General features: G+C 39.9%; 3 protein-coding genes and 1 long non-coding RNA gene across 8 annotated transcripts; all 4 read right to left on the reverse strand.

The window, feature by feature from the left end:
* Nucleotides 1-3,984: 3,984 nt before the first annotated feature.
* LOC134874206 (transducin-like enhancer protein 4) lies at nucleotides 3,985-30,741 on the reverse strand. 5 transcript variants are annotated; one of them, XM_063898253.1, is made up of 20 exons: nucleotides 30,697-30,741; nucleotides 30,185-30,270; nucleotides 28,490-28,553; nucleotides 28,355-28,399; nucleotides 20,238-20,300; nucleotides 18,546-18,620; nucleotides 17,467-17,668; nucleotides 16,458-16,474; nucleotides 12,634-12,756; nucleotides 12,334-12,387; nucleotides 12,091-12,243; nucleotides 11,502-11,634; nucleotides 11,166-11,353; nucleotides 10,453-10,529; nucleotides 10,094-10,343; nucleotides 9,697-9,944; nucleotides 9,036-9,183; nucleotides 8,039-8,189; nucleotides 7,312-7,388; nucleotides 3,985-6,857 (listed from the first exon to the last, which is right to left on the reverse strand). In XM_063898253.1, the coding sequence occupies exons 1-20, from the start codon at nucleotides 30,739-30,741 to the stop codon at nucleotides 6,750-6,752; spliced, it is 2,307 nt and encodes a 768-aa protein (XP_063754323.1). In that variant the 3' UTR covers nucleotides 3,985-6,749. The 5 variants fall into 5 exon arrangements, with proteins under 5 accessions (XP_063754323.1, XP_063754320.1, XP_063754322.1 ...); XM_063898250.1 differs by having other exon boundaries at nucleotides 17,467-17,665; nucleotides 30,185-30,282; XM_063898252.1 differs by having other exon boundaries at nucleotides 30,185-30,282.
* Nucleotides 30,742-52,171: 21,430 nt separating this feature from the next.
* On the reverse strand, nucleotides 52,172-57,708 carry psat1 (phosphoserine aminotransferase 1). Its single transcript, XM_063897788.1, has 9 exons — nucleotides 57,251-57,708; nucleotides 56,465-56,525; nucleotides 56,059-56,128; nucleotides 55,145-55,350; nucleotides 54,229-54,401; nucleotides 53,666-53,835; nucleotides 53,364-53,492; nucleotides 52,782-52,919; nucleotides 52,172-52,565 (listed from the first exon to the last, which is right to left on the reverse strand). The coding sequence occupies exons 1-9, from the start codon at nucleotides 57,305-57,307 to the stop codon at nucleotides 52,463-52,465; spliced, it is 1,107 nt and encodes a 368-aa protein (XP_063753858.1). The 5' UTR covers nucleotides 57,308-57,708; the 3' UTR covers nucleotides 52,172-52,462.
* A 1,526-nt stretch (nucleotides 57,709-59,234) lies between these two features.
* On the reverse strand, nucleotides 59,235-64,053 carry LOC134873890 (uncharacterized). Its single transcript, XR_010166999.1, has 4 exons — nucleotides 62,884-64,053; nucleotides 62,664-62,780; nucleotides 61,807-61,842; nucleotides 59,235-60,214 (listed from the first exon to the last, which is right to left on the reverse strand). It is a non-coding gene; the product is annotated as an uncharacterized LOC134873890 (long non-coding RNA).
* A 980-nt stretch (nucleotides 64,054-65,033) lies between these two features.
* Nucleotides 65,034-68,934, reverse strand: kiss1rb (KISS1 receptor b). The gene is made up of 7 exons (XM_063897790.1): nucleotides 68,848-68,934; nucleotides 68,356-68,584; nucleotides 67,602-67,726; nucleotides 67,246-67,381; nucleotides 66,861-67,099; nucleotides 66,620-66,772; nucleotides 65,034-66,109 (listed from the first exon to the last, which is right to left on the reverse strand). Exons 2-7 carry the CDS (start codon nucleotides 68,555-68,557, stop codon nucleotides 65,873-65,875), a joined length of 1,092 nt encoding a protein of 363 aa, XP_063753860.1. The 5' UTR covers nucleotides 68,558-68,584; nucleotides 68,848-68,934; the 3' UTR covers nucleotides 65,034-65,872.
* Nucleotides 68,935-72,089: the final 3,155 nt, after the last annotated feature.

Consider the following 72,089-nt stretch of genomic DNA (forward strand, 5'->3'; position numbering starts at 1 on the left):
ATCCTTCCCTTTTTGAAAAGAGATAATGATGCCATCACAGCTCAAAGAAGTCATTAATGTGTGACACAGCCTTAAATGTAAGATATCAAAGCACAGCATAGTGCCCACCACACTCACGCCCACCCTATAATAGGGAAAGATATTGTAAATAGCATCAGTTGTTAAACAAAAATCTCCTTTTGAATCACTTCAAAGTATTACGCTCCTTAGAAATGTGTATTGTCAATGAAAAATCAACATCAAATTTAATCCAGGGGATAAACAGATGGACAAGCTCTTCCTATGTACTATCATTCAATATAGAAGTTGAGAAGTGGGAGGCGATATTTCTGAGTAATTGGTATTAGATTAAATGAAATACAAGGCTTTAAAGAGCCTTATAGCCACATTATAATCCCATTAAAACACACTTAAGTACGTCCTAAACACATTAGAGCATTACATGTTCATGCATCAAAGGAACAATCTGTATTCAGATGAATTTCCTTTCATAGATAATCCTCTCAGTGACACATTTTTGCAGAAAATGGGAGCATGATCATCATGTTTATTGCCTATATACATTTTCTTATTTTTTTTGTGGGGGGGCTGATAGAAATAAACTTTCTTTCTAGTGTTCCACTAAATGGGAAAAAAAACTTACAATTCTTACTGCAGTTTTTAGTGGATTTGCTGCACATCTACTGTATGTGGAAAAAATGTGTTGTAGAATATAAGCCTTTGATTTCTATGACTTTATTATTGTCTTACAGTACAGTTTTACTGTAAGACAAATTGCCTTCAGTCTACTAAAAGAATATAGAAGCCACCCACAATAGATGAAGGCTTAATATATATGAATTAACATTCAATATGTAGGTTTCAAGGAAGGCTTAGGGAATGAAAGTGAAAAATATTATTAGATCATCCAAATATGATCAAATAGAGTAGTGTGAAAGTTTTTGAGTTTAGCTAAAAGAGATTGAAAGATACATCAGTTTTGGGGCGGACTTTCTTTGAGTAATTGGTGTAATCAGAAGCTATGTCAAACAGCAAAATTAAGTAATCTTGGCTCAATTGTTGAGTGTCTATAAAATAATGTAGGCTAATCATGATCCCATAGGCATCCAACAGTTGAGTGAAACTAAACCAGTTAACTAATGGGGTGAGAGGGCACCCAGTTTTTCTGCGGGGAGGCCCACAGTCTCAGACTTTGAAAACCTCTGTTCCAAGGGAATAAATAGTAAATACACAAATTGTGTGTATCCCATGAAAACAATGACCAATGGATTTAAGTTCAGCTGCAGTTTTATGATCAATCACAACAGCTATTGGAGAGAAATGGTGTTGTGCACCGATATCCCTATTTATGATATAAGATCTGCAGTAAATATTCACGCTAAAGATAATGACTCTGATGATCCTCTTCGGAAGTCTGTGGTGAGCTTTCAGTGCTCTAAAGGTGAATTCATCAAAACCGATTCTCACAGTGCTCTGAAGTTAGTAAAGTAGGCCTTTTGAAGCTAATGGTTCTGTAAAGTCTCACTTTGAAACATTGTGACAGCAGACTGTTAGGTCGCTAACATAGTAATGAAGATTTTCAGAGGCAAAATTATTTAGACACTGGTGGTCACAAACATGCATCCTTTTAATATTCAAGTCTGCAGTCCAGTTGGGAAGCTAATTAGATATTTGAAGTTTTATGAGCCAAATCCACCAGAAACATGATGCAACACCTGCTAGAAGCAGCCATCTTGCTATTGTGTGGCCTGTTTGTTTAATCCAACTTCTATGTCTGCCAGAAAAGTGGGCAATTTGCAGGCTGCAAGTGCTCTTGCTATAAAATGTTGAAGTAGGGTTGGCTCATTCCTACATTGCATCCCCACCTTTTCCTCCTTCTCTCCCACTTTTGGTTGTTTGAAGTGGCTGTTGGAGAGCTGTAACAGGAGTATCATTCACTGTAATGGTGGAGCGTCCTCCTCCACAGCCCTCACTTAGATCACTTAATCCACTTCAACAGTCCAGCGCTGTGCTCTGCGTGAACACATCACATTCACAATAGGAGGTTAGACAAAGACTTGTGCTGACCTGTCAGCTTGCACTAAAATTCCACACTAAACACTTGAAACCCTTGTTCCCCATGCTCGCTCAACATGGATGTGAAGGCCTGCCACGCTGCTATGAGTCAAAATGTAGAGCTTTTTGGCAAAAAAGTTTATCACACTATACTTTAAAGAGCACAAAGAACATAAAATGTCATAATTATTGTTATAATAGTGTTTTTCATTCAATCATTTACTGGTGTCTGTGTGCAGACACTTTTTAACACAGTTTTTTTGTTTGTTTGGGCAAAGTAAAACAGGAAAGTTTGACACTTTAAAGACATTGGAATAAACTCAATAGCATAAGCAGATACAGCGTGGAAACATCTGCATCTTTTTTCCTCTCAAGCATAGAGAAGATTCAGAGGCAGGTTTGTAATTTCAAAGTATCGCGAGCTAGGTCTGTGTTTTATTTACAACAAAACAGTGCTGCACGTTTCTTTTCGAGGGCACACAGCTATAACCTAAAATGCAGAATTAAAAGTGTTCTGCAGCTTAGGCTTCATATGTCCAAGGTTAAACTATCCAAAATCTTTTCAGGGTTAAGTCCTATGTGTTATAGATATAAGCAAGCACTTGCCACTCTTTATCATACATTCTGGTCATGCTCTAGTTTAAAAGCATTTTGGTCCTCAATATTCGAGGTATATTCATCAATTTCAGGTTTCACTATTAATCCTTGTCCATTTATTGGAATTGTTGGTGTACCAATGAAGGATCTTCCTCTACGAAAGCCACAATTAAATGGTATAGCCTACTCCTCCCTCCTAGCATTCTTTTACACTGGGAAAGTGACCGCCCTCATTTGGTAGATGGATCTGTGATGTTATGTTTTTCCTTAAGATTGAAAAACCGAGATACACACTGAATAGATCAATGGGGAAATTTGATGTAGCATGGCATCCATTTATTTCTTATGTAGAACAGCTGATGGTGCAACTTGGCTCTGACTGAGATGTGAAGTAATTGGTGTGAAATAATCACTGTGGAGGTTTTTTATTTATTTATTTTTTAATATATATATATATATTTAGTTTTTTTGTTGTGTGTTTGAGCTGTTGTGTGATTGTTTGTATCTATATTTCATAATTTGCTGTTATTTTTGTCTTAATTTCTTATGTGTTGTCTCAAGGGCTTGTTTATGTCTATGTTTAAAACCTCAATAAAAATACATTGACAAAAAAAAAAAAGTGTTCTGCAGCTGACAGCAGGCTGCAGCCAGTGTAATTGTGTGCTTGTTGTATTAGATTGCCAATTAAGCCTTAAGCATATTAATGCCTTGGGCATGCACAGAAAAGAGGCAGGTCATTATTGACTCCATGTTGCCATGTGAATTGGGGATTGAAATGTGGCGACAAGTCAAATGTTGTTTCATGAGATGTTACACCTTTTTGCAGGAAAAAATATTTGAGTTATTTTTTCCCCAGCGAACCTTTCTTCAACAACTTAAGAAAAGCGTCCTTGTTGCAGAACTTCTAAGAACGTCCCAGACAAAACTCCACATATTAATTTAATAAAGTCAACCACAGACTAGAAAAGAGAGCTAAGGCATTTTGTATTGAAGAGGAAAGAACAAATTCAACTAGCAGCAGTTTCTTTTCACTGCATGCTTGAATTAAAACATACAGTACAGTTTATCTATAACAGTCAGTCTAAATGCTCTACACATTATTATTGTACGTAGCAATTATTTCTTTATCAGGTCATGTTGAGTCTAAGTAGAGCCAAAGTGTATTTTATCTTTTTGTTCAGTATAAATGAGAAAGTATGTTGCACAGTAGCCATTTATAAGGTACACATTTTAAGACCTTTAGCCGCGGAGCAATCATTGACAGCGAGGTGAACAAATCATATTTTTAATTTGAAAACAAAGTTGACTGCAATAAACACAGATATTCTTCAGATTTAGAAATAGAGCACATAATAAGGCAAACACTGAAAAAAACAATATCAACATCCAGTCCTTCAGAATGTACAGTGTCACTGGGTGTGTATGATAAAGAAATTACAAAAATATCAGTCAGAGCAGTGTAATATCTTACATATGGTCCCATGTTTATCACACACATTAGACTTTAACTGTGGCTTTGCACCAAAATGTTGCTTTGCATTCACAGCAGAGCAGTTTTTTCAGTAGTTTCTTTAATGCAATTAGATATCTGTCAAAGTCACAGCCACAGCTTTTTTTAAATATTGTAAAAAATGGTTATCTTTAAAGAGAAAAAGAACATGTGTATTAAATACTGCATGACAGACCCAGGCTGACACAAACGGACCCTTTTCCATTGGTATGTCTATATATAACTGATAAGACCTTACAGTAAAGTAATCATGTGTTAAGGTGTCAGGAATATAAGTGGACGAGCACGGCACTTTTCAGTTTGAAAAGGTTATCAGAAAGATAAACCATTAAACCAATTAAAATGTGTCAATGTAATACTTTATATGGCTTTATACTGAACAACTGACAGACAAAGCTATAAAATGCATTTCCTGTGTTTACAGTACAACGCAAGTGATATCTTAATGATCAGTCAGGATCCCACAAGGGTTATAGGAGCAGATAGACCAAGATGTAAAATCATAAATCGTTGTTGAGGTTAAGATTAAGTATGGTTGATGTTAATAATCTGTGTTTATGTTTACTGATAGGCTTTGTATTTGTATTTGTGTGTCATCCAAGCTCGGGGCCGAAGCTATGCTGCATTAACGCAATAGCACCAAACAAGTTTGGAAGCAAAAAAGGAAAGAAATACAGTGAAGAATAAAGCGATGTCAGAGACTTCTGGTTAATGGCACCATGCTTTAAACAATCAGTCTGAAACAGCAGTAACCATGAATAATGTATTTCACGTGCAAGTGTTTGGTAAAGCAGGAGACACAAAGAGGAGTTTGGTCCTGATTAATTCAGTGGGAAACAGACAATAATACAAATCGTACTGGATAAACTGTTTGGGTTCATTTTCTAATGACTGATATTTTTCTTTTACTCCAAAATTATTCTTTAAAAGTAACACTCAAAAAACTGTGTTTTTAAAAAACACTCCTACAGCAGAGACCATCATGTTTCATCTCCGTGCAGTTGAACACTCAGCAGGACAAAATGGTTTCAGAAGCGCAGCAGTATAAAGGCACTGTGTTATTTCTACAAGCCAAGATAAGTAAATCCCAAAGAAATCACGACCGTATCGCTGACCAAGGTCCAAAGGTCCAAACAGAAAGGAGTCCAGGCAGGAAAAGCGGGACTGGTTGACCTCCAAACATCATTACACAGTTCTCTGAAATCCGTCACACAAACTCCAGTGAGCCTCCAGAAGAGTCTGAACTGAGGCCGCAGAACCAAGGGCAAAGGTCGCACAGTAGTGAGGGCACCGGGGGCAATCTTGTTAGTTTGTTTGTTCAATGCCAACAAAACACACACACACACACACACACACACACACACACACACACACACACACACACACACACACACACACACACACACACACACACACACACACACACACACACACACACACACACCCACACACACAGACTGAGCTCCCACCTAACCCAAAATTGTATGAGAATAAAAAATGAATTATGAACACAGCAGGTAGAAAATAAATATCAAAGGTAGAGACAAGCTGCATTTGAAGGAATAGTTTGAACACTTGGGAAATGTGATTATTTGCAGAGAGTAAGATGATAAGATTGACAGAACTGTCACCTGTTAAATATAAAGTTACAACCAGCAGCCTATCATAGCGTCTAAATCTGGAAACAAGGGGAAGAAGCCATTTCACACACCGGCTTAACCTAAGATAAAAACATTCAAATGAATCAGCCTACCAGAGCCTATACAGCTAACTAATTACCAGGTTGCATCTCAACTGGTAATCATTAAGTTCAGCCAGCATTTGTTATGACATGTGGAATGCCAATTTTACTGATTCAGGCAAGAGAAAAATCATATAGTGTTATTGGAAAAAAAGGCAAATTTGGACAGAACAAACAGATAAAAAATGGAGGATATGGCATTTCGAGATCACATTAATATACAGTAACAGTTCAATCAAATCACATTGTATGCAACTATCCACATGTGGTGAATAGAGTCTAAATATGTGTTGAATGTGTTTAGTGCATGTACAGAAAAGAGCACAGGCAGTGGGGGCAGTGTATCAGGATTTGGAATTAGGTTGGCAGCAGCCGCTGAATAGATGACAACTACAATGGCACTCAGTTTTGAAGAGAAACACCTCCTTTAATATAACTGTTAATCTTATAGTTATCCTCTCAATTGTTGCCCTTTTTCTAAGCCTTTAGGTCCGGAAGTACAAAGGAAAGCATGTGAACAACTGTGCTCATGTTTTAGCTGCTTGTACGTGCAAATGTGTTGGTTTAAAACAAAGTGAATGCTATTGAACCAACAACAGCATCATCTCCAGATTCAGTGCACATGGACATTCATTCATCTTCAACTTCATCAACAAAAACGCTACTCCTTAAGACAAAAAAAGGACATCTCTGTGCTTGGTTCTGCTGTTTGTTTTGATCCAGGGCCAGCTAAAATGTCAAAAAGGTCACCGTCCAGAAAAGTCTGTTTGGCTAGTTCCATTCAAATCCATTTAATATACAGTAAAAATTGTACATAGTTGTTGGAGACACGGCGGATGGGATGGCCTAGTAGTTGACCTCGTAGACAGTCGCTTTCTTATCTCCTGAGCCCGTCACAATGTACTTATCATCGATGGAGATGTCACAGCTCAGCACTGAGGATGACTCTTTTGACTGTAAGGGAATAAAAGATGTGTGAAAAGTGCACTTAAGGCTGAAAAGCCAAGAAGGATGAAGGCTAAGTGGGTGGCAAATAGATATTAGGCAGAATATTTATTTTCAGTCCAGTCCATAATAAATGTAAAGTGCAGTCGCAGCTCCCACATCTTTTAAAGAACCTGATAAAGGTTTCTTCTTCAAATGTTTGTGTCCTTGATATGTAGTGACTTTTAGTTTTTAAGAATCCTGAATATGAAGTATTCAGCACCTCCACTTGTGTGTTAGCGCTGAATGGTTATTGACTGTCACGCTCAAAGACATTTCCTTTCTTTATTCTTTAAAAACTTTGAATGTAAATGTTTGGCAATCATACCCAGCATTTTTGTACATTATAATGTACACCAATTGAGTATAGTAGTATTAAAAACAGCTGCCTGCATATTCATGTTCTTGTTCTTTCTACACTTACCTGGAAAATGCTGGCTCCATAGGGAGTCCTCCATGCATTGAGCAGATTGTCTTTCCCTGTGCTCACAAACCACTTCCCTGCAAAGGATGATAATCTGCATTAGGTCAGAATCAAGAAAATTCTGTGTATTATTTTGAAATTCAAGAAGCAATAAAGCTAAAGTAACTAAGTCACATGCTGAGATACTTAGGTCTGAGAGAAAATGTTTACTGAGAAAAACATTTGCAAGCTGTTTTGAAGAATATAAGACTTTGCTAAAATGAAAGAAACGAGAGAGCACCAGCTTCTCATTTCAACCACTAGAGGGCGAATTGATACAGAATTAAAGGGGACAAATACAATACCGGCATAATGCTTTGTTCCTGCAGATACTTCATAGTGGTTCTCAATGCTAACACTTATTAACACATTTCAGCTTTTCTACAAGTCTTAATATTCACTTGTATGTTATGATTTCTATGTTTAAGGCCCAACAAGATTTGAAGCTCTGCAATGGTTCCTCTGGAAAGCAGTTCATTTACATAATAAAGCTTGTAATCATGCGTCCTACTCCCTATCCTATAATGCTGCAGTATGAACCAGCTCTTATAAACGTATCTCTCAACATAATAAATATTTCATAGACAGTCAATAGTAAATACAAAATGTTTGTATTTGATAAGACCTTATCTAAAACATTGATAGAAATAGGAACATGTTTAAAGAAAAGAAAGGGTTCTTATCTTACCACAGTGAGCAAATCTGAGTGAAAGCACACAGCTCTCATGCAGGTGGAGCTGGTACTTGTCAGGTTTGGTGACATGTAGGACCTCAACATTGTTGTTCTCCATCCCCACTGCGAGCCACTCGCCCGTTGGACAGTATCCCAGTGAAAATATCTGCAATAAAACAAGTCACTAATTGTAATTTACACACACCTACTCATCCCTTATATTAGTCTACTGTGCTTTTTAGACTCATGAAGATAGTGTTTGTCAGCGAGGAGGGGTCACTAATTTAAACATATCTATGGATGCTGGCAAATCCACTGTTCAACACCGTCATAATCATTTCATGCTGACCTGTTAAAGCAAATGAATCATATTAATCATATTAAATAAAGCTGGCTAAATGTATTCTCGTTTGTTGCCACAAATCACAGCAATATTTTTCATGATGATTAAGACACCTGAGGACTCGATAAACCTTGTAAACACAATTGTATTTTGTTTCTTTGCCAACGCATTGGTGTTTAACTCGCTGAAGCTGTTTTAAGGGGGTGGAGTGGTTAGTACAGATATTATTGGATGGCATTAGCACTTTATTGGTCATGTCTCTCCATGTCTAGCCTGCCCTCTCTAAGCTCTCTCGGAGACTGTGAAATGGGTTTATTCAGGGAAATTGCAGTAATGGCCTATTATTGCTGCTCTTCCTTTCACCTGAAAAAACCCTAAAGTCTTACCACCAGTGTTATTAGTGTGAAAGGTATTCAAGAACAGAAAACCTGAGCTCAGTCTGGCCTTTATAGCGGGTTAAATGTTCTGAACTGAGGTTGTTAATCACTGCAATAAAGCAAAGTCAGAGAGTGTAATCATCACAGACTCTGAAAATGGCAATGACTTGTCCAGAGATGCACGATTTTCAACAATCTGTGTATTTTAATTTAACCACCAATAAAAGGAAAAACAAATCTGTATGCATCTTCCACTCTGCGGCTACAAAAACACGTACAGGTGTTTGTTTACCTGGGAGGTGAAGTCGTGCTGCTGCAGCTGCCGTCCCTCTCTCAGGTCCCAGGAGCGCACAGTGTTATCCAGGCCTCCAGTCCACAGCTTTGTCCCATCATTAGAGATGTCAATACAGCTGGCTCCATCAGTGTGGCCCTGGAACTGCCTGAAGAACAACACAAAGCCAGACCCACCTATATTGAAGAGTTCATTGTATCAAATGACATATGAACAATTATTGTATCTGTTCCTGGAGCTCTTGAGATAGCAAAGCTGTAGTATTAGTTCCTCAGGTTGTAGGATTTGTTGCTTAGGTTTGGTTAACATTTGCCCAGGCAGCACCCAATGGGAGAGCACATGTCAGAAATTCTTTGATGGGGCACCTTGGTAGCTCACTATGGTAGAGTGGTTTCCCTTTCAAATATTGTCTGACTTGTACTAAGTTTGGTTGCATTATCCAAATAAAACAAATTATATCTAATGTCATTGTTTGTTTGTTTTTATGTTAATTTCTAATCAGCAGTGAGAGCGATCAGTACCTTTTCAAAGATAATGAGATATCTTAAAAATGACTGTCTTGCAAACTATGGTAGAGCAATCAGTTTTAGACTTCTGGACTGAACAAGAGACCCAGATCCAATAACTGGGCCCTCCCACAATGCCCTCCACAGCTCCTTACCTAACCAGGGTCTGGTTGTGTAGATCCCACACGGCTATGTTCCCATCAGAGCAGCAGGAGAAGCAGACCTTTGAGTCTGGGCTGATAGCCAGAGCATAGCATGCAGGTGCTGAAGAAGTTAGTTCAGCCTTGATCCGTGGAGTTGGTGTAGCCAAATCCCAGATCGACAAAGTGCTCGCCTCTCCCCCGACTATGAGGGTCCGCCCATCGGGGAGTAGCCGGCAGGAACGGATGTAGTTATCTCTGTTCTGATTAACACACACAGAAGTTTTGTAAAAAAGGATCAATCCCTAAACTACATACTGTCCACAGTGGCAGTCAAAACAATAGAAACATGTTCTGCATTTCACCCATATATTAAGTGACAATGCATGTATGAAGGGTTCATCACACTCACAAGGCAGTCTAGCTGGGATACAGGGGTCTTGTTTCCAGGGTGACTGATGTCCCACACCTTGACGCAGCCCTTGCCTCCCGTGTAGACATGACGCGTTGGGTTACTGATGGTGACAGCACACACCACCTCCCCGTGGCTGAGAGTATTGATCTGTCGTGCATGCCGAGGGATGCCTGGGCCGATCAGCGCGTCAGGGGGGAAAGGCACAGGCTGCATCTGTCCATCAGCACTCACATGAAAGGAGTATGCTCTAGAGGAAAGACAATTAGACTTTAGAGGTGAAGTGTGGGCAAACGAACATGCACATTTGAGAAAGAAAAAAAGGAAATGGGGATTTATTAAACAAGGAGGAAACATACGGTTTTCCACCAGGAAGGCCTGACAGGTTGGGAGGAAGGCCAGGGACACGCATGTGGTGGTGAGGATCAAATCCCACCTAAAAGATGAGGGGGAAGAGAGTTTAGAAAACAACCAAACCATAAACACACTAGGGTTTTCATGCTGCATGTTTAGACAAATATTTTAAGAAGAGACACAAACAAGTTTTTGTAGCTTGCATACTGTATTACCTGAAAACTGCTTTCTGTACTAACAGCACCATAAACTACTATAAATCAGTGAAAAAGTTTAAATGGCAAAACTGTAATGGGAAACAGCTACTGAAAACTACACTATAAACAACAGAAATGTAATCAGTGAAATTCAGTTTGGTTTATGTAATTCGAACATTAAAATAAAACTTTCAGCCGCAAATGTGTTTTTGTTTTTGAGCATCCAACCATATCAACATTTCTGCTATTTCACCAAAAATTATTTTCCTGGCACATTTTTGCCATTTTGGGTCTAGTTTTTGAGAATCTAATTTTTCTGATTACACAAAGAGTGTGAACAGATTGAATGAGCACTAAAAGAAGGCACGTGGTTAGAATGCTAAAACATCACAACAAATACCTTTATTCTATTTTAGCCTTTTTAAGTTGAGGTTTTTGTTTGCCAGTTCTTGGCTGGCCAAACTTGGAGATAATTTGTTCTATGCAAACATATGTCAATGTATTTGTGTATGTTTGTGTACCACTTGTGTGCGTCCGTAAGCTGCCACTGCAGCAGCAGCGACCGCACTCATCTGTGGAGAAATGTTATGCAGCCCGGTGTATGCTGCAGCGGCTCCACTCAGCTCTCCGTTCATACCCGGGTGGGGAACCATTCCAAACGGACTCGGGTACGAGCAGGGCACTGCCAATGGCGTGCGGAGACCAGGAGCTACAAGACAACACACTGTTTGACACAAGTTGGGACATTTGCATCTGATATTACAGGGCCTATTTGATTTGATTTCACAGTCTTGATTCAGATCAACTGTCTCGTGAATGCATTCATAGAGGTTTGAACTTCTGTTTGCAACACTCACCCAGCGTCTCAATTCCTGCAGGTTTACTCGGTGCAGACCTCAGGCCAGGGGTGGAGGTGCTGCTGGGTGTGGGGGCGTCGGAGCGGGATGTGGGTGAGCTGGACTTGGACACAGGCGTTGTGGACTTCTCATTCTACAACATAAAAAGAATCAGGAAATTTCCCAAAATGATCTAAATTTTCACTTCAAGTGAAATAAAAATCTGATTGTGGAAAGACTTTAGAGCAGGAAGACAAACGTAGCTTTTCTCGATGTATTAGCAGAGGAGAAACATTCAAATTATACATGAGCTCAAGCTGCGACTGAATTAATGACTCGTAAAATTGATTTTCTATAAACACTTTCTGAACCTGATATAATCCAGGGTTTTTTCAATCACATTATGCCATTTAATCACAATTTTCTTATCATCCTATTTGCATTTTTGCAAACTCTAACAGGAGTTTGTCATCATTAAAATCAGGCTTTGATTCTCTTATATATCTTACTCACAATGATTTCATTTGTTCTGTATGCCTAAAAATAGAATACTACCCTGAGAAATAATTAAGAAACAGATCAGAGGGCTATAATAACCCCAACGACTCACCAGATTAATCTCTTTGGATTTGGATGAAGGTGTGCTGCTGGAGGAGGCGATGGAGGATGGGCTCAGCGGAGCATCCTTCTTCAACAGGCGACTCTTTTCCAATCCGTTCTCCCGAGGCGAGTGGGCAGGACTTCCTCTGGGAGACGCCGGATCCTTTGGGGTGATCACAGGCAAAGATGAGAAAATATATATATATAAATTATTTTCTTACAATAGACGCCAGGATGCTAAACTGTGTTGTACCTCATTGGAGACATCCACTACCAAGTTGTCATCGCTCTTCTCTCCATCACTTTCCTGTGAAAGATGCCAAGTAAGCACACACAAGATTTATAAAAACTACATAAGAACTTTTACATTGAATTTGCATGTGAATTTCTTGTGCTCGTCAATTTATAATTTCAAAATGTGTGTTTTTTCAAGTTCAATTTTGGTCGAATGTGAACGATCACTTAACAAACAAATAAAGAATTTGTGCATTTTATTCACAAATGAAAAAAGGTACCGAAGCCAATAAAGGTCAAATAAATAATGTTGACTTACATAGCGTGTAGAGGCCAGCTCCTTATCATCAGTCTTCTGTTTCTTGCTGTCGGAGGAGTAATCGCTTGAACTCCTGTGCTTCTCTCGGTTCCGAAAGCTGGCCGAGGGGGACACAGATGAACTCTGGAAGAAACACGAAATTTCCTAATGTCTTAGTCATGCTGTGTGTTTATTTAAATATATTGTAACCATCTTTATCCTTATTTCTTAGAGGCAGCTTTAAAGCTTGTCTTGTCAAACATTCAGTGTAAAGACTATTTGAAAAAGGCAAGTGGAAAAACCCATACATGTTATTCCATTGAAGTCCTTTGTTTTGGGTGAAAGTAAATATCCCCCAAAAATTAGGCAAATAAAACATCTGCACTTCGAACAATTCAAGGTAAAGAGAGAGAACATTTGATTGTTATTCGGGATAACAAATACTTTTATACAAAAAATGTGATTGCACTTAGTATTGTCAAGTAAAATAAATTATACGCAGGGGTATTTGGCAATTACCACTAGTAATTTGGGTCTACTTTTTCAGCTTACACCTGGAAAATATCCAATAAGGAATCCTACAGAGAGACACAGCTGAACAGATGACAACACATTATGGTTGAAGAAGATTGTGGGTTGAAGCTGGTCCATTGATGTCTCTTTTTCGTAATCAAATATGGCATCTTTTAAATACCATTAATGACGGATTAATCCTTTCTAAGAAGCAAAGATCAAAATAAGGTCAGCTAAACATTTCCCCTCTTGCTCGGCCTGTCCCTGCTGATCTCGCTCTCTCTGTGTCTCTCTCTCTCTCTCTCTCTCTCTCTTACGGAGGCTCTTCTTCACAGAGAGAAAGAAAAAAAGCAGGACCTTTAACTCGACCTTTCCACTAACTCACGCCTGTAACCTTTCCACTGCCCTTTGCCGTGCTGCAAGTGTTGATGACAAGATTCAGTGGGGGAGGAGTGAGCTTTGGTGTGTGTGTGTGTGTGTGTGTGTGTGTGTGTGTGTGTGTGTGTAGGGCAACACTTGTACCCGTTTACATTTTAGTACTCCGTATGTGCAAACAATGCTGAGATGTCAGTGTGTGTTCAGGTGTCTCTCCTTGAGTGAGACAGAGCAGGCTGAGCCCCCTCCCCACTCTTTCTCCATCACACGTTTTCTAGACTCATTAGATTAATTAGTCTGTAAATTAGCTCTTTGAAAAACATCAAGGCAAATTAATTTTGCTGCAGAGACAAATGAAGGCTCCGCCGGCAGTACAAGCGTTGCGCGTGTGAAGCACTGTGCGCTGTGACTGGGTGAAACTATTAATTTACCATCACATCATAATTATATTTGCCTCCCATTTCAAATTGATTCTGCAAGTCCTGATAATGATACTTGTAACCTTCACTGTGCTGCTCAATTACAGCTTTGGAAAAAACTTTAGTGTCTCTCTTGTGATAGGAAGCCCAGGATGACAGAGTGTCCCTTAAAGGCGTTAAGTAGCATGAAGTCAAGACTGGCAATCCTCAAGGTGGATGTTAGCGCTGCATTTCATGTTAAACACAGCTTAAAGAGAAATAATCTCAGTGAAAAGATAACCTAGAGCTTTTAATTTCTCATAATTATGTATCACAATGCAGAAAGAAAAAGGCCATCATATGTAACACGGTATTTGATATCAATATATGCATTCTCCACTTCTGTAACAAAGGTTGCTTATACATTTCAAACCTTAGCTTTGATGAAAAATATTGAACTGCTTCTGAATTGACCTTGTGGTGTGTTTGCCAAAAACAAGATCACACAAATACAGCCATCTACACAATATGTTTTGGTTAAACAGAATCAATCATTCCATTACTGTATTTTAAATCTTTACTTCATTTCACTTTCAACCTTTCCTCTTTTCTTTTTCCATCCCTTAAAAAACATCACACATTTTGCTTCTTGCCACCAGCAGTGAGAAGGTACATTTCTGCTTTTAAAAAACTGTGTACTTTGTTCTCATTGTTTCCCAGCTTCCTTCGCTCAATATCCCACAAGAAACGATGCCTGAGCTCAAACCCCAAAACTTTTTTTAACTCTTGTTTGAAGTCAGTATCACCTCTGATCGCTCTGTTCCACTCAACTTGTTTGTTATTGCGCAGCCAACACAGCATGTAAGGCCAGACTGAACATTGTAAAATGAATTGATAAAAACATAGCATCCTAACAATTGCAAAAGAGACACATTGCAGCTAACCAATGAAGAAAAAAATGAAGACAAAAAAGTGTTTTTAAAAAAGTGTGATGGTCACTACCACAGAAGGTTTACTTTTAACAAGTGATTCAGTCTAAAGGTCAGTGTAACCATGAACGCAGCCTCATAAGGAATTCATCCTCCATCTTTTTTTCTAAACAAACAGTACATAATCAAGGATGTCCACTTTGTTAAAGAGCAGTTTTACCTTGAGTGATTGTATTAAAGGTCAGGGCGATTTCAAAAAACAGTTTTAATTGCAACTACTCCAAGCATCCTGTTGTCGCTGATTAGAGTGAAAAGGGAACATTCAATGGCATTGACAACTGAACCAATAATTAACTTTATTGGATAAGTGTGTCTGACAGGCTTAAGGAGGTGCAGTCCTTGAACGCACCACAACTGCATAATAGTCTGTATTGGCAAGAATAAGTATTCAGACACAAATGTACATCTGCACCTAGCACCTTTATCACACCGAGGTGCAAAGGCAGAGGACATTAAGGCACAGATGTTCATGCAATTCACACACACTGTACTCAGTGGACTGTTGCCAAGGCAACTGTAGACCACTGACAACGGGCTTATTGGTTTCATGAAGTGACTGTTGGCTGTGTGTGTTCTCACAGGGCGCTAATGAAAGGCATTCATCATTCAGGTCTCCCTATCTTTACCTCAATTTTTTGACAACCTCACACAAAAGCACACACACTCACACACACAAACAAATTGCTAATCGCTCCCATTATGGTGCTTACAGCTGTGTGTGTGTGTGTGTGTGTGTGTGCAAGATGATACACTACATGGGGGGGCTGGAGGTAACATATTAAACATTCCTGCTGTCTCCACCTACTCCAAAAACACCAGAGAACACCCACAACCTGCTCAAAATGTGTGTGTGTGTGTGTGTGTGTGTGTGTGTGTGTGTGTGTGTGTGTGTGTGTGTGTGTGTGTGTGTGTGTGTGTGTGTGTGTGTGTGTGTGTGTGTGTGTGTGTGTGTGTGTATGTGTGAGCTTCGGCTGCCTGAATAAAGAAATGCTAATCTGCTCATTGAGTATTCAACAAACCAAATGTTTGCCTTGGGAAAAAAGCTCAGCTTAAGGGACTAATTACTACAAGTGCTGGATGTAATGTTGCTCGGTTGAACTCCCTCTTTCCTTCACTAGTCAGACGTGTGCTTTTTTTCTTTTTCATCCAAATTTTTTTATTCTGCTTTGTCTGCATTTCCACATTTTTTTAAATGAATGTGTATATATCAATTTATTTAAAATAGTTTTTGTTATACTAACAACACAGTTCTGTTACTGTCAAATTAAATAGAAACAACAAATAAAATAAATGTGCCAAATAATTATTAGCATGCCTTATAAATAATAGCATGTTTGGACGTTTTTTTCTCTTTATAGTTGACTGGAATGAGGACGGGAGGTATCATTTATCAGTCTCACTTCACATTAGAGATGTGCGCTTCTCTTGATGGTTGAAAAATAAATGTATTGTAGGTTTTGTCACTTGATAATGAAGTGTTGGTATTATTTAATTAATAGCAGGTTGAGTAGGAAGAAATATATATAGCGAACACATCTGTATGTGAAAGAGAATGATAGAAAGAACTTACCTTAACAGAGTCTCTGTCTGAGGAGGCGGAGGGCAGGAGGCAGAGAACAAATGAAGGCATTAAATGATAGAGCAACAACCGCAATAATGCATGTTCAAAGAGACACACTAAAAGCAGATGAGACACATTACACTCTAAGAGAAAAGAAAGGCAAACAGATATAAAGATATTTCAAAATGTATTTGCTGGATTTGTAATTTAAGGAGCCCAGGGGGTCAAAATTACCTTTCATTGGTAACGAAATAAACGTACAAATAAAGTAACCTCTAATATCCTGTAAATACACACGCCAATTCACAAGAACTCAGCTAGAGAAATTGGATTGTTATTGATTGTACTCCTAATGGGGGAGAGTATTACCTGGGTTAGCAGCCGTAAGCTTTACTGCAGCTACAGGGCAAGGTTAAATGCTCTGCTGCTCAGTAAAAACCCTCACAGTCATGCTGCAACAGAGTAATTAACAGCTTGCACACACTGTTTCTATCACACACACACACACACACACACACACACACACACACACACACACACACACACACACACACACACACACACACACACACACACACACACACACACACACACACAAACAGTCTCTATTAACTGTAATTAAATGCTTGAGCTCAAAGTCAGATCGCAGAAGAATTAGCAGAGGCGTTCGGCGTGTGCAAAAGAAAAGAGGCAACATGATGCTGTGTATATTGCTCCTTATTAGGCCAATTAAAACAGCATAATGACAAATCAGTTTTTAATTGATTTAACTGCTGTTCATTCAGAGTAATAACAAGTAGGCATCACCTAGTACAAGTGGCGGTATTATGCTAAACTTTGATTGAATAAGCCAGACTTGTAAAATAAGTTTAAAGTTTAAATAAACTGAAGAAAAGATAAAAGCTTTAGTATGTCTTTCATACACATTTACTATCTGCTAATGAATGACATAAACAGAGTACAGGATTATGATATTTGTATTAATTATTGAGACAAATCAACACAGAGCAGGCCTTACCTCTCGGGTGATCGTTGTTGCTGTCGTGGTGTTTCCTCTCGTCTTTGAGCGGCAGCTGGTGGCTCAGTGCAGAGGACAGAGCCAGCAGGCTGGCAGTACCGGCCCCAGGGGGCAGGGGGGGCTGGAGGCCTGCCGGGTGAGGTGTGAGCGGGACCGGGATGGCGTGGCCATGTGAGAGATGCTGAGCCTGGAGCTGCTGCTGCTGAACCACACACAGAAATCAAGATTAGTGTTATGCTGCATTTTAAATTGAAGCACTGTGCATTGTCTGCGATGAAATAAGCTACAATGAGAGAGAGAGGAAAACTGAGAGAAAAATTAGATCCAGGAAAGGAGAAAACTGCTGTTTGGAGCATGGAGCCAGGGCATTTAGTCTCTAGTCCCCCTCCTACTTTATGCCAACGCAAAAGTGATGCTTGCAGTAGCACCGTGTGAAATTGGTCAAGTGTAAGTAAAATCATGTTGACATTTTCGGTTGTTGGTATATGAGCAGCTCCATGTGTTGCTGTAATGCGTGCATGGACGGGTGACAGAAAGAGAGGGTTGGCAGGTGTAGGAAATCAGCTGTTGGCAATCGTTGAAGATGGAAAATGGGTTTAGATGTCGAGTTTTATTTAATGTACAATGTCTCAAACATATACACTTTCTAAAAAGTGTGTTTGATATGTCTTACAGCATCTTCTTTAACTCTGTATGTATGTACAGCTCCGGAAAAAATTAAGAGACCACTCCAAATGTTTCTTAAATCTCAATTCTCTACATGTATTGCAGCCCTTCCAGTTTCTGTCGAATTCCAAAACAGAGAAATGTTGTCAGTAGTTTTTTAGAATACAATAAAAGAAATAAAAAAATTGAATTGAAAGACATAACTATAAATAATAAAACAAGAGAAACTGATAATGCTGCAGTGGTCTCTTAATGTTTTCCAGAACTGTGTGTGTGTGTGTGTGTGTGTGTGTGTGTGTGTGTGTGTGTGTGTGTGTGTGTGTGTGTGTGTGTGTGTGTGTGTGTGTGTGTGTGTGTGTGTGTGTGTGTGTGTGTGTGTGTGTGTGTGTGTGTGTGTGAGTGTTTACACCCACTCCTATGATTGCGTTGAGTTCAGCCATGGTAACCTGCTTGGCCCGCTCCACTGCCTGCACCACCTGCTGCTGATGCTGGGAGAGAGACACAGACGGCAGAGTGAGTGAAATATAGAAGCAGCAACTATGATGAAAATAAGATCTGTTAAAATCAGACATCTGGATGCACGATACTATGAGTTAAGATAAGACTACCTGCACACCTAAACAATGCTTCCTTCATCTGTTCACAAGTAAGCGATAGTATCTTACTGTACTTTAAAACAAATTTTGTATTTTTTTCAAAGATTCAAGATTTAAAGGCTTTATTTTCTACAGTGTAGATATGCAATAAACATCTTCGAAAATGCAACATAATATGTATAAGACATAAAAAAAATAGTGCAAGAAGAAACAGTGTTTGATAAAATAGAGCAAGACTATAGTTTGCAAATACAATGTACAATTAACATGTAAACGGCACATCAGCTATACATAAACATAAATTGCAGTATATGCAATTCTGTTGTATATTTTTTTTTCGAAAAACATAGACCTTTAATAACGAAAGAAGATACAATGTACTTTTAGCAAGATCAAGATTTAAATCAAGAAATATGTGATCAAAGAAATAATCATTACAAGACTATGACCCTGGATTCAGCGCTAACGTTAGTTGTTTGATAGCCTTAAAAACTCTTGGGTAAGACTCAATTACGTATATGGACAATCATAAATATAAGGGATAATACAAATAATTAACAAACATTTGAGCGCAATAACTTCTCAACACAGTAGGTAAATTACTAAACTTCATTGTACTGTATTAGTGACAACAATGCTGCTGTCAAAAACAAATCTAAACTGTGAAAAGGAAAACAAAATACACAAAAATGAATGCAAAATCTTAATATGATTGTCATAATATACATACACGACCCCGGTAAACAGGGCTGGGCATCAAAACAAAAGCAGCAAAAATCTGTTTCTCTCCCCGCCTCCCCTCTCTGCGGGCCTCAGGGCTGTGTAGCAGCACCGCAGTCTAATGCCATTATTCCTAATCCACCCTAAACCCTCCTAATCCATGGCTAATCTGGAGGAGAGTTTTGGAGTCCACACTCACTCCTTCCTGCTGTTCCCACACCTCAAAACACAGACACACACACACCAATCCTTTCGAGGCAGGATTTAACATTTACACACCGAAATATTCTATAATAAACATACTGTATTAAAAACACCTCTCACTCCCACTGTACAAGCACACAGTGTACTTTACGTGCATGCAGGTGGACACACAGGCTAAACCACATAAACTCAAACACAACAGATTGTTCTCACACACACTCTAATCCGCTGGCTCCTGCATATGTTAGTGGGAGACATTTAATAAATTCAGAGTATATCAGCCTATCCCGAGCAGGGAGGATTAGCCCAGGATAATCTGTGTGTGTGTGTGTGTGTGTGTGTGTGTGTGTGTGTGTGTGTGTGTGTGTGTGTGTGTGTGTGTGTGTGTGTGTGTGTGTGTGTGTGTGTGTGTGTGTGTGTGTGTGTGTGTGTGTGTGTGTGTGTGTGTGTGAAAAGCTGCGTCTTGCCTCACAAACCACCACAAACTTCTATTCCTTCTACGGGTCCTATCTGTCTGCCTTCCACCATCTCTCTCTCGCCCACCTCTGTCTTAACTCATAGTGACGGGCATTTTTTCAGTCTTACCTCTTGAGAGAGGAAGGGGATGACTTGGGCGCAGATTGCGTTCAGCCGCTTGACGATCTCCGCCTGTAAGACAGAGAAGTGGGCACACACAACACAATCATTAAAATTCAGACAAGTCGTCCTCTTCACATGACCTACAAATTATAACAATAGCTTAGTTTCTTTACATGATAGCTAGCTCAAACAATATCAATTTGATGAGTTATTAGTTGTTGAAAGCTTTTACGTGGGCTCTTAGAAATACCATGTCTGGCAGGTTTTTCCCCAAGGAAAATCTTTTGGCTCAAGGGAACTCAGGCCGACAGAGACTAAACGAGGAAAGAAATACACTCCATACATTTGTTTTACCTCGAGGATACACACAATTGGTTGTAATGAGTAGCACTGAATGTAAACATAACTTTGGTTTCTTTACACAAAACTCCACAGGGCCACTTTAAATTAAGCATTTAATAAACACAAAAATTGTGATTGGAAGTCTGCGCAGCAAAGGCCACGAAAAGAGCAAACTCACCAGAAACTCAAACTTCATAGACAGAAAAATGCAAGGTAAAAGACATCAAAGTACCACCCACACTGTGTGTTTCAAAGATGATCTCTGGAAAATGCAGTGCACAGGCAGCACGGTAATGAGCACTTAGCGCCAATGTCACCAAAACAGAAAAAAACAAACGTCACAAAAAGTGCTCTCCGAAACTCACTATTCAATGCTAAAACTAAAGCAGATTTTCAGCCAAGAAGTCTGAACACAGGAAAGGATTTAGAGTTACCAAAAAAGTAGGGAGTTACTCTTTATGACAAATGTGTTGTTGATTTGTTTTAATCAGCTAAATTTAGAGCTTACTACTGAAAAAGCCATAATGAACTAAGATTATTTCTCCAAGTCCAACGCAAATGCAGAAGTATCCTGTGGAGGGCTTCTTTCATGTGTATAACCTTGACAGAGGTGAACTTTGCTCTGGTATCAGTAGTAACAGAAGCCCCCGGAGGCCATGAAAGCAAACCTGCAGACACACACGGATACAAACCCTTCAGACAGATGCACACACCTCACTGCACGAGGATGCTACACATAAACACCACCATGTGCACACAGACAGGTACACACCTCCACAGCCTTCTCTGTATTCATCAGATGTTTTACTAAACCCAAGGGTTGGCTTTTAAAGATTATACAGCACTCTCTCTCACTCCACATCAGGTAGGTATTTTTTTAACAGGAAATTGCCTGATCCATCGTCCCAAAGGGAGTGCTAGTAGTGCAACTCTAATCCAAACACAAACAGAAAAGGAAACACAGACTTGCACTCAACCACACACTAAATGGCACACAAGGAGAAAAAACACTTTCTTTATTTGTAAGACTTAAACTATATTTAACAATATTTCCTCAAGAGGTCACGTAACCTGCAGGCACAATGCTCGGAGAACTCTCAGTCACTCCTGTCTTACTGATTTTTTTCAAATAATATGACTTCCAGAGCCTTTAGCATTTTTTTCTAGGAGTGAGCCCCAAATAGTCGACTACTGTATCTTACGAGCTTGATTTGTCTGCTAATTTCAGAGTTTAATTGTCACAGTGGCAGGAAAAGATGGTTAGAAAAGAAGGATCATTCCATCCATTGTCCCGTGTCGCTAATCGTTTTCATATGTTGTTGCTACAATGATGGGAATGGAATTATAGATGAAGGTTGCAACTCAAACCACAAAAAGCACAAGTTATGAGACCCTGTGTCACATTCGGTGAACACCAGCAAGAAATAGAAGAAGACTCAAATGCAGAAAATACTCATAAGGCATGCTCAGATGAAGGTACATTTCCTAAAGACCAAGGACAGGAACAGGCTAACAGGTTGGCAACAGTATTGAAGTGCGTGCTAATAAATCCAAGAGCTGAGACGGTCAGAAAGAGGCAAAAAAGCAAAAACAGTACACTGGAGATCTATAGCTTTCAGATAGATCATTTGAAAATGCAAGTCAAGAGGACCTGTCTTTACAGTTAATGCTTAACAAACATCATTATTGAATCACTCCACCTGCGCTTTACAATATTAATTGTGAAATACAAATACAGTTTATTCTTACATATTAGGTTAAATACTAAAGCACATCCAGTGTTAAAGATCAGATCAGCTGAAAGTTGACTTTTACATATTTTTATTCAGGTATAAGATGTGTGCTCTGCAAAAGAAGCAGCAGCAGCAGTTCCACAAAAGGTTTTCCATTTAAGAGTATGCTTCAGAATAAATGAGTACCTAGAAGAAGTGCACTGAAGTTCACCATAACCAGACAGCAGACAGACGGTAAAAAACAAACATAAAGGCAGAAACACAACCTAATGCTGATCCTTTTCCACTCTGCAGACATTTGCAGTCATTTCCACAGATTTGACTGGTAATTTACTGAAGAGGTTCCACTTTGGTGATTCATTCAATGTTGATGAATCACTTACATTCAAATATAATAGAAAATAGAAAATACTCTTAAACATCTCAGGACTCCCATTTTCTCAGCGTGATTGTCAGACAACAATAAATCTAGATCTCAAATATATATTTTGTGTGACACATGATCACAGGATGTATGAGCACCCGCTATCAGTAAACTTAGTGAGCCATTTAGTGTCAGGCAGATGGGTAACTCCAGGGAGTCCAACTTACCTGTGATTAACACAGAACTGCAGCGACTCACTCTGCCACAGACAACCTAAAACACTGACATTTTCATTTTATATCTAAAGTTTATCCTGGGTAGACTTGCTGTGCACACATGCCCTTTTTCAGCTTGGTTCTGCTTCACATTCAGACACACCGGGGAGCTGCCTGGTACATATTAGTCTCTGGGAAACTTCACTGTTTATTAGTTGGTTGGGGTTTAAGTGCCTTGCTCAGGGGTATGTAGTACGATATGTTGAGGGCAAATAAGGCCTACCACCCTAACAAGTGAATGAAAAAAACACTGCTTCCTCTGGTCTAGCATAAGGACTGTTCAAAGACACAGTGAGAGGATGGTAGACAGCTAAAGAGGTGAGGATCGGTTGGGAGAGATGTTGCCGTATCTGCTTTGACCTATCGCTGCAAGGCCACATTTAAAACACAATGTGGAAATAGCACAAGATTTTGGGGGGAATTTATTTCCCTATGATAAAGCTGGATGTTAGGTTGAAGACGTGGATGGGGTTTTATTTCATTTTGTTACTGCCTTGACATAGAATTGACTTTCGACATTGTGTATTCAAGCTGTACCACACCAAACATTACTTAACTTTGACATGAAGTAATGCAAACTTCCTGCCCTCTGTTTAAAAACATTAGTATCTAATTATTATTTATAAAGTAATTCTAACAGCTCATCATATATTACAATAATTGCATTGATTTTGTAGTGGTTTAAATTTGAGCTGAAACGATCAACGCAAAATTCAATGTTAACATGATAATTAATGTAACAATAAGAAACAATAACAAGCTTCAGCATATAAAATGAGGATATTTTATATTTCTTCTATGCTTCTTTACTTTTGTTATGGAAAAATCATTCAAAAGAAATGTTAAAAATGTTACTTTATAATTACAAAAATCAGCAGTTATTATTAATTGTTGTCGTTTAATTACTTCAAACTAAAACATTTCTACTTTTGAAAGAACGTCAAATACACACAATGTGTAAATATAAAGAATCTAAAGGTGTAATGTAAAGATACGGATCTCCATTAACAACTGCAACTACACACTGAACCTCCGATCGATTTGTTTGGAAGGGTTGACCCTGAGATTTTGGTACAGACAAAGACACAAAAGCACTGGAGCAGAAAAGGAAATGGAGAAGCTTTTCTACGAGGCAACACAACCAATTTCAGGTGACATTTTACATCAATGGCAGACAATCGTGGATGTCGGACTGAGTGCAGGAGATGTCAGCCTGTTCGGCCAACATGTCTGTTCACACTACAGAGACAAGCCGGGGAAAAAAAGGAGCCCAGGTTTGTTTAAACCTAGAGATTTTTTTCCTTCAGCAAGCATACCTATGCTTCGACCTGTACCTGTCACCGTCTCCACAGTGAATAAATAACAACAAATGACGTGCCAGAGAGCCCTTTTAGGTTAGGACTCAAACTCAGTTCGATCCATGGAGCTTATTGCTAGATTAAAGGACTCTGTGGTCAAAAAAGCCTGGTAACCTCAAAGACCAGATCATGTGCGCGGAATTTCTCTTCGACCCTCTGTGTGAGTCGCTGGAGAAAAAGCCTCTTTGGTTGAAAAAAGAGAAATACCAGTGAGCAACTCTACAACATCAATGTTCTTATTTTATGGTTTGCCCCTTGTGATCAGATCAACAACATGCAATAAATGGTGTGATCTTCCTTTTGAAAAGAGAAAAATAGGGCTACTACAGAGCTTGCCACTGAATATGCTTTCATTATTTACCTGAGAGCACCTACTTGCTATCTTTTAGCTTCTTGGACTACGGCACTTTCTTTGTGATAAGAGGTGATAAGTTGTTATTGCTGGGAACATGTTGCCCAAAAGAAAGGAACAGCTCAAATACTCTCACTTTAATTCAAAACAACTAAGAAATTAGATCAGCCAGCAGCCTCGGAGTCAGATTGGGTCAGATAGAAGATCAAATGTCCATCTCCCCTGCGGAGCTTTGTATGCACCTCATCAGCACCACTTTTCACCACCAGCTAATACACCTAATGGACCTCACTATATAAATGCTGAACTCCTTTGTGACCATGTGTGAGTGTGTGTGAAAGACACCACTTCTTAGGTAGGTCAGGACAGAGAGGAAAAAACAAAGGATGCTATACAGACAGCTTTACAGACAACTTAAGCTTCAAAATGAGTGCTTTATGAAGAGTATGCAGTATTTAATTAACCTTATTACAGTTTTAAATAAACCCTCTCTTTCCCCTACCAAGGTCAGTAGTGGTGTCTTAATTGACCAACATAAATAAAAACACAAACAAATAACTATGCCAGTGGTTTCTTTCTGGCTTCTAATTTCTTGTAGAAAAAGTGAATTTATATCCATGTGTTGCTAAATGTCAAAGTTGCATGTCTATAGGTTGAAAAATCATTGTTTTCCCGGCAGACACAGGGTGGAGAAGCTGGAGCTAACCGTTAAAGTTAGCTCCACCTGTTTGACTGATCACTTAAGATACAGATGTCATATGACTAAAATCCTTCGTCCGAATGAATAGCTAAAAACGAGCAAGGTCTCAAAAAAAACTAATTTTATGACAGCTTCTAGCAGCTGGTTTCTAGCAACTTATTATAATAACAGATTCATCTAGATTTAGAATAAACTTTTGGAAACATTTAGGATAATCTAAGTACACAAATCAAAAAATATAATATGTGTCCAGTAGTTACGATTGTATGTGTAAATGTTAAACAGTATATCTTTCACAGCTGGAAAATATAACCAGTCAGAAAAGCACTACACCATCCAAAGGTTGTTCGTAAAATCCACAGAACTGCAACCTGTCTTTGTTTTCTTTGGGGCAAAATTAAAAAAGGAAAGTATTCAGTGAGCTTTAGAGGTGCTGCTAGGCCCAACCACAAAAATGCATGGCCCCATTTCCTCAAGTCCGTCACAATGTCCCCCTCATTAAGAAACAGAAGTTACATTTAAAGTAAAATCTTAATCTGTTTTTTTCAACACTTTTGTATCAGCAAATAAGTCCTTTAAATTCATATTTTTGTAATTCAAAGTTTCCAGTGGGCTTTTAATCTTGTTTCTAACTGCATTTTCTCGAAGTAACACATTACGTGACCAAAATCCTCAAAATGAAACAAATGTCTCCCTATCTGCTGCTGTAAAATGAGTTGTCAGACCTTGTTGAAAACACTGTCGGTCTTCAGTATCAAAACGTCTTATTACTTCCTTCCTTCACCACTTTCTCCTCCCTCCTCCTTCCCTTTTCCTCCCAATCCTTCGCTTGCTTTATTTCTCTTTCAGCCTCGCTAATTTGCAATTGATTAGCTGTCCTCTGGCAGCTCAGTCCCATGCTCTACACCCCTTGTACAATCCTCCCGCTATATCCCTCTTCTCCCCCCTCTCTGCCTCCCTGTTCGTCCTCTCCTCCTATGAGTCAATTTCTCTTTAACGAGTGCACCAAAGCCCCTCTGTGTAAATAAAACAGAGCAGAGCCAAAAATCAATGGGCCTATTACCCTCAGAAAATGCTAAACAAGCAATATTAGCAATTCGCCTGGTAGCGGAGGTCGACTGCCTTAATGGGACTGAGGCTCCCCCCCCCCTTCCCCATCAATATTTCCACCACCACAATCCCCACCCCGTCCCCTCCTTTGGAATCCACTCAACGAGCCACACACGTCGTACCATCATATCCAAGTCGGTGGATACACAATTGACGGTCTGCACATCAAAATCAAAATCCTTTTCACACACACACACACCGACTGCTGGCAGAATCAGGGATTCACCTTCCAAAGCTGGTTCCTGACAGAAATCATTGGGCACCAAACAAAGCCACAGGCCACATTTGATCTCCTTTTATTTATTCTCCCTTCCCCCAAATAAACACACAGGTGTATGCAGGCCAACCACACACACACACCCTTACAGCAGCAGACAGCAGGATTTATAGTAGACACCCCCTGTTTCATCAGACAAGTCTGATTAGTGTGCCAGTAAAAAGCTGTATGTGTGTGTAAGATCCACGCACAGAAACACACACACACACACACACACACACACACACACACACACACACACACACACACACACACACACACAAACACACACACATCAACCGAAACAAACACAAAGACCAACACACATACAAGTAAAGGTCTACAATATATTAGGACATGCACACACACACAAACCACACAAATACTAAACACAGAACTAAATAATCAACTACATTGTGCATACAGACAAATACACACAAACACACATACTAAGCAAACATGTACAGTATACATACAGGCTGTTAAACAGATACCTCGCCGCACACACGACCCAAAACACACACAGCCACACACATCAACAGAATATCATACACACAGCAAAACAAAGGGCAAGCATTTATCTGTTCCTCTCATACTCACAAACACACACACACCATTACTCTGGAAATGAACGTGTAGCTGGTTAGCTGTGGCCCATTTAGCCTGGCAGCTCATGTGTGGTTAACACAGACATGTATGCTAATGACCTCCACGTTTAAAAAAGGCAGCAGTAATGTAAAGGCTCGTTAAAGGCCAAATCCTCGCTCACTCAAGACATTTTTCAGCCCATTCTCTCATTCAATGAAACTGACGACATCATTATCCACACGTTGAATTGCTATTCAACCTCACAAAGCACACTGGCACCAGTTTGGGCTTCTTATTTTAACCATTACATTCAAGCTAAGCATCCAGACTTCCTCAAAATAATTACCCGGGGATCTTTGAAAAGCCCAGAAGGTTGTTTGATAAAACTGACCGCTGCGCTGCAGGTATTTCCAGAATCTTCAAAGACTCATCTAACCATCTCTGATAAAAATATATATATATATGGCGTCAGTATGATGCCCCTATTTAAACCAAGTCTCATATTCTGACTGTGCTTCTTGATTTAGATAGATGTCATATCATATTTTCTAAAACACGAGCAAAATATGAATGCACTATTTTATAAAAAAGTATACAATATTGGAAACAATCCTAAAATATATCAATACTTATAATATAGTTTTTAATTAGTCTGTGTACATTAAAGAAGTAAATGTGTTATTTACGGCTTTCTTTGTCTGGATTACAATCAGAGTGGTTTGTTGCACGATCATTTGTATTTAATAGGGAGTCCTTTTTGCTATCCAAATATTTGGGTCTTTACTTCTTAATGAAGGTAAGTGTTAAACAACCTTTTGGAAGGTAGATATTTTCACATATTTCTAATGTGATACAGCACAGACCCAAACTGGGGCTACCACTTGAATATTACGATCACCAGAAGAATGAAGAATGCATTATAATCAGATAAAACGATTTTCATTTCTGTCTGGATTAAACATGAGGCCTCAAAAAGATGGCTGGACAATTTGAAACATGAGATAATTAAATATTGAAAACTGCCTTTGCAATTTGGGCTTCTTACCTGTTTGTGCATCTCGATGTTGAGTCCATACGACATTTCATAGTACTAAAAAAAACAAAGAGAAAAACAAAGATCAATGCCGGGTCAAACAAACGTGTCACACAGAAACATACACACATGGTCAATGGGACTCACCATGACATAGTGTCTCTGCATCTCAGTTTTCTCACTGGCCAGTTTTTCACACTCCATTTTCAGACTGTAGGCAGAACAACACATTGTGTTAGTGTTTAAAAGTTTTTAACAATTAAATAAAAACACCTACAATTATTCATGAATTCAAATTAGGATAGTCTACAAGATACAGTACCTTACATGTTTTCTCACATGAAACTAAAAATAAAATCCAGACAGATAATATGCATAAAACCGAGCCTGTAAGTGACTACAACCTTTAAAATTGTATTTAAAAATATGAGTGCAACAAAGTTAGAAAAAATAAGTTGCTTGGATGCCACTAGTTTTCCCTGCAGACACAGACACTTACTCAGCAGGTGCAGTACAGTAATTAATGGATCAATAAACGACCACACAAACCTCATCATATATTGTTTACAGTGTGAGCGGATGCCCAAACTGCACCATCAACAAAAAGCAGCCATATAACGAGGATTCGTTTTACAAGTGTGGTTTCACAAAAGCCTAACTCTTTCAAACGTGGTCTTTTACTGGAAAGCCTCAACAAATTACAACAGCAAGCTTTTAAACGTGTAATCTATGAGACAATGGTCAGGTATGCAAGGTTGCAGGTAAAGTTAGGATGCTGACGAGCCAAAGACACACAAATTAAGACATTTTTGCATGTGACAAGATATAAAATTATAGAATATGATAACAGTGGCATAACAACATTACAAGGCTTTATATCTACAGTGTTCTATCATACTGTAAACCTTCAATTGAGCTTGATGAAGATGCATTTCTGACAGTTGGTTTTATCAACCCAGAAGATCGACGAATTTACAATCTAGCGACACAGGTTTTTACACAATATACTTTTTTATAAAGCTTTTCTAGATATCTCCAGGTATATTACATGTGACAGGGGATTAAGCTGAAAGAATGTTTCCTTATTTTTTCTAAATAAATCCTGACAAAATGATCAAAATGTTGGATTTCATTCATTTGCAGTTTGATCGCAGTATAACCCATGCAGCCAGCACTATTCTTGATATGGCTCATTCAGCTCAAGGATTGGTCAGCACTGGTTCATCTCACCAGGTGATTGGGCAATAATTACAAGGAGGCCAGAAGTGGGCGATTATTATGCATTGGTATCAAGCTTATGGTTCTGCCCGCAAGCAATGTATTTCACACTTCATCATGTTGGTTAAAAAAGTATTTCACACCACTTGCCTTTGCAGAGCAAGACGTGCATACTGAGGTTGATGGGCTGTACCTGTGGTTAGTCTGTAGTAATAGATGGAGCGGAGACAAAATGTGCCCCTATGTTGAAGGGAGGGTCGGAAGACAATCCTTTCATGGGCTCCTCAAATGTTTGTTTACCTCAATCTAGAATTGTTGTATTCTTCCCTCAAATGATTCAAAATACAAATCAGTTTTCTGTCTTGTAATTCATGTAGTTGCATCATGCATTTCCCCTAAAACCTTTTGGTCACACTGCGATAACATGACTGGTACAAAGCAGGTTGACATCACAGCAGTGACCATGCTCATTACAATATTTCAACCACATTGTTGCAGTTCACATGGACCCATAACAACATATTGAGCTCAATGCAAAGTTGGAATGCTTTATGTGTATTTTTCCTGAGTATTTGGAGGAGGATGAGTAAATGTTTCCATGACATGCTCCATCCAAACTCTCACCTGTGATACTGGGCTTGCAGGAAGTGGAACTCCTCCTTGATCCGGTCACAGGACTCGGTGACGGTGAACTTTAACGGCTGTCCCGGCTGGTGGGGAACCTCAACCCAAACCAAATGGCACATGAAGTGGAGGAGAGAGAGGAAGAACTGAGCAACCTAGGTTCAGTGTCACAACACACATGCACGCACGCGCACACACGCACACACACACACACACACACACACACACACACACACACACACACACACACACACACACACACAAGACTGTAGATCACAAAAGGCCCCTCTGTGATACGGATGGCCTTTTGGTTTCACTCAGTCTCTTTACACGTAAACCCACGCACACTCACAGACACACACAGCTGCAGCAGTTTGACAATGAACGCAATTGTCCGGGCGAGCGCGCAGTGGCACGGAAACTTGATCTAAACTGATTACGCATCAGGCGCACGGCTGTTAATCTGCGCTGTTTTGACATAATAGCTTGGTTGATGCTGCTCCCTTACTTACCGGATGCCGTGCCGGGGGGTACATCTTGCTCAGATCTCGAATCATTAAAATGTTTGGCAAAGTTCGTCTGCATAAACAAAACTAAAATTGTGGAAGCACGGATCTTCACTGTGCGTAAAAGGTCAGTCACTGGCAGTTAAGCGGGTTATGTGCAGGTTCCGTAAAGAGAGGAAACATCCTGGGACATTTGGCTGGCCGCCATGCTTTAAGACCGTATTTTAAAAGTCCATTCAGTGTGAAAATCGAAGCAGCAGTTGGCTCCGTGATCTCCAAAAATCTCCTGCGCGTAATTGTTCAAGCGCAAATCTGAATGATGTTTTTCTAGATTTACAACGTTTTTCTACTGAGCATCGACTTTTGACACATCGTGACCTTGCTTGTTCGCGAAAGAGCTTGTCCACGGCGTCCCGTGGTCACGCATTTATCGGTTAATTTCCTTCAGCCTCCGTTGATGTTGACAGCCTCACAGCACCAGCGCAACGACCACCTCACAGACTGTACCAGCCTGCCACCGCGAAGCCAAATTTAGAAGCAACCAGTCGTAGGAGCGCAATTACATATTCACAACAATTATATGAGCCCGTAGCGTGACGTCGGGACGTGTAGTTTAATTCATATCAGTCGATAATAACCACTACAGATGTGCGTCTGCTGTAAAGAACTACAACTTCCCGGCACCTCTGCGAAGCTCCCGCAGCCAATGGTGTGTGGTCTGCAGGAGGAGCGACCACTAAAGACAGCCAATAGCAACATACGAGTGTACACACTGAATTCCGTCCACCTGCCAATCATCGATATGTAGTCCAATCAAATCCAACAGGATGCAATTTATGCAGACTCCCCACGTGGGGGCTCGGTCTGGTACTAAAAGATGTCACAGGGATTAATCTGGAAACTATCTGTTGATTTATGATTTTTTTATAGAGACTTCCAGGCAGAAGCAAGCATATGGCCCCGAGGTGTCTCATGTTTTTCCTGTTTTTAATTGAGTCGCCTATTAAAACCGTCTGCTATTATGTCCACATATTGCACTTACAACCCTGCAATTACATTCTCATTGAGCTCCTCTCCCAATGTATTTCTGCTTGCTTGTATAGGATGTATATGATGTAGTCCTAGGGTTAGGACAAATATTGTAAACACCTAATGAACTTCAACTCCCCTCTGTCTGAGGATAAGTGTTGGAACATATTTTAAAAGGTTTTTTAGACAAATGCACCTGCAGTTGACAGTAGTAGGCTATTATTTAACTAAAAGTAAAACCAAAGTGTTGCAAATCAAAGTCCTGCATAAAGAATCATCTTGTTTGACTATTGATATAAGTTAATAGATGTTATATATGTAAACAGATTTAGCACCTTCTCATTTGAACTAATACCGTTACTTGCATTTCTTTATTTATTATTTTTAATATATCTTACTCTTAATCTTGTGTTTCCTGGTCTCCTATTGCTGTTGCTGCTATGAAACCAGAATGTGCCTATGGAGATCAATAAAGGTTAACCTTATATTACTTATTGCTTTGTGGTTGCATTCATAGTTCGAATCTGTAAAGTAACTAACAGGCCTAACAAAAAATGATTGTAGCTGTATAATATTAATGTAGGTGACATAAATGTGAGTCTATGAAAGTTGCAGAAAGCGGAAAAAAGTCAAAGTATTTTAAATGGACTTAAAGGAGGATTAAAATCATGACATTTTTGTTTAAATTATCAACAGTACATTTAAAAAAAAACATAATGGTGTGTAAATTTAAATAGTTATTACATCTAAGATTAACACTCTGTCTCTCTCCCTCAGAGACACTCGCTGATGACACCACAGCATGACAGCAAACCTTCTCAGCAGTGAGTAGATGTTTAGTGTGGGTAAATGAAACACGCTGTTGCTGGGTCAGCAGCTCGCTTAACCACTGCGTTCAGCCATTTAGCTGCACTAACTGACTGTGTCGAAAATCTAAATCATCTTCTGCCACATTTCGCTTCATATTTCTTCTCTCTTTCTCTGAATTTATTATCACCTCTTATGACTATGGATCAGATCTGTTATCATTTGAGTGCCTAATTGTGTCTCAAAGCGGCCACTTTAGCACGATAAAGGATGACTTCTATCATTTCTTCATCATTTAATCTTTTTCATGCTCAAACACACAGGCATACAAATGGTTATTCACGATATGACACCACATCAATCCTCGGTATGTCTGCCTCTGTCTCTCTGTCTTTCCTGTTGTCTCTGCCTCTCCTTCATACATACACAGGATTGTGCACACATACACATGGCATCAGCCATTCAAATACACATCTCTTTTTACCACACATACAAACTAATATCTCAGGTAAGCACAGGGCCTAAAGTGACCTGCTGTCGGCTGCGTGAATCCACTAAGGCTCGAGAAAGGTAATATCATGCCCTCCCTCTTTCCCCTCCAAGGGTTGAGGCGTGATGTGGGGAGGTGAGGGGGGGGGGGGGTAGGTGAAGAGGAATAAACAGATTTATTTGCCTGCGCCCCTCTCTGATTATTTTGCCCCTGCCTTTTGTTCCAGACCTTATGAAACCCAAATGTCAAGTGAGGCGAGGGCCTCATATCGAGCCCTGTCAATCACATCCCTCTGTGCACCTGAAGCCCTGACGCCGGATTATTGGCTTCAACACAAGGGCTGCCTTAGCCGCCAGCCACGCTGCCTCAGACGATTCCACAGCAAGTTTTTTTTTTTCTAAAGAGGAACTTCATTTGGCAGCTGATGTGCAGGAGATTGCACAGGAACGGATTTTGAGGGTAGATGGTATTGCAGGCTGGTTGAGTGTATGTGTGTGTATTATGTGGGAGGCCGAGTGGCTTATAGAGGATGGGGGGATTAAAGGAGAAGAGGTGGGTTTGACAGGGCTTGAGTTGGGGAGTGGGTGACGAGAAACCTTGGCCCTAACACATTGCTCAGTGCACTGATCCCGACTAGCTATCATCACCTGTACATATGTCCCTTAATCTCAGTGCAGCTCAGCCTATCCGGTCCTCCCTCCTTTCACTCTCACACACTCTCACACACACTCTCTCTCTCTCTCTCTCTCTCTCTCTCTCTCTCTCTCTCTCTCTCTCTCTCTCTCTCTCTCTCTCTCTCTCTCTCTCTCTCTCTCTCTCTCTCTCTCTCTCTCTCTCTCTCTCTCTCTCTCTCACACACACATTCAAAATAAATGTAAAAAAAATAAAAACATGCCACTGACTTCTTTCTCTGACAATGTGTGTGTGTGTGTGTGTGTGTGTGTGTGTGTGTGTGTGTGTGTGTGTGTGTGTGTGTGTGTGTGTGTGTGTGCGTGCGTGTGTGTGTTGGGGGTTAAATGTCTAACTAATCATAATTCAGGAAGTACTAACCACTGGTCCATGTTTTTAAATCTCCTGTCCTTAAAGCGAGCTGCGTCTAAATCCCTCATGCTCGCCCCTTTAACACGTCATTAATCCCCGGTGGCCCCCCCTTTGAACAGGGAGCTCGTGTGAAGGGATAACCAGGCCTCCTCAGACACAGAGACGGAGAGGCGGAGACAGAGTTGGATTTACTCCGCTACCAGCAGGTTAATCCTGCCCCCACACTGAGTGAACAAATGGAGGTGTGTGTGTGTGTGTGTGTGTGTGTGTGTGTGTGTGTGTGTGTGTGTGTGTGTGTGTGTGTGTGTGAGAGAGAGAGAGAGAGAGAGAGAGAGAGAGAGAGAGAGAGAGAGAGAGAGAGAGAGAGAGAGAAAGTGTGTGTCTCTTTATTGGCGACAGTTAAGAATCGGCTACATCGCAGTAACGACTCTGGGGGAACATCAGCATCTGGTGCTCAAAGTCATCCAGTCCCCCAAAAGGAGCATACAGATTGCTGCCATTTCTTTATTAGATTACAAATGGATAAAAGCAAGTGTTTGTGCTGATAAAAAAACTGAAAGAGCCCACAGCAAACAGAACACAAACGGGCCGAGACACTGAAGAGAGAAAGAGGGAGTCTTAGATGAAGCACAATTAATTAACAGGCAATCGGTGATGCGGGAGTGAATGAAAGAAAGAAATCCCCCAAGGGCCTGAGTAATGCAGCAAGTTAATCATGACACCAGTTTGTGGCAGACATTGTAGCAGAAGTCGTAATTTAATTATGAACAGATATAAGGGCATTTGTTTTGTTAAGGTACAGTATTTGTTAACAATTAGAACTTCTTCTATGAAGACAATTTGGAGTAGGTGTTTATGAGTTGGAGAATGCAAATATAATGACAAACACATATATATGCTTACTTATATATATTGTGTAATGAACAATATATTACGAATGTGTGTACTTTTACAATTGAGAGAAAGGCAAACAAATCATGAGGCAACCTCTTGTGCTAACAAATTAAGCAAGTGCAGAAGTGCCAAATACTGCAGTTCCTCTATTGCCCACTCGAGGCTGGGTCCGAAAGCGAGACACTTTACAGCAAAAAACAAATGTCCGGGAAAAAACGAAAGGCTTCTAATCCCTTACTTTCCTGTCCTTAACAACTATACGGGGATGAATTAGGGTTATACACAACTAAGGGTGTGGCCACTTTGAGTGAGAAGGGTGTGCAGTCACAGGTTGCTATGCTATCTGTTTTCTCTGCTTGGCAATTCTGGCCAACCTTAGCTTCGATGACAAACCACTTCTTATCCCATTTTTCAAGTCATAATAGTTCAGTATAATGAATTGCATTCACAAGCCCACTACAAGGCTGCTAACTTTTCAATATGAAAATAATATTGCTTTGTCTGCTGTGCAAAAGAGTCTTGGATATGCAGTCAGAATTTAAACATTCTGTCTCCTCTTCAGTCTAAAGACTAATCAGCCACTCTGCAGGGCTCTGGCTGCTAACCAGGACTAATTCTGCCTCCTGCTGGCTGGTGACACAAACTGGGACAGCCATGATTGGCTGTTTAGCACCAGGGGGTACACCTCTGATTGTCTGCTTAGCATATTTTCTCCCCTCATTCTGACGGCACATGCTCGCTCTGATCTGCATTGCATGGCACAGAGCAATGAAAAAGGGGAAGGTTTACATGTCCGTGTTTGTATGCAGTAGCGGTTTTGGGCAAGGGCGAAGCGGGAAGCCGCCCGGGTGGCATTTCGTGGGGGGCGGCACGAGCAAGCACTTTAAATTTAAAAAAAGTCAACTGGGCCGCGAAGCGGTTTTCTATCTATCATATCACTGTGTGGAGAATTGGCAAATTGGCGCCCCCTGCATCTGCAGGCGCCCCTACTTGCTGATAAGGTGCTGTGCACAGAAGCTGTATGAGAAGGGGAAAGGGGAGGGGGCGCGGCCGCGGCCGCGGTTGACAGTTCACCTCTGGGTCTCCCAAATGGAACGGACAAGGGGGGGAACGGGGGATCCACTGTATAAAGGAATGTCACTGTCACACCTCGACTTTCTTCCAAATAACGCACATTTCATTCATAATATTATAATTACAGGCCTATAATTCCTACACGTTTTTGTTTGTGTGAATTGTGTGCATTGATTGATTCTTGAAAAATAAGTTTGTCTTTCAGTTACATTACATTGTTATAATAAAACATTGCAGAAAAAAAAGAATTTGTTTCCTTGGGGGGGGTCGGAGGAGATCTTGCCCGGGTAGTAATTCCACGTAGAACCGCCACTGTTTGTATGTGTTTGTGTATTACCTATGATGCCACAAGAGTGTTTGTGAGAACTAAAAAATTATCACCAAGCTACACCTTCATCCTCCCTCATTTACTGTTCCCCCTCTCTCTTTTTTCTTCTTCTGTTTCACCGCAGCACAGATCAGATAGAATGTCACCTCTACAAACTGCAGCGGGCTAATTAGCTGTTAGCCATGTTTGTGTTCTTGACTGATGACAGGATCATTTACTCTGGTCTCCAGCTGGCTCTGTTTGTCGGAGCCATCTCATTAGCATGGCAAATTAGTCCCACTCAGTCAGGGTCTGCCTCACCCAATGAGAAGTGATTGGAATGCAAATCAATCAAGAGGGCGGGGAAAAGGAAATCACTCAATTGTGGTGAAGGGGGAAGTATAAATATTGTTAACTTTTATTTTGCAGGAGATTTTAAAAAGTCATGTTGACTTGTTTGTTGGAAATTCGAGATGTGTGGTAAAGGTCAAGATTGAGCAAATTGCTAGGAGCATCCTAAGTGACAAAACATTCAAGTTTGATGCCTCACAGTTTTGCATTTGATTGTTATAGTCTGAGGATATTGACAATAAATTATAGGAATATTATTTTGAACTTGTGATGTCAATTCCCGTAAAAACTTCACTTCATTTCCAACACTGAAGCCCCATATTTTATCAATAGCAGCCATTTATGAAATCAGTGCCAGACAAACCAGGTACAGTATAACTCTGGATTAAATCAAATGAACCAATCCTTGGCGGAAATATATATATAATAATAAATAAATAAACAAGGTTCAGCATATTAACAAGCAGCATTGCCTGGCAAAGGAACCTTGTTTGTCATCATTGCTTCCTAATTCTGCTAAGTGAGCCGTTAATACATTCCCGGCGTAAAACAATCTCTTTAATTTAATATTCTGTCATCAGGTTTTTCTCCTCCTCAGCAGGAAGTTATTGATCACGCTCAGGGCAGCTTTTACAACAAGACAGCTGCAGTTTCCTCGCAAATCTGCGGGTGCATGTAAATTCTCCTGTGCATGTTGACGGGGCGTGCTGTATGACTGAAATGGAAGAATGTTTGCAGAAAGCATATGGCTTATGTAGGAGCCCACACAGTATTTTTTGTCCAACACAGAACAATAGATGATCCAGCCACTGGGGTTTTCTCTGTACATTTATGTTGTTAGAGGTGCGGGGGGTCTCTGTCTCGTCTCTTTTTTGTGTGTGTTTTACTCCTTCCAAGTCAATCTCTGTGAAGCTGCCGCTTTCTCCCGTTTCATTTGTCGACAGGCCTGGCAGCAGGGAGGGAGGGAGAAAGGGAGGCTCGCGGTGGAGAGAAGGATGGAGGTGGAGAGAAGGAGGGGGAGCAGTAATGTAAGAAAATTGGAGGATTAGACGGCGAGTCCTCTTCCTGTCTGCTGCAACCCCCCCCCCCCCTTCTTCCTCCTTCTCATGCCTCCATCCAACCCTCAGACTATAATAACACAGGCTGACATACTGACGCCCCCCTTTCACCCTCCTCCCTCCTCTCTCACCGTTATCCCTAACAGATCTGTCATGCCTCCTCTTTTTCCTCTGCTTCGTTTTCCTCCTCTTTCTGCAGGTATCTAAATCTGGATTTATCTACGTCTCACTTCATCTCTTTTCAGTTAAAAGCAGGATTAGTTCAATTTGTGTGTCCCTTAGCTTTTCTCTGTCTATCTCACTTTCTCTCTCAATCACGTTGCTCACCTGGTGCCACCATCAGTTTCTCTAACCTCGGCCGAGACCTGTTCTTTGCTGTAAAGGATGGGTAAGATCCATCTATCAAAGTTTGAGGCAGATTGTCACTCTGTTTTTGCAGTAAAGAACGTAGAGATGTGGCGCTGACACAAGGCAAAGGGGTACTAGTGGTGGTGCTGGTGGAAGTGGAGGGGGGGATGTGAGCAATGAACGAGAGTTTCAGAGTGTACGTGCAGGGGTCTGAAAGGGCCTAAATGGATCTGTGACTGGACTCTCTGAGGTCGTCATCAGCCCAGATTGGAGGCCATTAGGGCCTATTTAAAAGAATTACTTCCAGGATGCAATCAAAAACCCTGATAGGTAATCAATGGCAACTAGATCAGGGCACAAAGGCAGTCCATGTGTCTCAATCAGCCACCATTCAGCAGGACAGGGAGATCAGTACTGGCCAGAAACGGCATTCACTTTCTGTAGTGCATGTAGGCACACACACACACACACACACACTGCACATTATACAATACCTGAGATACATGAATGCACATGAATACACACTGTTAGAAAAGCTTACAATCACTTGGACAACACTATGCATTGCAAGCATATCAGCACACACACACACACACACACACACACACACACACACACACACACACACACACACACACACACACACACACACACACACACACACACACACACACACACACACACACACACACACACACACACACACACACACACACACACACACACACATAAACAACAGAACATTTATCTAGGCATGTTACTCTGATCTGCTCCCAGACAGTTATCAGGAGGCATATACTGTAATGCCTCCAACACCACCCCCTGAGCTTTAAAAGAAGAATTACAGGACAAAAAAGAGAAAAATGGCAAACTCTCAACAGCAGTAAGGAGAGAAAGAAGGGGCCAAAAGGCGAGTGAGGGGAAGGAAGGGGTAATGGGGGAATAGGTAAGAGCGAAGGAAGGGAGGAGGCTGTGGACACACAGGTTAATTTATTAGACCTTTCTTGTTAACGGAGCCCTCTACACTACACATGCACACAAATATACCGACACACACACCCACAGCATCCTGTGAGAGTGATGAGTGGGGAGAGGTTGGTAATGCTGCTCAATGATGCGTATGGCGTTTAGTTCAGTATGAGTGCACCTGTTTCTCCAGCCATGCAGGCTCACAATATGCCCCGGCAGGCGGACACAGAGGAGAGACAGAGGGAAAACGTCACAAACGGCACAAATTTGGTCAGTATGCCTTGTTCATAAACAGAGCCGTTCCCTCAAAGCAGCCGACACACTGGGGATGCAAAATTAGCACCCACGTTCAAGCTGGAGGGACCTCAGGGTGCACACATACATATGCAAACAGAGACAGTCGCTCAAGAATGTACGATAACTCAATTTATTACATTTTATACACCAGCGCATATAAATGCGGGAACACATATACCAATAGGAACAATAATAGTCCTGACATGATAAAACACCATCAAGAAGGGGAGATGAAACACACTGCGCTCTCTGCAATAAGATTACAGGCTATCAGCCCTCAGTAGATTTGCCAGCGGGAGTCCCCAGTATAATAAAATCTGATTAAAGGACAATCATATTTATTTCTAGTATATACAATATATCAAGGTTGCTCAGTGGCTCTTATTGTGATAGGCTGTGAAAAGGCGAGCCTCTGTGTACTCTCCTTCTTCTAAGTTGACGTTAGGCTGTGTTTAATGAGCTTCAGGTGTCAAGGAGTTGGGAATATAACAGGATGTGTTGGCGAGGCTTATTGATTTATTGTTTTCAAAGAAGTTTTTGTACTTTTGTTATTGCCTGGCTGTCACCGGTAATGTCATTTCACAATCATTTCAGGTGAATAAAAGTTGAAGGACGGTGTGTAAATGTGAGCGTGTGATTGCTCTGCCGCCGGATAAAATATTAGAAAATAACATGATTCAGAGAGGTTAATGTGACTTCTGGCACATAAACAGATCTTTGGGAATAGGAAGAGGTGTGGGAACATATGCAAATATTGTAATTCATAGGGATGATGCCTCTGAATGAAATTAAATACATTTTTGCCACCATTAAAACCATTACTACCTGATCTACATATGCCAACCCCCATACATACTGTACACAATTATGAAGGGTATAAAAATCTTACCATTAAACTATTACTACTATCTTACTACAATCAGCATAAAGCTCCATAATCTGCCATACGAATAGACACTTTGATGTATGCAGTGTTATTTCATCACTCTCATTCTGCACTGCGGTGTTACAGGTCACCAAAGAACACATTTATTCACTTTGATACGTTGACTAAGAAGCTCTTTTCCCTCAATACTTGTGCCTTCACTGAATAGAGGCTCTGTGCACTCTGCCCCCAGCCAGCTTTGAGCTTATGCAACCAGCTGTTTGCCTGCTTTGCTCATCCTGTCCAGGGGAACCAACTGTCTAAACAGCATTTGTATCATTGGACTGTTGAAGTTGTTATCAGAGCCTGATTATACAAAGGATGTTAAAAGCCCAAATAGATTTGACTGATTCCTCTGGAGGTAGGTCGTTTTTGCTAATCTAGGGTACCCATCTATAACCAAAATGTCCAGCCATTTAGCTGCAGAATGCTCCATCATATTCACAAGCTCTGCGTTACTCGTGTTTGTTGCTTTATTGTGCCGGGCAGGAGGGGTTCAATAAGTGTAGTAGAGCTGACTTCTGCTGGTTAGAAAAGATGCAGATGTGAGCGCTAAAAATTAAACAAAACAATAGTGCTGCAAAAACCAAAACAAGCTGAAAAACACTCAAATGTTCTGTAGAGCTAAAAAGGATTTGCAGAGAGACTAAACACTAAAAGCAACCATTTTCACTCCACATGTAGATTTTACCAATGGTTGATTGCAGCAGCTATAACTATATTCCATGGTGTCTTACTTAAATAAGGCTAAACTTTTTTTTCAACGTTATCTCAAAATAGAACATAAAACAGCACGAAGCGATTGTATTAATGTCGAAATATACAATCTCCATCTCTAAACTTAATATTAGTAGTCCACTTTAAGTTCAAGGTGATTGCAACAACACTAATTATCCTCAAATAACTCAAATGTTGAACTGAGAGCTAGCTTTTTTCAGCGGTCCTCTCGCCCACACGACTAAATGTCCCTTTCCTTTGCGTAAATGCCACACAATTATGAGTGGCTCCAGGTTTGGCAGGCCAAGATAGTTGGGGGTAGTTGAAGAGTGCGATTGCATGCGTGAGTGCTGTGTGTTCATGCGTGTGTACATTGTGCGAACAGAGAAGTCATCTTATTTACCCACCTTGGTGTTAGGGGTGGCCATCGCCCATCCAGCTAAATGCCATGCAAATGCTGCCGCTGCCGTCAAGCTGCCAATCACAACGCTTTTGGCATTCACGGCATGCCGCAGGAGCATTTACAGCGTCTGTGATCTTTACTAAATGAGAAATAACCTTAGCCTGTCCAAGCTGGCCCCAGCGTTTAAACTGCGCTATCCCCATATTCCCAGTGGAAAAATGCTTTGAAGTGAAGACATCGAATTGTGTCAGAGGGATGATAAAGAAAACAAAAGGGCTGGAGGGGAGGTGGGTGGATGTGTGGGTGGTAAGGGAGGTGTCTTACTCCCATAGTACAGCCTCATTATGATGATGTGATTTGGTGGAATGGCAGCAGCGGCTCTCGTCACTAATACCAGCTCCCCTGAGCCACCAAACAGCGTTTTATTAAACTTTATGAAAGGCTTAGCTGTCCAATTTATGAGCCTGCCTGCTGAGGACAGGAGAGTGCAGAGACAGAGGAAACACTGCAGCACTACATCAGATGAGATTACGCAGAACAAAAAGTTTTACCCCTGACAGTTTTTCTCTCGCTTTATTCTGAAATGCAAACACAAGAAATTATGTCAGATTGTTCTTACAAGAAGTGAAGGAATTGGATCCGCTGGCTGACTAAAAGGAGTTCCTATCATCATGTTTTTGCTCGAAACACTCAAGTTAAATTAAAGCATTTCAATATCCTTTCATAGGAGAATCATAAGACAAAAAAATATGAATTACTTAAGTCAGCATGATATTCAGAATGACATTTAATTCCATTTGTTAGATAAATTGATCGGCTATTTGCATCATTGCAAATGCATTATTATCAAAGAGTAATTACTCCCTTTTATCGTACACATCAGAAATCCAGACGGTGATGGTCGTTCAAGATAAGCTGATACCCTTACTCTACGCTCTGAGGAAGGATGTATTTGGGATTTCAGAATCGTATACTACTTTATGTTTGGTGAGTGCATTTATGATTTACCAACAACGATTGCCACTAGGATACTGTATTATGGCTGCACAGATTGAACATCAAAGTCTTGATTACACACAGAACTAATGCCCACAGAGCTGTGTGCAACCCACTCCAGGTGACAAAAACGAGCCTCATTAACTCCTGTGTCTTTTCTGACATTCTGTTATCAAACACTGACAGGCAGACACAGATAAACAGGTGCATTAAATATTCACTAGAGTGTTTACATTGGCAAAGAGACAGCAAGGCAAACACACACTCACACACACATTAACATAAATCCCCAGGCAGCAATTAGTCCTGCCCCATAAGAGTCCCCCCCCCCACCCCCCGGGCTCATGTCACCGAGCTGAGGGTGCAAATGAAATTTATGTGAATGCACTGTCTAGTCTCTCATCGTTCATTAACATGTTAGGGTCGACAAAGACAGGTGCGCTCCCTCATACTGACATACTCATTGTGCACTAAAAACACACAACTAAGAGTGGATTTATCCTTAAGAAGCTTACAAACGGGATTGACATGACTGGGGAACTGAAATATTTTACACTTAAAGGAATCATTTGGTCAACTTAGACCGATTAAGACAGCCAGCAGTTACTTGGTTTATGTCTGATTTTATTAATAAATATAATACACAATAAACTCAGTGTCATGCTATTTGAACAGGTTGGAAATCATGTCAACAAATATCATAATTAGACAAGTAGTACCTTGTCTTTTTCCTTATGAAGACCATATATTTTAGGTCTTCAGAAGGTTGTGTCAAAATCAAAATAGGTTGAATTTAAAAATGGTTCCTCAGTCAGCTGATTACTGCAGGAAAGGTAGAAGCTTTACACAAAGTAAGCATTAAGACAGTCCTGAGCTTGTTTAACTCAGAAGAGACTAACTGAAAGAAGTGCCTGAAGAATAAATATGAATGAAATCAATATACTGTGTGAAATAGAAAATGTTAAAGAGATATGTCAGGAGTATTGAACCCCGTGATTGAACCCCAGGTGATATCACATGCTGTTTGATCCATTCATTGTTTTTTTTATTTTGCATCGAAAGAGCTTGATTCACTGAAAAACCTTTAATTAAATGTATTATGTCAACAAACTTTACATAACTGTATTAAGTTTGTTGAAAGCACTAATATTAAGTTGAACCCTATTTTTTTGGGTTATTTAAACCTAATATTTTTGCCTTCAACTAACATAATACTTCCATGTGAAATCTGTCGACATAATGCATTTTATTAAAGTCAACATTTCAGTTTTCTATGTGTTTATAACAGTAATGTGGTTAATCAGCATAGTCAGTGACTCAGCAAAACAAAAAAAAGTGTGTGCAGTGATTCCATGCCACCAGAATCAGTTAAGCACACTTGTACCACAGCAGCACTGAAATGAATGAGTGTCAGCGGTGGCAAAATGACAACTAAAATCAATGGCACTCTGCTGCTAATGAATGACAAGGCTAATTGCGGGAACGGCTTGTTGCTCTTTGGTTTAGATAAATACTCCGACAAGTGAAGAGTTTTAATTATCCCCAGTGTGTTTGTGCCTGAGCGCCGTCGCCACCGCTGCACTTGAGATGCCTGCCGAATGAGACAAGCTAATTAAGAGCGATTTCCCCGCTCCCCACTCATTAATAACACAACGGCAATTAAAACCAGCTAGCGGAACATGGTGCATTTGGTGCTAACAAGATTAGCCTCATGAAGCGATGAGTTTACAAGAGAGACAGACAGACACAGAAAGGTGAAGTTGCGATTTAATTGAGAGGGGAAGATATTAGATGGTGTTGAAAGGAAGGACAGAGATAGTGTGCATGTGAGGAATTGAGAGAGACGACAGATGATACAAGAAGAGAAAAAGAAAAGAGGTAGTAGAGAGTATAAGTTAAACAAGAGTAGGAAGTAAAGTAAAGAGCAAGGTGCAGAGAGGAAGGAAGAAAGAGACCGAATACATTGGTGTGTTAAAGTATGCTCTTCAGATTCATACTGCTTTCTTTTTCATTTCCTTGCATGAATCACCAGATTGGCCTTTAAATGAGCTGTTGCATAAAGGACATTTAGTTTCATGAGCTCACTGAATAATAACGGGGCAAGGGAGAGACTGTGTCCCTCTGATTGTGACAGCGTTTAATTACCAACAATATGCAAGCCTGTGTAAGAGAGATTACAGTATGGAAGCAATAAACACATTCATGATTTAGGATGTACAAAAAATGCAGTATGTAGGTTATGTTTACCCTCAGGTAGGCCTACCAGTTAATTACACATGGGTACAACAATCAGTAGCCTACATGGCACAGTAACATAGGGAATTAGATCACCGGCCGGCCATGAGGGTTAAAAAGGGATTCTTTGCTAAATTCAATAACTTTGAGGCCTATTTGATTTGGAGAAGGTAAAAATGTTGTTGATGATGAATTTCACAGACAAAGAATAACAATGTACAGAGTCTGCAGCCATGCTACTGTCTCTTTGAAACTGCATAATGGTCCTTTTTGCTAAATGCTACAATGCTAATGTAACAGCAGGTGTTTTGATTAACACGAAATACTAACTGCAGTTAAGTCTTACGGAAATGTCATTCGTTTTGCTTTTTATGTTTTGACCTGATAATGGTGCAAATAGGAGTTAAGGAAGCACCAAAGTTAATATAATTCGTCCCCAGGGGAGCTTGAATGTCTGCACCAAATTTCATAGCAGCACATCTTAAAATTGTTGAGGCATTTCCCCAAAAAGAAAATAAATCTATTCCACAACCTCCTGACTCCTGACCTAGAGAGACCTGGCCAAATCATTGTGATTCTTCAGCTGGAGACAAGGCATGGAAATCCATCCAATAGTTAGTCATACCAATGTGGTACACGGAACAAACAAACAACATGGCCCCTAGAGTTGCTAAAAATTAAAACATTTAAATTAGTCTAGTATTGGAAATACATTTAAACATGAAACTCTATTCATGACCAGTGTTTCTGAGAGGTTGAAGAATTTCCAGCATTTCAAGATCTCTGCAAATAAAACCAAGTATAGTATATCAGTATACCAGCTGCAGTTTAAGCGAATGGTAACATTTATTCTCCCTGCATATTCCTTGTGATTTCAAATTGTTCATTTTTTTAAAGACCTTTTCAGGTGTCTTTCAAAAATGTTGCTTCTTTGTAGAAAAAAGTGAAACAAAGTGAGTCCATAAATAATGAACTTTGCAACAAAAGAGTAATTGCTATGTAACACACACAAAGAAACGAATATGAACAAGTTTAAGAAGGAAGTTGGAATTGAGTGGTCTTTGAGCAGACAGCATACAGTATCAATAGAAAACAGACAGAGAGCCAATGCAGACACTATATACAGTGTGTGTGTGTGTGTGTGTGTGTGTGTGTGTGTGTGTGTGTGTGTGTGTGTGTGTGTGTGTGTGTGTGTGTGTGTGTGTGTGTGTGTGTGTGTGTGTGTGTGTGTGTGTGTGTGTGTGTGTGTGTGTGTGTGTGTGTGTGTGTGTGTGTCTTAAATAGAGACTGTATAAAGGATGTCAGTCACAGTAACTTTTCCTGCTGCAAGCCCTTGACAAGAGACTCAATCAGCAGCAATAAAGCCTGCTCTGCCTCTGCCACACTACTTTTGTGTCGACTAATCTCCACTGTAGGATGTAGAGGAGCCATTTGATATTGTCTTCCCCGGTGTTTTTCATTATCACCGTCTTACCGCAGCCTGCCGGTGGCATTACCTCGACATTAGTGAGCTTGACAGGACGAGAATCACCACACAATCCTGTCACAACCTCCCATCTCTGCTCTAACACCTAGTCACATTTCAAAGCCCCTCTGCTTCTTCTTATTTTCCACTTGCTTTTTTTCTGCTTTGAGGAGGCTCTGCAGCAGGGTCATGGACAATATTATGGGTGAAATTGCAGAGATGCGCATTGCAGTTTAACAGAATCCAAATTGCATTTCGGCAGAAAGTGGGGTATAAAAACTTGTCAGACACAAAAGCAACATTTCCATTACGAAGAATAAAATGAAAATACTCTATGCTTTCTCTTCTCTTCTTTTTTTTTACTAATCCCCCACCTCCTTCATCTAAAATATTGAAATCAGCTTTATTTCACCACTTTTTTGTCTTATTCTAAACACATTCTTTTTTTCCCATCTTCCCTAAACACAATGGACTGTACAAGAAGTCCAACAGCTTCGTCTTCAACACTAAAAGAGAGATTACATTTTTCCCTACCAACCCTTCCCTGTTCTCTTTTCTCTTTCTAGCTTTAGTTCCTCCAGGTCTCTTGGCTTTGCATTGAGACCTGTTCCGTTTTTTCAGCTACAACAATACTAAGCTAAGATAATGAACATGGTAGGCTGTGACTGTAAGAATATTAGCATGCTGGTGTTAGCATTATGTCCAGTCAAGCTTCACAGAGCAGTTAGCATGGCTGATCTTGTTTTAACATCCAAAGTTGCAGTACACCTTTTTACAAACACAGACTATTGCTGAATATGCAGAGAGCCTCATGTCTTGACACACTGTAGATGAGCCACTAAATCATGCTTCAGGGAAAATGGAGGTAAAGGAGCTCTAATGTGTGCTTAAGCCCCTGTGGCTCTAATGGGAGGTGGCAGAGAAAGGTTCGCTGATGACTAAAGTTCCTGCAGCTGATGGAAGCACGAAGGCTTTTAAGTCCACCTTTAAAGATGACCACAAACTAACAAAAGCGTGGTACTAAAAGACTTAGCAGATATTAATTTAAGAGAAAGTGATGAGGCAGTCTCTTATCGCACTGACAGAGAACTCATCTGGCTTAAAGCAATACTTCAGTCTTGGAGAACATTTTCTCCTTTCAGCACACAACCTTCGCAGCAGGTCCAACATCTCCCGCTCTGGGGATCCACAGTCAACACCAACACTCAGACTTCCCCCCCTGCTCTTGGTATTGATATTTGCGAACAGCCAAAATTACTTTTTGGGAAGAATCTTCTGGGATGTTATATAAAATAATAACTCCTGGATCAACTTTACCTTCTGTTTCATTACATTTCAAAATGAAAGTAAGAAAATAGCCAGTCGCAATTTTTTTCAGTTGAAAAAAAAGTGTCTGTTTCAGAGGTAGTATTTCACAAGGTATATCAAATGTATGCAATTAAAAAAATGTTTTACTCGCACGTTTTAAATTGCAACCTTACATTTTGTGATGCAATGGAAACAAAAGTTAATTTCCCTCTGAATTACACCCAAACAACCCAGAATGCACAGATATTTGTAAAGCATGAATGACAAATGTGCTGACAAAACGGTGCATCTTATGCTCACTACACTAATCACCTGTTTACACCAGTCTACATCAGGAGAGCTTTTATGTTAAGCACCTAAAATGTGGAGCTCCTGGACAGTGAATTTTATCAAATGGATTAAAACAATAACTATAAACAACATGCTCTTCTGTGTCTTATGTGGGCGTTTTTAGTGCCGGTAATTTATTTTGAGAGGAGTAAATGCTAAAGATTGATAGAACATAAAGGGCAATAATACCAAGCCCTGTCAAACCGTAATGAGATAGAGATGAGTATTTTTAGAGAGGATACTGTTTTTGTTCTCTAGTTAAAGAGCATACGCATGTGGTGGGGAGTTGACCTTATCTGAGGAAACCACACTAATCAGTGTATGAGTATAAGTGTGTGCCGGCATGTGTATACAATACAATAGGTTTTGAGTCACTGAGAAATGAGTAGTTAAAATACATGTTTGTCAATTCTGTTTTTTAGGGGAGAATTTCATATCAGTTATTATTGGAACGTTTTGTTATTCTATGACATAATTCCACCATATTCTGTCAATCTATGATTGCATATGCTTAGGCAAATTGATTCAATTCAAATTCAATGCCAATAAAGCCTTACTGAATGGGCCAGGCAAAACCAAACCTCACTATGACAGGAGTCAACTCAACATTTAGCAAACAAACGTTTATTGAGGAACACTTCCACCTAGAGGTCATTTGCAGCAAAAACGTATTTTATTTTCATCATTTGTTCAAGCTTGTTAGCAGCACGTGGCTGAGACTCACATATTTGGATAACTAATGGTTAATGAGTTAGTGGTTGAGTCTACTTTGTAATTACTTTATTTATCCATCTCTCTCTCTCTCTCTCTCTCTCTCTCTCTCTCGCTCTCTCTCTCTCTCTATTATTATTATTATTATTATTATTATTATTATTATTATTATTATTGAGCCAAATGCCTGCCACAGTACTGTATACCAAGACAGTGCATGACTTTGTAAACATACACACCAATACAAAAAGTGAAGTGAAAGCTGCCATACCGCTTCACTAGGAAAGGAGAACGAGAACACAAAGTTAATACTTACTTAATAAAATTCCATCTGAAAAACATAGAATTTACACTTTTTTTCCACTTATCAACCTCCTATTTTCTATCAACATAGCGAATCAGGAATGGAAAGAGATGGAAGATTGTGCAACCATACTTGTATTTGTTCTATAATTACAATACATTTTGGGTTGAGGGTTGTACAAATAAAGTGTTGTGGAGTAATGAAACAGTCGTGAAATGAGATAGAAGGGTTGGCAAGCTGAGGTTGGTCATGACACATTGGTTTTCCAATATGCATGTGAAAAAGAGACAAATTAAAGTTAACATGCACACAAACGGTTGGTGATATGGAGAGAAAAAAATGATCACTTTTTTTTACCAAATAGTTCATTATTTTAAAAATACTGTGGGGTTCACATTTGGTACATTCACAAAATAAGTACACAATGTAATTTTTCTTTACTTATTGAAATGAGCTAGACATAATTGGTAATATATCAACACCAGTCCAGTTTTGTGGAGAACCTGCCTGACCTGACCCAGAGCAGAATCAGTATTTATTGGACTTTTAATGGTTTGAAGTGACAGTGTGGTGTTAAACCGGACAACCAGGAGGAGGGGGCAGAGGGGGAGATTGTGAAGGCATCTGGTCTATAGCGGAGCACCCCTCCCATCACCTCCATGCAGAGCTAGTGATGATAAGGAGAACGTTTAAGCCAAAGACCCATCCCTCCTCAGCACACCACTAAGTGCCTTGGAAAAACTTTTACCAGCAGCCATCAGTCTCCGAAGTAAAGGCTTGACCCCCCTCATAGAAACCCACAACAACCTGCACTGTGTGTACTTACAGTGTGACTTACACCATAATGTACCTACTTTGGACATGCACTTTCAAATGTACATGTGTATTTAACATCTGCATAATTATCCATATCTGTTTATATGTAAACAACTTTAATTTTAATGTATAGTTTCACCTACATGTGGCATTTGTTATTATTATCCAATCTTTTGTTTCATCCTTATTGCTGTTGCTGTTTAGTCACCGGAATTTCCCATTCGGGGATGAATAAAGGTTTATCTGATCTCCTGATGAAGCTGCTAAAAGGAAATTATTTATGTTAGCAATACAGCTGATTAATGTAAGAAATAATAAAGTATGGGGATTACTGTAAGGTTAGCCAAACTGAATGGTGAATAGCTGATGTTCTATAAAGCTGCTGAAGTACCAGCAGCTACTGAGGGCTCTACTGTCTCCATGTTTCACAGCCTAAATATCTAAGAATTTAGATTTTCAGACAGTTATTGCCATATTTGTGCTATGATAAGTTTATCAAAGCTACATTGAAGATGCTGAACAATAATTTTATGACATCATATAAGTGATACTGGAATCTTTCAACACCTTATAAAGTTTGACTGTAAACCAGATAAATGTGTTGTGCTTACAACCATAACTTACTACCTGTATTTAAGTGATGTCAGCTCGTCAACCTGCAATGATGCTGTTTCTCCTCTGATGGTCTGTGTGAGGTGGGTCACTCAGATGACCTGTTAAACAGCAGATTCATAATGTTACATTATAATGTCAAGTAACACAATCCAAGTGTAAGCCAGGAGGAAAGGGTAAAGTTAGGTTAAGGCACAAACACAGGTGTATAAACAATATAAGCCCAATTGCAGCGGCAGCCACAGTCTATGGTAGAAACAGTCTGCAATAAACCCACATAACGTTATTAGGCTAGAGCAAAAAAAGTGAAGCAGCTTTTTAAATGGAAGCACTGTGTAGGAGCTTTAGCCTCTAAGCCTCTGTAGAATTTTACCTCCCGGGAATGATTTGGCTGACGTGCTATTCTATGATACTGTGTAGTTGTTTCAAAGCATAATCGTTACGCTCGTTATCAGGTGCAGCAATACAATCCATTTCTTGTAGTGTAGTAGTAAAGTAGTGCCCATTTAACAACAATCTGTGGTGGTACTCACACTCGCGCTACGACGGTCAATTTCTTTTTTCTTCCATCCTTTTCAGGGCCAGACACACCCAATCATGTGACAGCCACACCTTACATTCCTGTGGAAATAGTACAGCGACACCCTTTGGCACACACAGTGAATAACACACCATACTGAAAACCTCAACCCAAATGATGTTTGATATCACTCTCATCAAACCAACATTGCAGAGGTTTTAGTTTAAGTCGAAAATGTTTTGTAAAGTAGGTCATGGGATACCTTGAGGTTACCTTGAGGTAAAAGGTCACCCATCCAAAACATTCAGAATGATGTCACAGTGAATGGCAAACCTGATTAACTCTCAGGACCAACTTGCAACATGCTGCATCCCAAGTCTCATCAAATTCATCCTCACTTGTGTCTTTTCCTTGGGTCGTAGTCCCTCCCACCAACAGGTTTTTAAAGCATGGGACATCCTTTTTCTCTAAGGCATCAGGTTAAGCGACTTCTGCTAGTGATGACAGCCGCAGCTGATCCCTGCTGGTTCTGCTGTCAGTCACTTTAACAGCTGCAGTCTTTTGATGGAGTTTGCCTCTGCAGACATGTGAACTGTTGTATTGCTAATAGAGGGCACACTGTTATCTCTTCCAGAGCAGTAACAGTCTGGTACCTGTTTCGTAAATACCTGCACAGGCCTAACACTCAGCTCTCTGTAATTATTCTCTACTGTCCAGATCCTGATTAGCAAGGGATCTTTGTAAATGTTTAGATGTTGAATGTGTTTGTTATTATAGCTATTTCTAAGTGTCTGCATTTATTGATATTCTGAATTTCAAATTCATAATTTAATAATCCAGGACATGTTTAGTGTTTTTTGAACACCGACTAAGCTTAATTGATTCAAGAGAAATTGCACAACTAATACAGAAGCCTATTAAACCCGAATAAACCTGAAAGAAAATTCCGATAAATATAAATGTGAATATGTGTTTTTCGCATAGACTGTATGGTTTCTTGCAGACAGTCATACTCTGTCTGAATGTCATTGTTTAATCAAAGGCAATGGGAGATAAACAGACCATAAAATAGAGATTAACAATCAAGTTAGACCTTGTGTTGAGATTCAGTTTTTAATGATTTAGTTGTATTTACAAACATTTTGAGATATTCATCTTTGAGATTCTCTGCTTTAACCCCAACTAACAATGTAAAACTGTTAATCCCTTACCACAGCAAAGCTAAGCATGTTGTGTGCTTTTGTTTTGGGAAGGACAAATCTCAGACACTGATATCTAAAAGCCTGGGCAAATACAAACAAAACTGTTTGCATGGCTAATTACCACTACAGATAGGTGAGAAAAAAATGTTTTTGATGACCAACACTTAAGTTGTATATTAATTCTTATAAGTGAGAAACTATCCCTCTATGATATTGATTTTTAATTAACAAATTGTGGTCCATAAAAGAAGAATTGACACTGCAAATGTAAGTATTGCCAAATTCGATTTACTGGAATGTTAATACAATTTGAACATGTAACAAGAATTACCTAAATTATGTACATCAAAGCACTGTTAGTCAACATATTCATTAAAATAGTAACAGATGTAATCAAGAAAATGACTGGCAATGGTGGTTATTAACAACGAAAGGGTTATACAAAACATGTCTAAAAAGGTGCACCTTTAGATCCAACACGGATCTCAACTACAGATAAACCAGAGGTACAGGAGTAATGTACTGCTGTGTACATTTATCAGCTATATGCAAGCATAGCCAACTTATTGGTGCCCCATCATGAATTCTTTCATATAGGTGGCCAGGGCTTCAGCGTCCTCCAGTGTTACAGCGTTGTACAGAGAGGCACGAATTCCCCCAACTGACCTGCAGGGGGAGACAACCAGCCATGTTAAAAGTCTATAAACATTAAATCACAAGAAAAAATGTAATTAGGCATCCAACTGCTTGTGTTTATCAATAACTTTACCTTACCTTTCCACTCTTACGGAAAAGTATAGGAACTAGTAGTCGCTGAAGTAAACCACAAAATACAGCAAAACTCAGGCATTAATGCAACAACAGTATGCATGTTTCACTAACCTGTGTCCTTTAAGCGATATCATTCCACGCTTTGAAGCGCCAGCCAGAAACTCCTTCTCTAAGCCTTCATCTCCCTCTTTGTTCCCGATGTGAAATGGTACATTCATGCGGCTTCGACAGGTTCCATCTACAGGACACCTGTACACATTTATAAGTAATTGTACTTATTTCACGGAAATCTGATTTCTTCATTGTTTCAGTCATTGCATACTAAATTACCTTTATTAGGCCTATGGTCCAGCAGCCTAGACTCAAGGTTTGTTCTCTTGGTATTATTAAGAGAGCTTCATTCTGATTAGATACCAAATGATGGTAATGTTTTTGTCCTCTTTTCCTACAAGCTTTCTAAGCTATAGCTTTGTTTATTTCATTCTTTATTATACCATTAGTGTACAATAAGTGTAAGTATCAGACCATCATTCAGTCGAGGATGCTTTACAGCATTTCATGCAACAGGTACAGGAAGATTTAAGTTTTAAATCTTGATACATACTGGCACTGATGGTTCAGTGTTTGAACAGTGACATGCCTTTACTGAATGTCCTTTATAAGAAATGCATCTGAAGTTTTGTTACAACATACTCATAGAAACCGTTAGAGGTGTTGATGGCGTTGTAAATCAGGGAGGACTTCTGTTTGTTGAGCGCCTCCATTGCATTGCTGCCGCCATTGTTTTTAATCCAGTCCAGAACCAGACCCATGATGTAGATGCTGAGAAAATTACATCAAATAATGAATGAAAATGATGACTGTGACATCTTTTTAATTATCGGTAAAGAATATTTTGAGAAATACACTTTGCTTTCTTTTTGAGTTAATCTCCATGTATGTATGTATGTATGTATGTATGTATGTATGTATGTAAAACCTAGGGGAGTCTGTACCTGAAACATGGCGGTGTGTTGTAGAGGGAATTCATGTCAGACTGCACCTTGTAGTCCAGCACAATGGGACACTCTTTCAGAGCGTGGCCTAGCAGATCCTCTCGCACGATGACCACAGTCACCCCGGCACAACCCACGTTCTTCTGAGCTCCGGCAAAAATCAGACCAAACTACACAATACAAGAGGGCACGTTGAAATACGACTGTGTATAACCACAGACTTTAATGGATCAGCAAGAGATATGGCTGTGTGTATATTCAAGTCAACTCTTATGTAGTGGACAATTATCATGCTTCAAGCAGGTCATCATTTGGTTATTTTTCTCCTATAAATTTGTATTTTGTAGTGTCCTACAACACTTAGACCATTTTATCAATATATATTTTTATCATCAGTATATCTCAGGTCTTTTCTTTACTTAAAATCGGTGAAACATTCACTTACAGTATATTGATATTTAAGTGTTTTTCTCACAAACAAATCAGATTAATATAAAAATGTTGGTGGAAAAAGGCCTGGAAGCAGAAGAGAAAACTGTATTGGGTATCATTCTTGTCCTCACCTTTGACACATCCACAGGGCGGGACAGGAAGTTGGAGGACATGTCGCTGACAAGGATCACCCCGTTAGTTTCAGGGGTGAAGTTGTACTCCACGCCGTGAACCGTCTCGTTGCAGCAGTAGTACACGTAGGAGGCTGAGGGGTTCAGGGTCCAGCTACTGGGGTCGGGTATTTCTGAGAAGGGGGGAAAGCAGAACAAAGTTAAACCAGACTAAAATAATTAGTCAGACTTACAGAGGCAATGTAGATTCAAGAGTCTGCAGCCACAACTGTCCTCTGTAAAACACTGAACTTTCTAGAGACTCACTTGTTCACAAGCACAATGATAAATAACACAGTGATATTAATAGTTTACAAAATGAAAAAGGTGTTTGGAAGGAAAAATACAGGCAAAAAGACCTGTCTACGACAGAATGTGCCCCATGTGTTGATTTTGTTAAAAAAAAACTATTTTAATTAATAATGAATGAGTGTTTAGTTAAATTAATTTTGATTCCAAAAACTGTTTAAAATGACACCAAACATTATGACAAACAAGAATTCCACCGTGAAGCCAAGTTTGACACCCCACTGTGAAAAAAGGCTGCTCGCATACCAGAGTCTCCCATTGGTAGTCTATAGCTCTATTGTTGATTATGCAACAGCCTGAGTGTACAGCCAGATTCTGCCGAGGGGCTGTCGTAATGCAGCGTGAATGACAATGACCTGATGCTATTTTAAATGTGGTGATTAAATCTTACTTTAAAAGACATAATAAAAAAGATAAATTAATTGAATAGTTGTCATGTCATCTAAGAGATGATTGATTTACTGATTACTTGATCTGCTTGTCATTGCAGTTTTCTTCTTGTGTCATTATAGACAACAAAGACTGATTAGAGTGCCTCAGCATCGACACAACATGCACACAGACTTACTTGTGTAACTGTCCAGCTTTGGGTGGACAATGTTAACTTTGCCGTATTTCTCCGCTTCTTTTGCTGCTTTTGATGACCATGTGCCGGTAACAAGGTAATCGGCACATTTGTCCTCTTTGAGTCCAATCAGGTTGAGAGGAACAGCACTGAACTGCCCAGACCCCCCGCCTTGCAGGAACAACACCTTATAGTTGTCCGGGATTGTTCTGGGGAAACGAAAGGTCACTTTGTTAACACTGTTTAAAGCCATTGGTCCATGATCTTACCTTCTTAAAATAATCTTACAAAAGCAGTATATCATTATTTGACACATCATTTAGGCTGCACCTCATTTTCCATCATTAAGCTTTCTGGTGCACTAAATGCAAAAGGTTGGGTACATAATTGTTAGTAGATTTAAATTGAATTCATAAATTGAGGAAAGAGAAAAAAAAAAATCACAAATCTTTTGACAGAAGATAAAAGTAAAGTAAGGTTGAACTCTTCCTGATAATGTTAAACTATGTAACTATGTGGAGAACATGCCTGTTGATCAACAAAAACTATGTGTGCAACTCGGCCCAACCCTAAGCCTTTTTTGGCATGCAGCCTAAGAAACAGAGAATCAAAGTGAAGGACTTGAAAGAACATGAAAGAGAATGAACAGGTATAATTAATATGGCAATTGATTTTTTCCCCCATCATGCTAGATTAGTATACTCTGATATTCTTCTGTACACAGGGTTTGAGTGTACCGGTTTCCCAAGGTGATGCTCAAATAAAAATATATGACACCACAAAATTCCTATATGACAGGGCCACCTATAACCAAAAAGTGTGTTACAAAAAGATGTTGCGAATATTGAAAGTAAAGTATGCAGGAAGTAAAAAGATATAGTGTAGAAATCATGTGAATCAACAAAAGCAGCACTTACAACAACTCCCGTAAAAGACTCTCTGTTTTGTTGAGGATTTTGTTAAAATCTGCCGATCGGTGGCTCATCTCTGTAACGACAGAATCAGGAACATTTAAATGCACCTACCTTTTAACACATTTGGTTTATAATAAAATGTAAATGATGAAAAACATCTATCAATCGGGTGGGAACCTTTTTTAACACAGTGCCGACTGTGGATTTTGTATCCAATCAAAGCCCATTATGAATTGATCTATCAATGTTCAGTATGAAAAGCGAAACTGATTACAACAAAAAATGCTTTAAACCAGTCCTTTGATGCGTTAGGATTTTCTATAACACATTTATGTATTGATAATGAGTAATACTGTGATTTTGTTTCCCTCAAAAAACCTAAATGCACCACATTTTTAGTTTTACTCACCTAGCACACTTATACCCATACCACTGTAGCTGAGGAGCTCCTTCTGAGCTTGAAGCAGCACCTGCAATATAAAGCACAAGGTATTCCGTTTTTCTTTAAGAAAACTTAAACTAAAACATGAAAAAGTCTACAAGCTATAGTGCAAGCAAAAACAAGAAGTAGAGGTGTCTAGAGCTGTAAGCTGTTGCTCTCAGCTGAAGATGTTATTCATTAAATGTAATTAATTTTCTTCCTTAAAAATTCAAATCTATTGCTCCCTCTATTCATAATGCTCCAGATAATTAGGCAAAATGTAATGTGATTTGTTTACTGACATTAAAAATTGAAACAGGGAAAAGAATAAAAACACAAAACTAAGCTGTATAAATATATTGATTTGTCATGCAAAGAACTTAACACACAAATGACTATGTAAACTTCACAGAAGATTGCTTTTGTTATAAAATTCGACAAAATTTGTCTGACATCTAAGGTGTTTTTCTGCCATCTAGAGGATGCATCTGCTCCTGTCATGAAGCACAAAGGAGCAGTTTTCCACATCAATGAACGAGGCTGATGCAACTCCACACACAATTTTCATTCTAGCCTGTTGGAGCTGACAGCAGCCCTGTAAACCAACACACATTATCTCACATGAATGCGTGCAAGCCTCTCGGAGTGAAATGAAGAAATCTCGCCTCGACATTCACAGTAAAATATGTATAAGCTGAGTTGTCAATGTTGCATTAAATTAGAAGTTGTCTCCCAGTTTTTATCACACTTATAAAAGGAAAGATGTTAACTTACGGATTGGGGGAGTTTTGCAGGTCCGGCACCAAAGTTGATGGTTTGTTTCTCCTCCATGATGTGAAATAAGATTTGTTGGTGTATGCTTGCTTGCTGCGTTTGGTTCAGCGGTGTGAACGATTTCCCCTCAGCCTCGGTTATACTTCTGCTCTCCTGCAGTAGTCGGCGTGGATGGCAATTATTTAGCGGTGTGTAAAATGCTGCGTTCGAGTCCTCCTCGTAAAGAATAAAGATCGAGGAATGAACATAACGAGTGAAAACTGCAGACAGCAACTGGGGAGACACCAACTTGATTTGTCTTACCCAGACTGCTGAAGCCTCATAGTTGCTTCATATGAACTGTGGAATAACCGTATACACAAAACAAAACCCAGCATGTTATCCTCTCTCACTTCCATTGAATACAGGCCATGAAGGGTTAATGTTTCGAGTGTTCAGGAGGAATGGTGACAGCTAAAAAAACCTGCTTCGATGTTAAGGGCACCTGCTCTTAGTTTAAAGAAACCTACCCTTTAACCCAGTTCAACCCCTTTGATAATCCAGGCATGTATTAGTTTGTGTCGTAGTGTTTTATTCATTTGTGAGCACGCAGTGGAAATACTACAAACATCGGCATTCCCTGAAAGCAGCACAAGGATCCCACATTTTCAGACATTCATGTTATTGGTTGGTGTCACAGGAATGTTCGGTAAACGGCTGTCATTGGTTAACATCGATTTAGATCACGCCCAAAAATGTGAGGGCGCGCCTGAAACGCACGAGACAGACAACAATTTTCGTTAGAAACTGTTAATTCAAATAAATGTAAACTTTAGTGAGTGAATAAGACTCTGTAGCAGATGAAGCCTTGCATTGTTTTTCTTTATATTTTATGTTCATGGATGGGTCTTAAGTGAGCTATTTTTCAAATCATACTTTGCAGGCTACACTGGAAAAAAAAAACATTGGATCAACTAAAAACAATTACAGTAATCGATCACACATATTTTTACGTTGACTCAATGTAGGTTAATTTCTTCAGATTAATCAGTATATTTTAACTCCAGCCAATCTATTATCTGATGGTGAAGTAAACCAATGAGTTGTTTGTAATAGAATGTAAAAATAATTAACTCAATTCAACAACTTCATATGTATATCCTTTGTTAAAAAAAGGCCTTAGGATTTCCATCTCTTCTACTATTTTTTCCAACTTGTTTTAAATGTGTGCAGACACAGCTGAGTAGTACCAAACAGGAGAGACTAGAGCCGTCAAACAACCAATCACAGAAGTGTTTCTCCGGCTAGCTCTGTCCATTCACAAATAAGAAGTGTTCTCCCTAAAGGAATACTCTTTCCGTAATCTTTGAAATGTTGAAGTGTTTTGTGAAATGTTGTTTTGACTTGCACTTCAGGGTAGTACTACTACAATGAAAATCAGTCAAACTGTAACTACAACTTTTGAGCACCAAAAACATTTCTGCACATTAGCCTGTGTGGCACTTGGTCTTCGAAATTCAGCAGACATAATAATACGACAAAATCTTATAAAAAAGAACTCGGCACATTTTGAGTACACTCTTCCTACATGTGCAAACTCAAAACACTAGCATTTATACAAAACATTGGTTTTACAAACACTACCAATTAAGAACAACCGTGAATGTAATCTACTCTTGGATGTACAGTTGGGTTCTCAGTCTATTCACTTTTGGGGTCATCTTGTTTCCCTCAAGCTCCATCAGGACTTTTTGCACAAACTCAAAAGTGGATTGCAGTTCTTTCGGATATTTTAGGCTCAGTGTGTATATGAGCCCGAAGAGCAGGGCAAAAGCTGTCGCAGCCGAGGGCAAGTCGTTGAGGACCTCTGTTCCTTCGATGAGAATCTTGACGTCTTTGGTTGAATGAAACTGATCCTCTTTCCCAGTGACAAAGATCACCGTTGTTGCCCGCTCAAGTTCTTCAGCCTCATTTTCCTGCATATCATGCAAAAAAAAAGGGGAAATGCAAGAAGACCACAGATCAGTTCAACAGGCCTAAGGCCCAAAGGTTTAACCAATTTGCCGCTACTTTTCAAAATACAAGACTATAATGGATAGATGAAAGAAAGAGAGTTCTCAGTTTCGTCTGATCGTGGCCCATGAGTTAAGCTCAGGAGGTCGTAAAAAATGTCTAGTTTTTTTAACCAAGCCGTTATTTGCATGGATAACTGAGGAAAAAGGAGATACAAGAGCCTTTAGTGAACCAAGTAGACAACACTGTAACTTTAACATTACTTTTGACCTGAAAAGTAAAATTGCTCTACTCGATGTGTCAACATCGATTTAATACATGTTTGCAAGAGCCCAATTTGAAGGGTGGCCTGATTATAACGAAAACCCTCATGACAATGTTTTTTTTTTTTAAGTTGTAAAACTTAGCATTACTCATTAACAGAAAGAATTCAGAGGAAGTAAAGTTTTTTAAATAAATAGTTTCAAGACACATCCTGTAAGAACTGATAGAATACTGTAGGAAATGTTCTTTTACTCAAAGCCCAGGAGTCGATGTAAAAGAAAACAAAGTGAAGCTCCTCTTATTAGTTTTAAAAGGAGTATTTAATAAAAGGATGCAGCAGTAGAATTTTACAAAAGTTTCACAGCTGTGGCTCAATAGCCCGGTACACGCGTCCACAGGCCGCTGAATGAGTGGAGCTCATCAGTAGTTACTGTCTGGCGGTCCGGAACAAAAGAGATTGATTTCACAATACAAACATGTTTTATAGAACCATTCCTTTCCGGCCATAAAATAAACAACTTCGAAATAAGACCTGCTCCGGTCTCGTGCTCTCATTGGTTGGTAGCGGGGGGCTGGATCCAGTTAGCCGCTTGTCACATGGGGTTCTCCGGACTCTTCTATAGGCTGACGTCGTCGGGGGCGGGTCCTCTTATGACGTCACCGTCGCCATCTTGTTAGTGATGTCCTGAAGCTCTCACCTACGATATTCTATTATGCAATCTTCAGAGCTCCTGCAGATGATGTCATATATGCTGGTCACGTGACGAGATACGACAGGGGCAGCCATTTTGGCAGTCATCGCGGCAGTAAATTGACAGGCACTGGCAGACTGTCAAGGATGGTGGATAACTGCTGTGCACCAGGTTGCACAAATAGGCGTGGGAAAAAGAAAGGTGTATCGTATTATCGCATTCCTAAAGACGCGGAGAGGAGGGAGAAGTGGATTGGAGCGATTAAAAGAGCCAGGAGCCTTCAGAAAAAGACTGAAAGATGGGACCCCCCGGCCGTTGGCTTTCGCTTATGCAGTGATCACTTCATATCAGGTGGGTGAAGGAATACAGTACAATGCTACAAAAAGTTTCTGGTCAGTTTAATTAAATTTAATTAGTTTAATTTAAGAAGTAGCACCCAGTTATTATAGCTAACGGACACTGTGATGTCCCTTTTTAACTCAACAAGTGTGGCTCTGGCGCAGCCTAGCCAGTTAGCAAGTTAGCTTGTAGCAAGCTAGTGGTAAACAAACCCGTGTTGAAATATTCCTTCTTATTTTGTAGGGAGAAAGAGTGATAATCCGTTGAGTCCGGATTTTATCCCCTCAATTTTCGATTACCTTCCATCTCCAGAGAAGAGGAGACATAAAACGAGACTGGAGGTTTTTAACAGAAGGCAGAAGGCTAAACTGCACAAAGTAGAGCAGGCAAAGATATCTGCAGAAGCCATCCGTCAAAGGTGGGTAGATCAAACTCCTGTCTGATTACATGTTGGGTCTACTTGGATGTAAGACTCCACAGTTGAATGTTGTTTACGAAGCCGGACTGACACCATTTGTAAGCCTCCAAGCTTTTGTACGCTCTGAGGGAGTCTCCTGAGTACACTGATGGAAAGCTTACAAGATAGCTGTGGATGTCTGCGTAGCGCAAGTCGGGTACATCGTCTTCAGAGCAGGAGGTTATGCTCTTGAAAAGCACACCGGGTGAATTATATGGGTCGCTTATATTTAATCTCTCTAATTTTGTACTATAAAGCCGAATTTCACTTGAATTAAAATGAGAAGTATACTCGCTCGGTAAGAAAACACTGGCACCGGTGGTCATGTTGACTGCCAAAATGGTGGCTCCCAACCAAAAGTCACGTGACCGCAGGAGCTCTATAATTATTGCAGCATCAATGAGTGCGAGGTAGAGGCGGTGTGTTTAGTATGTAACTCCACGCGTCCTTCTCCCTATACTCATATATACAATATTAGCTACATGCTATCTGAGGCTAAAAACAACATCCAGTAATACTACCGGAATTGGACAAATATGATCCGTCCAGAAACAGTGAATTATCTTTTAAATGTTCCGTTTCAATATATTGATTATTTCTAACACTACAATAACATAATTGACATGTAAAAAATAAATAAAACATTACATTTGTTACTCATAAGCCTATACTTTAGGAGAGTGGTCAACATTGTGGTTCAATATAAAAATATATAACAGGGTTGTAAACTAACACTACCGGCCAGTACTAAACACAAGGTAGTTAGGAGGGTAAATAAAACATTGGAATATAAAATGTGTAAAAGAACTTACCACAATCAGTAACGTTTGTTATTTCCAGATGTTGCACTGTAAAAGACAAAGTAAATTCAGTCTTTATCAAGCTAACATAAGCTAGTATATTATTTTGTATCCATACTATTAGCCTATTAACCCAAAAATGATGAACATCAATACGTAAAAACTACAAAGCACTGTTAAACTGTCACATTTAACCAACTTTCAATCTATTGTCTAGCTTCAGTTAAGAAACAGTAACTTTGCTTATGGGAAACGTTAACGTTTGTATGAGTATATCTGCTGTTGATCATGGCCGTGACTTAGGGTGACCATTTCCATAACACCGAAAAGGAGGACATTATGCGGCATACAATAAATTACTATGATGTACATAGGACTCTGGTATATTCTCATTTACAATACAATTTTGTGTGGTTTAAAGATATGAATGAAAAGTCAAAAAGGGTTTGTTCACAGTATTTGTATTTATTCAATACATTGTGGTGTTCAAAAACTGACCACTGAGATGAATCTTTTAAAGTGCAGAGTGCCACAAAGCATAACATGTGTGGACTTAAATGGAAAAAACAAATAACAGGTAACATACATAATAATACAAAAATGCTTTTTTGAAAAGCATAAATAACCTTTTATGTAAACAACAAAGGAGATTGTAAAAAAAAAAAAACATTTACATTCAACTGCTCAAAAAGTATAGCATTTCTAAAGTGCTTCAGTCTTTTGGGGACTTGTCTTCAGTGTCTTCATCTGTATATGTGTGTGTGTGTGTGTGTGTGTGTGTGTGTGTGTGTGTGTGTGTGTGTGTGTGTGTGTGTGTGTGTGTGTGTGTGTGTGTGTGTGTGTGTGTGTGTGTGTGTACAGCAGTCCACCTGTATTTAGGCAAACTCCACATTCACCCTCTGTAGCAGCTCAGGAGACAACAGCACCTCTGACATCATGGCTTCCAAGCCCCCACTGCCACTGGGCCTGTTTATATCCTGCAGGGACTGGTACAAATAACAACATAGCAAGAATACTGTTATCAACCTTCAAAAATCTGTATTGTTTTCATGCAGCCCATCAGTGAAATCATAAGACTAGTGTACTCACCAAAGTAGTTGATTGTCTATCTGCAATGCTTCTGTTCTTTCCTGGCTGCATCCAAGAGTTTTTTGTTTTCAATGAACTTCTTGTACACCTCTGTGCAGGGATAAGTGAAATCGACACACACTTGCAGCTCAGCCTTGACACTGTCCACATCCAGGCGATTCCTCTCGTTTCTCCATGCAGTTGTCATCATTGAAAAGACACGTTCTGTATGTGCATTGCTGCATGGGATGGAGAAAATATAGGCGCTGACCTTCCTGAGATTCACAAGTGGTACATCTGCTTTGGAAAACAGTTTCAAATATCGTTCCTCACTGTGGCAACCTTCCATTTCTGGTGAGCTGAAGGAACCTTCCACCATGGCATATTCCTCATACAGTCCATCCATATCAATGTCCAGATTGCAGGCCTGGACAGCAGCACTGTAGTCTTCAAATGGCACAGAAGTTTTGAGGCCAAGCTTGGCCACTTTGCTAGGTTGTGTCAGAGAAGTCATATCTTTCACTGATGTATTTCTTTGCTCTTTCATAAAAAAGCAGAACATCTGCTTCACATTTTTTTGACTGGCAAGGGGGCAGCTGCTTCAGTCATCCCTTTAGCTGTGGGCGAGTCACTGAAAATCTCCCGGTCCACTTTCACGCCGCAGTCTACACTTCTGTACGACTGGTGTTGCTTTACAGCATGGTAAACCTTGCACAGCTCAGCAGCGGTTATTTTATTATCCAGGGGCGACGAGGCTTCACGAAAAAATGTCCTCATTGAAGAGGTACCTGCCGCACGTCTATTAGTTTTATGCTTCTCCGTATCCGCATGTCGTTCAATGGCAGCTTTTCCCTTACTGCTTATGTCAAAATCACAACGACAAAGTGTGCAGAAGCCATGAAAGGAGTCTCGACTGGTTTTAGATATAAAATCGTGCTCTTTCGTCCATTCTGGATTGAATGAGGTCTTACGTTTTGGCATGATGCAAACTTTCTGTCAAAGAAGCCGGCATATGTATGAGTGGCAGCACATGGAGCCTTGTTTACGTTTTTAACCAATGATATAGCAGATATTTATCTGACACCGCTCTTAGCCAATCATTTGTTAGAACAGATATGTTACGGCATTGGACGTTGTGCTGCGTCCCAGCAAAGATTCTAGAACTCCGCTCTTCAAGCCTAGTGCCTCAAGAAGGAGGACAAATACGCGTCCGGCTCCACCCTACCGTGACTCCGGCCGAGCTGGTAGGCCGTACAAGCTAACACCTTTAGTAGACTTGGAGTCATCGGTGGGTAATGCTATTGCAGTCCGCTAGCGAAGTAAAGAAACTGTAACGTTACAGCTTAAGTTCTGTTAGTTGAGGTTTATGTGCTCTGCCGAGTGTTCTTCACTGGTTACTGTACGGTCTGAACAGAGGCATGCTGTCGTTAGCGGTAGCGTTTACGGCCTACTCAGTCAGTCACAGCCAGACATACTCAGGCTAACGTTTCCCATAAGCAACGTTACCCTTTCTTACCTGAGCTACTGGACGCTAGTAGCGTTAGCCATCGATGACTCCAAGCGGCCTCAAGGCTAAAGCTAATGTCTGAACAAAGCATCTTAGCGTTAGCTTTAGCTTATACGGTCAAACGGCCAGAGTCAACGTAAGATATACTCAAGACTAACGTTTCCGGTATGCAAAATATATAATTGTATCCTTACCATTATCAACTTTGATCGTTTTCCAAGTGTCAAAGGCTGAATAGAGGCGGTTGAAGTCTTCTGGTTCCGTTGTGTTACCTGCACGGAACTGCGAAAGACACAGCAATTGTACCGACAGAACATTATGCGACGTCTCGAAGAGCGATCTAATAAAACTACATTGACCAAATAAATGATTTCAGTTTCAATGTCGTTCTGTCAGTTTATATTCTATCAATATAAAACATTAGGTTCAACCATAAATGTAAATTAAGGAGATTAGTTTAAACAATCAAACTATTCATTTCCAATTATTTGAGTGAGAATAAACACATCAAATGAACAACGGCTATGTTTTACTGTTTTTCAGTGTACCAAAGACACTGGACGAAATGCAACACATCCCAACACTGACAATGTCCTTTTTCTAACAAGTTATTAAAATTACAGTAGTAAAAATAACATCACAAACCATAAATGGACCTATTTCAAATCATTGCAGCAATTAAAGCTACAATTCAATTCGGTAAAGATACAGGTGGCATGTTTAGTTAGAAAAAGGAGATGATAAAATATGACATGGGTAAGCATAGGGATATCAGAGGAGCAGAAAAATCTCATAAAAAAAATCTGAGCTTCATTTTTGGCAATCCAGTTAACTTGCCAGAGTCAGCAAAACTGAATAAACAAAACTAAAATCTAAAAACAGATAACGGTTTAATAGAATTGTTTCCATCCATACCAGTCCAAATGACTCCTATTGCAGACATTAAAAGCATAAGTATGCAGACTTACATGTAGAAAGATAAAGCTCAACTGATGGTCCAAAAAGATATACCTACTACCTAATTTACCTCGTATAGTACAGTGAAACTATGTTAAAGAAACAAAAAAGACCAAACATAACTTGAGCAGACAAAGCATAGTGTTTCTCCCAGATTCTTTTTACAATACGAAATAATTATATTCAACAAGGCTGCTGTTCATAAGGGACAGAGTCAGCTCCATGAAATAATGTAAAGACGATACAGCTTAGAGCACAAATATATTTCAGTAAAATAAATGTAATCACTACAGCTAAACTGGAAACATGTGACGTGTCTCAGCAGCTTGTGAAAGTCACAAGAGGCTCCTGTTTGGTCTGTTCCTACGAAGAGATCACATGGCAGTGATTATGTTTGGATGTGTTGGTTGAAACCTGTCATTTACTTGTGTTGGTAGTATTTTCTATATTAAGCCCACATTGAGTCAGGATGACCAGTGTGAACATCCAGGGTGCTTTCATCTCCAGAACAAGCTATAAATAAACAATGAAGGCACAGTGTGGCCTTTAGGACACAGATGAAAGAAAGTTCAGCTCTGCTCCTCCTTTCGGTGCCTGGCGATCCATGTCTCCCCCGTCCTCTGTGTCCATGATTCCCACCCTTAATCTCCCTCTTGTGCGCCACAGAAATATGGCGGGGAAGGCGTGCTTGAAGGCCTTTCTGAAGTTGTTGCCCATGAAGGCGTAAACAAGCGGGTTTACGGATGAGTTGGAGTAAGACATGCAGTGACCCCAAATCTTCAGCTGTGGATGCAGAATTGAGACAGACTGAGATAAACATTGAAACATTCTAGTTCAGGGCTGCCCAAAGTCGGGCCAGCAAGCCAGAAGTGCACCTAATAGTCCATTATCAAAATGTGAGCATGGCACATAGACTGACACTTTGCACAAGACAGTTTGAGGTGAGAGAGGTAAGAAATAAATGTCGCAGAGACAGTGGAACAGGGACAAAAAATACATTTCAATCAAAGGAACTTTGGATCCTAGTACAGTTTTACATCTTAGCGATATGCTTAAATACAGCATTTGCTTTTGCCCTGTGGCCAACAATTAAGTTTAAGTTGTTGCACTCCATATGGACAAAGATGAGCATCTCCTGATATAAGCATTTACATTTCTTCTCATATATGCACTCCTATTTTCAGATCCAGGTTACACTGGAGCGTGTATGGGTTAAAAACTACTACAACATTTTGGATTATCAGTGCATATCTGAATAATAAGTCTAAAAAGAGTTATTCAAAAATACTTAACCTTGTATAGAAGATAACTGCGGAGTCCAAAAGCTTGCAAGAGGATGCAGACCTGGATTGGGCCCCAGCAGATGAGGAAGAGAGCTACCATCACCACCACCATCCGGGAGATGCGCGCCCGTACTGCTGCTGCTCGCGCTGCATGAGCCTGAAGCTAGAGTTAGAGAGGCTTTGTAATTATTTGTTTCACAGTCTGTTTTCTGTGGATTAATAAGAAAGTAACTCTTATATCTTTCTCTTACTTGGTAGCTGCTGTCGATGGGATTCACGCTGGCTTGCCCCATGCGCTTTAGCATGAAGGCATAACAGGCGGTGATGGTGAGCAAGGGCAGCAGGTAGACGGCCAGGAAGCTGTAGATGATAAAAGCTCTCTGGAGGCCAGCCGAGGGGAAGACCTCACTGCAGTAGGTCTGAGGACCAAACCAGTATCCGGCCTCCAGACGCTGGTACACAGCGACAGGGATTGACAGGAGCAATGAGCCTGGGGAGGACAGAGGACAGGACGGTGAGTTTAATACAGTGAATAAATAATATAGGGCGAGTGATTAGAAGGTAAACAGAGTACGCAGTAAGCTGTTCAGACTTTCCCATTGTCATCGTGTATAAGGTTGTTTGTTTGAGTGATACCTATCCAGATAGACACAGAGATGGCCAGGGCCATGCGTGGCGTGCGGTGTTGCAGAGACTGCAAAGGGTAGACGGTCACGTAGCAGCGGTCCACACTCATGGCGGAAAGTGTGATACATGTGGCCTGAGCAGTCACCTGAAACATAAAGATCACAAGGAAGGTTTGTTCATGGTTGACACAAACACTCTTTCCTAAGTTGAGTTGCATAATTTAGGTAGCTTTGCATCTAAATTGGTTATTTAGCACATAATAGAATGGGATATAATTATTTGTTATGCCATGATAATACAAGTAATGGTCTCCAGTGGTACCAAACCTGTTTCAGTTTATGTGTTTATTTGTGCATATGTCTCACTTGCTGAAGGTAGTTTACCAGTCGGCACATAAACTCTCCAAAGATCCAGCTAGGCAGTGGGTACAGCGTGGCAGTGAAGGGGACGCAGCACACCAGAAACAAAATATCGCTTGTGGCCAGGTTTACTGGAAGAGAAGAAGAATTGCCTGAACAGAGAAATATAATTCAAGCCATGTCAAGTAGAAATGCAGTCTTTCAAAATTCCCAACTCACCTGTGTCCAGACGTTTGCTGCTTGTGTTGATAAAGGTATAAAGCCTAAGTACACTTTCACAATAAATTCTATAAATTGACTAAACTGAACTCACTGAGAGCTTTAAGGTTCCCTGTGGAGTTTTTGACCTTTTAATAAGAATGTGGAATGCTCCTCCGTGAGTAGGTCACAGCCATGGATGAATGGAGCATTATACGATTGTATAAATGGATGAAATTCATTTTAAATTGCAAATACCTAAAAGATCAGCATTGCAAATCTTATGAGGAAGGAAATGCACTCAACATGTTTGTTCCAACTTAAACATTCACTGTGTTGGTGTGTAAAACTGAATGTGAATAAAACATCTGTTTGTTTAAGTCACCTTACATTTTGTCTATTACATTACTGCCGTGCAGATAGAGTCCCCTCATCCCTTTAGTTATCTTTGGTTTGGTTTATATCTCCTTTTTGTACACATTTATCTATCGTGCTGGGCATCCCTCTCCCATTTCTTTGACTAGACACTGAAAAGAGCTGCTATGCACCTCAGAAATGTTACCTATGTAAAAGTTGGTGACGGTCTTCATCTGCTGGTGCTTGGTGACCACATGGATGACCAGCGAGTTTCCGACCAAGCCGACCAGCATGATGAGGCTGAAGAAAGTGGGGACCAGCCAAGCATCCACCAGCACCGGGGGTCCCTGACCCTCCAGAGCTTCAGACTCGTTGCACACAGACTCACAGTCTGGACCCAATGTCATCTTCACAAACCAGAGCCAGGTGAAGATCTGTGGTGCAGGCAATATTTGAATTTGGTCAAATCTGGGCTAATGTTATTATTATAATCTAATGTTACTGCAGTGTCTGTTTCCTGAACACCATGCAAATATACCAAAAAAATGATGACATCAAATTATAAATACATTTTACAAACTAAGCAATAAGATCTGTTCAATATACATATTTTCCAAATGTGTATCTTAAATATATTATAAGCTAATGAAATATTGAGAAATGTTAAGCTTTTCCATGTGTAATATGCTTCTCTTACCTGTATTGTGCCGGTTGCTTCCACAGTGTTCCTTTCTCCACTATACAAAGCTTTTGTCCCGTGTTGGTCAGTGATGTGCTGCTTTTCTGTAGAGCAGGTCTGGGATGAAAGCCCTGTTACCCCCCACCATATATGGGGAGATGCGGGGTGGGGGGGGTGGGGGGGCTTTGTGAGTGTTTATGTGAGAGCAAAAGAACGACTGAGGTAGCTTTTAAACCTAATCTCCTTAATTAACTGTAATTGCCCAGGACGCGGTGCCCTGTAAAATGACTGCAGCTAGATTGGAATCATCTTAACATCGAGAACTTGCAATGTGTCACGCTGCAGCTGAAGAGTAGCACAAATAGTGACCCAGCCCCAGTTTCTCCTTAACTCTCTCACAATCAAAAACTGTCTGAATAATTATTTCCTGAGTCCAAAGACTGTGTGATGTTTGGAAGAGTTTCCTTACACAATGAAATGATTCCTTTGCCTTCCACTTCCTCTTTGAAATGAGCATATGTCAATCGACTCGAGACTCAGCCAGAGGCACCCATACCTTTACATTTAATTTCATCAATACTGAATCAAAGTGCTTTCACTATTAAAATAGGGAAATCATAAAAAGCAGGCACTTACCTGCAAAGCAATATGGAAATGAATCAATCAGCTGGGGGTTGTGGTGACCGCCACAACAACAATACGTTTTTATAGATGTCATTAAATCCTTCAGAACATCTGCTGCAGAGTAGCAAGTGCCAATTGCACAGCGCGACGTAAGTGGAGATAAAAATGGTTAAATTCAGTGTTGATTGTTGTTGTTTTGGAAGTAGTTTTTTGATGTATTGTTCTGGCTTTCAAACATCTAAAACATGTACTATAGAGAATACTATAGTGCTATGTAAAAAAGAAAACATCTCTTCCTGTTCCAGTTTGATTTTATCAATTCTGTTGCCCAACTAAGCAGTAAAGATATTGGTTTTGATTAGTCATTGCAAGCTTTTTTCCCAGCTGCCGCAAAGTTCCTCGGGACTCCAGATTTCTTTGAGGCACCTAAAAACAGCTTCCTCTGGAGGTCTGTCAGGTCCTCAAAGAACCATGCACTGGTCGGCCCTGGATCAGGATCAACATGGCAATAGTTAGTGAAGGATCTACAAATGATCTACTCAATGGTCTATGCATCAACACACGGTAATTGTTTGAATTTAATTTGCTCCATATTGTAGTAGACTGTTTGCCATTATCATGGAATTATTAATATTATGCAATCACAGGAAAATGGTCTGTCTACATGCTTATATACAATATATGTATGTATGAATGTTAAGACTATTATTGACCGGATTGGAGATTCTGTTCAGGCAGTGTCCTTCTGTCACAAGACTGCCGTTTGGTCCAAGCCTGCACACCGGGAATGTGTAGGTGCATCTCTTGCTCTTCAAGCCGCTCTCCAATAGATCCGACAGAGTCAGAGGGCAGCATCTTTTCTTCCAGGTGAGCAGGAAAGACACATTTCATGGATGGTGAACTGGGCTGCCGATGACCCTCCTGAGAAGAGGACACTGCAGTGCTGATGGGCGCAGGAACAGGGACTGCTAAACTCTCTTTCAGGAAATCCCGCCTCCTATACTGTCGCCTTGACAGCTGCTTGATGTTTTCAGGGAGGGTGGCTCTGGATCTAAAGGTTCCATTGGTTTGAGATGTGCCTGCCCCTGTGTTCGTTAGGGTGGAGAGGGTGGTGCTGATGTTTCGGGGGTCAAAAGATGGAGATTTCCTCTGAGCCAAAGCCGTTAATAAGTCTGAAATCTGGGAGAATAGCAGACACAGGTAGCAGAGGGGAGTTTAACAGAAATCTGACACAGAGATTAAATATTTAACAAAATTCTTCCAAAGCAAATCGACCTTCAGTGACTTTGCTTCTGTGATTCATACATGAAATTAAGAGCTTTGGTATATGTTTTATTCTAACCATCTGTTCTTGTTGTCTTTGTTGACATATTAGACTTCATAGCCCAAATCCTATTATGTAATGTAAAAGGCGTCCCTTGTAGTGACAAGCCAACAGAGCACTATTAACCGAGTGTTCAGTTCCAGTCTGCCTATCAAGAATTTGAACATTTTTGAGTCATTGTTTTGCTTTTCCGGCTGCAGGTTTACTCTTTTGGTTCACTCTGACCTTTTATGAAAACAATTTCTGCAAGCAATCATTTAGTTTCTGCAAGCAGCTGGTTTAGTTTGTAAATAGAATGTTCTTTAAACTGCTTAATATACCTCCTTAGCACTAATACAAATTTAGTTAACATGCTGGAGCTTTTAGCAGCTGGATAGAGCTTGGTACCTGCTCCTTAGGAGTTGGTTGATACCAATTATAGAGCTATATGTAAAGGGATAACTGGACTGCCAAGCATCAGATCTTTTAACTTTACATGAATGCTAATAATACTCAGATGTAGCTGTAAATAGGTAACTAACATGGTTGTCTAAACACATGTCAAAGTTTCATTAACGGCCTGTTCAGCAGTCCTGAAGTGGAAAAAAGCAAACCAACAGTGAACAAAGTTTATAAATATATATACAGTATATTGCCATTTTAATTACTTTATTAAATTATGTTATTTTCTAGATAACGTAAGCCAACATTGAAGTATACTAGTAGATACAGTATGTTTCCTTACCACAAAAAAAATCAACTGCACATCCTTCTGTATTCTATTTGGTGATCACTTTCTTCACACAGCATTGAACCAAAATACATTTAAGAGTCTAACTTGAAAAAGTGGCCAGATTGTTCAAAACATTTTAAATAATACTGTATGTTCATTTGTTAACTACCTTTAGCTCATTAGGCTCTCTGCTGTCCAGCAGATCTCCATTCTTTTTTTGATTGTCCATGACCCCTAAGGACCTTAAACACCAAACAAAGCACCCACAGGTTACTTCAGTAATATGAGCACCCTAAAACATGGGTTATTAAAATGATGATACCTGCTTGTCCTTCTGAGTTACTCTTCCGTTGACATTTCCATTTGGTTCCAACACTTGTGCTCTCACCATGACAACTGAGCCATCTCCATGACAACTGGCCTTATTTCTCCAATGAAGAAGTTTTTCTGGCAGAAACCCAAAAGTCATACTCGCTCTGTCTCCATCCAACAATCTCTCTTTTAAATAAATAACACTCAATTTGATTTGATTTGCAAAAATAAATGCCATAATTTAAAAAAGTAAATTCAAGTAGATTCGAGAGTTAATTGTGGCATGGA

This window comes from Eleginops maclovinus, chromosome 12, assembly GCF_036324505.1.
Source record: "Eleginops maclovinus isolate JMC-PN-2008 ecotype Puerto Natales chromosome 12, JC_Emac_rtc_rv5, whole genome shotgun sequence".
Lineage (NCBI taxonomy): Eukaryota > Metazoa > Chordata > Actinopteri > Perciformes > Eleginopidae > Eleginops > Eleginops maclovinus.

Coding starts and splice junctions, on each gene's coding strand:
- LOC134874206 (XM_063898248.1), bottom strand. CDS start 30,741: ATGATTCGAGATCTGAGCAAGATGTACCCCCCGGCACGGCATCCG. Junction 28,554..30,184: donor CTGCAAGCCCAGTATCACAG/GTGAGAGTTTGG, acceptor TTCTGCCTACAG/TCTGAAAATGGAGTGTGAAA. Junction 8,190..9,035: donor AGCACGACTTCACCTCCCAG/GTAAACAAACAC, acceptor GTTTTATTGCAG/ATATTTTCACTGGGATACTG.
- psat1 (XM_063897788.1), bottom strand. CDS start 57,307: ATGGAGGAGAAACAAACCATCAACTTTGGTGCCGGACCTGCAAAACTC. Junction 56,129..56,464: donor TATGGGTATAAGTGTGCTAG/GTGAGTAAAACT, acceptor CTGTCGTTACAG/AGATGAGCCACCGATCGGCA. Junction 53,493..53,665: donor AACACACCGCCATGTTTCAG/GTACAGACTCCC, acceptor TAATTTTCTCAG/CATCTACATCATGGGTCTGG.
- kiss1rb (XM_063897790.1), bottom strand. CDS start 68,557: ATGACATTGGGTCCAGACTGTGAGTCTGTGTGCAACGAGTCTGAAGCT. Junction 67,100..67,245: donor CTCTGTGTCTATCTGGATAG/GTATCACTCAAA, acceptor TGTCCTCCCCAG/GCTCATTGCTCCTGTCAATC. Junction 66,110..66,619: donor GCAGTTATCTTCTATACAAG/GTTAAGTATTTT, acceptor CTGCATCCACAG/CTGAAGATTTGGGGTCACTG.